This window comes from Cavia porcellus, unplaced genomic scaffold, assembly GCF_034190915.1.
Source record: "Cavia porcellus strain 051 isolate PalLab524CR breed Dunkin Hartley unplaced genomic scaffold, mCavPor4.1 scaffold_19, whole genome shotgun sequence".
Classification (NCBI taxonomy): Eukaryota; Metazoa; Chordata; class Mammalia; order Rodentia; family Caviidae; genus Cavia; species Cavia porcellus.
The window spans coordinates 55,731,755-55,803,843 of record NW_026947502.1 but is presented as its reverse complement, the minus strand read 5'-3'; positions in this window follow the sequence as shown (position 1 = coordinate 55,803,843).

Here is a 72,089-nt window from a genome sequence, read left to right as displayed (position 1 = left end):
TGAAAGTGTTGTAATTAAGTGTGTTTATTTTCCTTTGGTCCACAAGAAAGCAGAGTCCTCTGAACAAGCTCAGAAGTGACATGTCCTCTGGCTGAGGTTTACAACTTTTTGTGTTTGTGTCTGCCTATGAGTGAATACATTACACAGTGCAGCAACTTAGAAGGATCACCTGCCAAGGAATGAACCCTTCATCATGGGCTGAACTGTGGTTGTGAAAAATCTCTTGGTGAAGGCCTCCTATCCAGGACCTCCAAATGTGACTCTGTTTGGTGGCAGGGTCTTCTGAGTGTTGTTTAAGTTAAAATGCCACCGTAAGAGATGGTCTTCATCCAGACTGACTGGTTTCATTATAAGAAGAGGATATTTAGACACAGAAACCCTGGGACCACTCATGCTTCAAGGGAGAACTGAATAAGAACCCAGGAAGATGAGCAAACCAAAAGCAGAAACCCTACAAGAAGCCGATCCTGCTGGAAGCTGGATCTGACTTCCAGTCTTCCGAACCATGAGAAAATAAGTTCATGTTGTTTAGAGCAAATATGCTGTCCTTTAAGAAAACCCTTGCAAACTGGCATAGATTTTGGCATTACTGCCCTGCTGCAACAAATACTGAGAAATATGGGATTGATTTTGGAAATGGAGAGTTGGTCAAAGATAGAAGAGTTATAAGTTCATGTTAGAAGAACCTAGATTGCCTTCTGGAGACTGTACAATAAAACTATAGTAAAATGAGGAACATATTGGATGCTGGAGGGAAAGCAATTCTTGTTATAAAGTGGCAAAGAACCTCACTAAATTGTTCCAGAGTTTTGTGGGAGAATTTATGACTAGTGAATTTGAATATTTAATATGGAAACTTATAGGAGCTGTGATTAGGTTCCTCTTTGTGTCATATAGTAAAATGCAAGTGGAGAAAGACACTGAAGAAGGACATATAACTTGAAGATGTGGAATATTCTTACCTTATTCTTATTGCTAAAAACAAGAAAACAAGGGTGTGGCATGTAATAACCTAATAAAGACATTAATAGTGTAATCAGCCATCTCAACAGAAACCTGGAAGAGAGATGGGATGATTCTAGCAGAAAGACTGTCAGTGTGGCTGGGTTTAGTGGCTCATGTATGCAGTCACAACTGCTCCATAGACTGATGCAGGAGGATGGCAAATTTTACTTCACCCTAAAGAACTTAGTGACTTCACAACACGCTGTTTTAAGCGTTAAAATCAAAAGGGATAAGGATGGTTCAGTGCTGAAGCTCTGGGTTAAATCAGGAGAAGAAGAAGAATGTGCTGTGGGGCACATGGCCTGTCTACACTAAAAGGCCAGAGGCAAAAATGATGGAAGCTGATCAACTCCTTGGATTCTCCTGGGGAGAGCAGTGGTGCCCTCCATCCGAAAACAGGCATTGTCCTTCAAGAATAAGGAAAGATGAGCTCAGGGGACATGCGGAGAGCAGCAGGGCTGTCACAGGCATCAGGGGCAGAGGCAGAGCTTGGGGAGGGCTTTGTAGTCAACGGCTTCAGTGTCAGGCACATCTTCTGCTTCAGCAGGCAAGGCCGCCCTATCCCTGGCAGTGAGACAGAGCTGCCACTCCAGGGCTGCTGGAGGACAGAGCAGCGGGCACAAGATTAACCTCTAACCTTAAGATGAAAAGGTGTTTTCTTCATGAGGGTCTTAGACTTGTTTGGGACTCTGACTTCTTTCTAGCCTGTCTCGCCATCGTATTTTGGAAACATCCTTTGTTGTTGTTGTTGTTGTTGTTGTTGTTGTTGTTTTTGCCCTTCAGGGATTCACAGCTAGAGAGGAACTTTGGTGGAGGACGCATAACACGCTGATTGTTACCCAGAGTCGATGTAGATGACATCTTGGTCTCGGAGTTAATGCTGGAGTAGATTAAGAATTCTAGAGTGTAGAGATGGAGGGAACATAATTTACATACATAAAAAGTGAACTGAAGGACCATTGGAAAGAACTTGTTAATTTATGAAATTCGTAAAGGTAGAAAGAACTAAGACTTAGTGCATCCAACTTTTGGGTACTTTTTGGACCTTAGAGAACAATTTCCAGCAGTTAAATTGGGAACAGGAGATGAACTTTATCCAAAGAGCAAGGGAACAGTGTGGCAGACTGAGAAAACCGGTGTAAAAGCAACTGTAAGAGGAGATGACACTAAAAGACATATCTTGTAGTTATGGCCTTAAGACATTTTAGGAGAGAAGATGATTCTCAAATCAGGGGAAGTATAACATGAACTGGTAGCAGATGGAAAAGATGGTCAGCGTCACGAAACCTGAAATAAATCCATCTGTATGTCCATGGAGAGATGTGTGAATATGTATCTGTATATATGTGGGTATTTATATATTCATGTGTAGCTGCATATATCATCCAGCTGGGCTGAACTTAGTGAATTCAGGACTTTGGTGGAAATATTTGCAATTCCCAGAAACTTGCACACTTAAAACATATGTTTAATTTATAATCCCATGTATGAAATAGACATACTAACATACTATCTGAAAACACTCTTATTACACAGAATAATTTGAGAACCATTGGATTTCATGAAGGAAGTAACAAGTAAATCTTTGTTTTTCCTGCAGGGTGCTTATTTTATTATCACACTGTTTAACTTTTAAAATTAAACATATGTTTGAGATATTGTGAATTTAAATGCAATTTTCTTTTTGATTTTTTTTTTGAGGCAGGGTTTCATGATGTACTTTATGCTGATTTTGAGCTCACTGTGTAGCCCAAACTTGTCCTCAAACACCAGTTATCCTCCTGTCTCAGCCTCCTGTGTACTGGTGTATACAATTTAATTGCAAGAAAAATGTACAAAGAGTGCATGTGACTTTTACTTAGTTCCTTCAATGGCCATTGCTTGCAAAACTATAGTATAAACTAAAACTGAAAATACTGACATTGTCCTGTACAAATCAATGAGGCAGTCTGTCTCAGCAGGGGTTGGTCTTGCCGCCCTTTGTCTGCCTCATTCACCTCCTTCCCCTTCACCCCCTCCTCAGCTTATGGCAGCTATTAATTAGTGCTCCATTTCTGTAATTTTGTCTTTTGCAAAGCATTATATAAACAGGAGCCTGTGATGTGTAAACTTTGGGACTGAATTCTTAGAAAAATTTTCTGGAGATTCGGAGAATTGTATTTATCAATAACACATTCATTTTTATTGCTGAGTAATATTTCATGATATGAATATGCCAGCATTTAACCATTTACTCACAGAGGATTTTTTTCTTCCCGTTTCGATCTATAATAAATAAAGCTATTATAAATTTTTTGTATAAGCTTTTGTGTGAGCCTCTTATATCAATCTCATTATCTCTGAGCTAAATGTTCAAAAGTATAATTGCTAAGGCCCATGACATATTTGGTTGTTTGTTGTTTCACTTGATTTTTAGCAAACTATTTCCTCAATGTTGAAGTAGTTTAGTTTCTCTGCATTTTTATCACTTTGTAAGAATTACAGCTATTCTGACAGGTGTGCAATGGGGACTCACCTTAGTTGTAAGTTCTAACTCCATACGGGCTAATGATGCCATCTTGTCTGGTGTGTACTTCCCATTTTGAAGCCTTCTTCAGCAAAAGTTCTGCTCAAATATTTTCTCCTTTGATTTGACTTTTTATTGTTGGATTTTCAATTTTTAAAATATATTACAGTTACCAGTTCTTGTCAGGTATATGACTCATAGTTTCACCTACACTTCATCTTATGTTTTCATGCTTTCAACAAGGTCAAAGAATTTTAATTATTAGTTCATTTTTAATAGGTTGTTCTTCTAGAGCCAAGTTTTAGAAACATTTGCCTCAAATGTTATCAAGATTTTCATGTAAGTGTGTTCTAAAAGTTTTAAAGTTGTATATTCTATTTTAATCCCACTGTCTATTTGAGTAGAATTTTTCTATGTAAAGTCTGGTTTGGGGCTGGGAAGTGGACTGTTTTTGTTACTTTGTTTGTTGTCTATGGGTGTCCTGCCCTGGTCAGAGGGCTGTTCTTCCTTCAATGAGCAGCTCCTGCGCATCTGCGGAAAGTCAGTAGAACAGCTAAACGCCGCTTTCTCTGTTCATTTGGTCAATTCTTGGTACAGAGCCCTTTATCAATACACAATCTGGATCATTAATACCGCACAAAGCTTTTTGTAATTAGTTTCGCTAATCCCTCTCACAATACTTTCTCCTACATAATTCAGATAATGTCATCTGTATCTACTGAAATACTGCCAGAATTTTGATGGAAACGAGCAAGTTGTATATAAACTTATGCACATTGGCATTTCTACGTGGTTAAGTCTTCCAGCCTGTAATTTTAGTGAATGTCCCTAATTGTTTCAATCATCTTTAATTTTTAATTTACATTTTATAGTTTTCATAAGTCATGTACATATTTTATTATATTTACAATTATTTCACATTTTGAGGAACTTATAGTTCCTCATAATGAAAACACATGTGGATTGTTTAAATTTTGAAAGTTACCACAATAAAAGGCATAGTACTATTAATCTCCCTTAGGATACTCCATCTTACTTATGGACACTTCTGGAAGTCCTCATTCATGAATGTCTTTACAAGTTTTGATGAAGTAACCCAGTGAATGCAGCTTCCAAGTACTATCTAAGGGAAAGAGGGATTCTAAAATCGCTGCTCCTTGATTTCTCAGAGAACATTCTACCAATGTGCTTAAGGAAGACATGCTTGGGGCCATGAACACTGAGGTGGGAAAGGAGGAATACTTGCAAAGATGGTGCCGAATTATCGATTGTACATGTTCCTGGAAACTCATAAAAGCAGAGAACTAGAAGTCATTTCACTCAGTATCCTCAGTGTGCTTAATCCTCCTCATGTACTCTGCTATGTCTAATGTCCTTAAGTCTGAGATCTCTGGCTAAATTTCCAGACCTAAAGAGCACTTTGCTAGGATGTGATAGAAATATACCCTGGTGTCAGATAAAAGATCATGGTCATAATTGTTGTGTAACTGCCCCAGTGTAGTATTTAAAAAAAATTGAGGGGGCATTATTTACTCTCACATCTGATGGTGCATCATACTGATACTTGTTTGAGACACTGAGTTCTTCAAGATAAGTCATTTTGCTTCTTAATATCTTCCTCTGAATAGGTATTCGGTATTCTGTGTCTTTGCCTTGGTATTTCTTTCATTCTCTTTCAGTCATTCTTAAATTCATGGACATTTCTTTGTTTGAATTCTTCTCTTCCATTGTTAGTGTCTTTGGAACTCATAACTTTGTTTACAAAAAGTCATAAATAATGACATGCATATGTTCAGCCATTTAGAAGTGAATGTTACGCTAATCTGTGAAACGAGAGTAATTTGTTCATTGATATTCCGAGATTACCAGTGTTGACATTGGGGGAGAAAGAATGAACATGCATTTGTCTCCAGAGAACTTGAGTACCACTGGAATGTTGATAAATCCTTCAGTTTAGTTTGACCAAATGAAAACCTTCCAGATTGGACAAAAAACAAAACAAAACAAAACAAAACAAACAAACAAAAAAAAACACTTTAGTATGATTTCTTCTTGAAATGATCTAGATACTGAAAACAGAGTTTCAGTCAAACAAAACAATTAATTCTCCCACTCATGATTTTTGGGCACAAACTTAATGTCATGGCAGAAAAATCATCTTATTCCTTTTACTCAAGCTGATCAGCCACTGAGCTAAGGTGATATATTTATGTCCTGTCTTTCTATTTTTTTTGCTTTCTCCATTGCTAATGGTGAAATCTGACTACCATATTTTCCTTAAATTTCTGTCAAACGTGTCTAACTGAACAATTTCCCTCTTTTCTCTCATTCTCCACTTGGCATTTAAATCACCAAAGCCTTCATCTCTTAAATTTAGAGAAACTGTTCTTAGCCTCTCATTTCTCTTAGTAAAAAGACTAAAAGTGGCCCTGTGTGCATGGGGTCTTGTGGGGGCTGAGCTCAGATATTTCTGTATTTCATCTCCCCCTTGGCCCCGATTATCTTCTGTTGGTTCCTGCTCTGTTGCAAGGTATCTCCAGCTCGATCTTCACTCATTTACTTTACCTGAAATTACTGAATCTTCAGTAATTCCATCCCTCACTTGAATACTTAGTATTCAAGGCTGTTGCTTATTAGAACAAAGAGTCAGGTCCAGGGGAAATTTTGAAACATTTGTAGAAATTGTTCAAAGCCCATCTAGATCATTTGCAAATTGTGTCATTATTTCTGAGTCACAAGTTCTTATGGAGTTGTGAATTTGCTCATCATAGGCAGATTTAATCAAATAATGAATGAAAAATATTCATCACAGTGCCCTACACACAGTTTATGTTCAGTAAGAGTAGTTAATTTCTCCTCTCTTTTTCCCTTCCTCAAAACTATCAGTAATGATTTGGTGAAAACATGAAAACTTGCGGAAACAATTCATGCCCAGAAAGATCAATACAACTAGATGGAAAAATTTTCTTCTCAAAATTTAATTATGTACTTTAAAATCACTTATGTAGATGCAGTTATTTCTGAAAGAATTTAGGGAAAAATATTTACGAATTTGTTTTATGAATTTTCATTATCTTTTTCTCTATAAAATTCCCAAGCAAATGTGTTCTATTTGCCAACATGCAAACCTTGGAGGTTTTTGAAGGAATGTTAATTTTAAGTGTGAGGTCTTCCATTTAGAAGGTATATAGAAAATGTTAGTAGTAACAGCAATGCTAGTGTTGGATTTTAAATTTATAAAGCACATTTATTTTCAGAGCCCTACTTAAGTTTCCTGTGATGGCAAAGAAAAAAATGAAAGAGATTTTTCAGACACAGCAGATTGAGTACTTCTGTATTAGAGAAATAAAACCAAAATGTGTATTCCTCAAAGCCAAGGGCCTATCCATAGATTCTTTAATCTGTCAGACTTAGACTGAGCCTGACCCAAAGAGAAGGTCCTGAGAACTTTCCTCAGCAATTCAAGGGTCTGATGTACCTCATCAAGGATCAGCTCTAAAGGAGGCTTTATGTTCATAATTCTTTTTTTTTTTAATTTTATTTAAGGAGAAAAAGAAAAAAAAACAGAAAAAGGGTACAAGTTATGCAGAATTTCAGAAAGAATAAACAGTAGGAAATAACTAGTTAATAGATTACATATTGTTATCTTAGAAATAGTTGCTCAAATTACAAAATTAAAGCATATAAAGTGGACTTTCAAACAGTGAGACTGCAAACAGTTTTGTTCAATGATCCAACAAAACTCAGTAATATGGTTATCTATCTTACACACTTAAATATATATACAGTTATATGCTTTAAGGCACTTTCTTTTGTACAATGACAATTACACATTTTGGGTTTTATTACTCCCACAGTCCTTATTACTTTTTTTTGAAGAGAGTAAAATGAAATGTGACATAACAGAACAGAGTCAGTCAAATGAAGAGGATGGACATAATAGATAATGTAAAAACAAAATACAAGGTGATCAACAATGGTTACCATACTGCCTCTTGTTATCTTAAAAAGAATTGCCTAGATCATCAGTTATAATAAAATTGAGCAAAACAGCAAAGAATGAAACCAAAACATTGGAGACATTACAAGACTTTAAAAGAAGATAATAGTCAACCAGAATGGGGGTCACAATGAATCTTATTGTCTTCACAGTTGTTGCCTATAGTTTTGAAGTTGGTACTATCAAGCAAAGCAGAATAGAGGAAAATCAGTCAAAGCAAGATGGTGAGGGCAATACAGGGTTTCAAATCAAGTTAATAGGAAATCAAAGTGGATTACTATAATGTATCCTGCTATTTTTATTTTTCCCTTAATTAAAAAGATAAAAATAAAAAAGTAAGTAATTTAAAAAAGGAGATTGAGATAAAAGAGGACATAACAACAAAACAGCACAGGTCAAAGCATAACCGTTTAAGCAAAATAGTGTTTCATCACAAGATATCCTGACATAAAAGTAGTTACCATAGTGTCTCTTTCCTTGAAATCTTTGAGTATAACTTCGTATACTGTAGCACCAAACATATCAAGACAATGTAAAACCATTCAAGAGAATGACAGTATTACAGGATATTTAGAACCAACTAACATAAAAATGAACAATGGTTTCTGTATAATCTCCTTGTCTATAAAAGTTTTTGCTTATATTTTCACATATAATAAAATCCAATAAGATGCAACCTGTTAAGACCGATGTAGACAGAAGAACAAAAGCTTGATGGGACTTCAAAACAAGATGATACTAAATCAGCACTAGCTATTTTAATATCTTGTTTTCTCCAAAAGAGCTGTTCCTACCAATCTTCTCTGCCTCATTTCTGTTGAGATCTTTTTCTGTCATTTGCTGTCAGTTTGTCTTCTTCATTTTGCTTTCTGCTCCATTCATTGTGGCCTCTCTGCCACTGTTTCTGGAATCTTGGTATTTTCCTCTTTAGAATATCCTGAAGTATTCTCTGTAGAGTTGAATTGGTGGTTGCAAATTCCCCTAGTTCCTCTTTATCCTGCAAGCACCTTGTTTTTCCGTCAATTTCTAGGAACAGTTTTGCAGGATATATCAATCTTGGCTGGAGGTTATTATCTTTCAAAGTTTGAATTATTTCCCCCCACATTCTTTGTGATTTGATTGTTTGTGCCAAGAAGTCTGCTGTAATTCTGATGGGTGTTCCCTTGTAAGTGTCTATTTCTTGTCTCTGACAGCTTTTAATATTCTGTTCTTATACTGGATTTCTGGAATTTTGATTATTATATGCCTGGGTGTAGCTCTGTTTGGGTTAGGTGGCTGGGGTCCTGTATGCCTCATACATCTGAGTATCTTTACCTTTTGATAAATTAGGGAAATTCTTCTGGATTATTTCTGTGAATAGCTTTTGTAGTCCATTTGTTTGTGTCCCTACTTCTTTTTTTTATATTCTTAATTCTTAAGTTATAGATTCTCTTATCATATTCTAGCCTTTGTATTATTGCTGTTTGTTTTCTTGTTATTTTTAAGAAGTTTTTCACTTCATGCTCCCACATTACAAATCTGCCCTCCAGTTCAGATAACCTATCCTTATTTTCTTTCAAGCGGTTATGCCAGCTTTCGATAGTTTTTAGTTTCCTGGTAATCTCTTTGAACCTGCTGCACGTATTCTATGTTTTCTCTATTTTCTCCATCAAACAATTCTCCCCTTTTTTTCTGTTCTTCCATTCCACCATCTGTTTTTTCTTGGGTGGTGCTTAGCATTTCTCAAACTATTCTACTTATATCTTGCTTTATTTCGTATATTCATAATTATTGACCAAAGAGAAGTTTTGTCAAAAAGTCTTTCACTTTCCTGTCACAGTTTACCACATTCACAGCTTAAGATGCTACCAGCTGTCTCTGTGCCTCCTTTCCAAGGATATCATAGTGCCCTATTATCCTCCAACACTTCCAATTTTGGCTGTTAATCAATATCCTGCAGTGCAGACTTGCATCACTTATTTTAGATTTGGTGGACCAATTCACAAGACTTCAAACAACCTGTGTGTAGTTGTGCAGCCTAAGTTTAAGAACTTGGGTGCCAGAATTTTATTCCATCTCTGTTCCATAATACCTGTGATGTACAATGTGCACATGGCTCTCTCAGAGCATCCATACACAGTGCTTTGCAAACTCTAAAATGACAAAGTTTATCATTCCTATTGAGTAAATTGAGCAAAAGCCATGTACTTTTGTCATGAGTATTTTTTACTTTTTCATGTTTTATTTAAAAATTATTTAAGTACCATTCAATTATATTTTATTATGTTACCCATTGTTTTATATAAATTGGTATTTATAGTGCTTAGAATTAGCTCAATCCCAAGAAAAGTATGGAATTCCTCCTACTAAAATATTTAAAATATGGTTCCATTAGTATCCTGGGTAATTTCTCATCACTGGTAACTGAGTACACATAAAATATAAAATAACTTTCATGGTTTTATTTAGCTTTTTTTTGAGACAGGGTCTTGCCATTCAGTTCAAAGTTCAGGCTGGCCTTGAACTCATCGTGAACTCATTATGCAACCCAGGCTGTCCTCAAACTCCAGGCATTCCTCCTGACAGCCCCCAGAGTACTGAGTTACAGTGTGTGTCACCATACCATTATATTTTAAAGTCAGTTAAGTGAGAGCCTCTGCAGCAAAAGCATTGAATACAGATGGGTTCTGAAGTCACGTGGTCACCACTGGTCACTTTTTATTGATAGTCTTTTATTCTTTCTCTACTAATACTTTCAACTATTAAAATCCTGATAATGTGCACATGGTGTGGGAAGGCGGTTCACAGAGGCAAAAGACTGGTGTCCTCAGGGCCCCTCACAGGGTCTCCTGGCCCAGTCTCCTTCAAAATTTAGGGCCCAGAGATTGCTACTGGATCTTCAAGGTCTACAACTTTCCTTAATGGTCTTTAGATTTTTCCATATTAATAATGTTCTCTAATGTGTCTTTTGCTAGTCAGATAGACTACTGTATTCAAGAAAAAAATTTTTTTAACCCTAAAGCACCTCAAAAACTCTTACAGCGCACAGAGCCAGTGAAGATATGATCACTGCCTTCTCGTTTCTCAGTCTCTGTGAGACCTGCAGCTCAGCAGAACAGTGGCGGGGAAAACCCAGCCTGCAGTTAGAGCAACAGAAAGCTGTGGGCCAGAACAACCTGCAACGAGAGGATGGGGAGTGACAGAAAATATTACACACGCTGAGAAAATCACCCACCCAGTTAACGGGTGTTATATTCAATTAAACAACATAATTATATTTCCATGATGTTTTATGGGGGGCAAGCCAGAGCAGGAGTGTGTAGTATTAAGCTGCTGGCATGTAGTTAACAGATATTTCCTCTCTGGGAACCAGAACCCTGCCTGAATCCCCAGAGGGCCCAGCTGGCTCAGACCTCATAACTGAAAGTTGGCAAAAATGATTACTTGACTCAGGTCTTCATAAAAGAAACAAAAGCAAATAATATGTTGATAATGACAGATCACATCATTTATTAAACATGTATAGAGTATGGGGCAAACATTATTCTAGGTACTTTGTGCATAGAATATCTTTTTATCCTCATGATAGTTCTAAAGATCTAGAGATAGGTAAAGTTACCTCCATGTTATAGCGGAAGAAATTGAGTCTCGGAAAAGTTAAGTCATTTATCTTACCAGTGTTGAATGTAAATTTCCAAAGTTATATCTGTGTTTCTTCCATATTTACCTCCCATATACACATTGTAATGGAGAAAATTCTGTGCGACTTGTTTGAGTCTTGCCTAGATCTGTTCCTGATCACTGTTATGATGCTTGGGACATGAGACTTGGTCATTTTTGTGCAGGGAGGGTCCTATTCATGCAAAGCCTCATGGAAACAGGTACATCCCACCGTGAGAGACACTGAGGCCTGTGCCCAGTGTCTAAGATGTGGATAGGAACCAGAACCAGGAGAGCAAGAGCAGAGTAATCATCTCTTTCTATCACAGATAACGTTATGTATACTTTAATTTATTTGTCTTTGAAATAGTCTCTAGCAGTTATGTCATCACAGTGGCTCAGATTCCATTTTACAAATCCACAAAAATGCTGGTAGTAGAAATTCTCCTTCTGTCCATCACCAGTCTGAAGCTCAGAGTATTTTAAGAATTTCCATGCTAATGTTTTTCTTTGGTTTGAAGAAGACATTTACCTGAAGTCAGCCCCCTAGATTCCCTTAGAGGCTCCATATCCACTACCCACTGTCTCCCTAAGCACTGCTTCAAGTTCAGCATTGTCTTCTGAAGCCGTCTGAGTTCTTGCTAATTTCCTGTTTTGGGATTATTTATCTGAAATTTAGGAGCCAAGCTACAGAGTTTCTTGCTCCTTTACCTTTTGATTAATTAGAGAAGAAAGCCAAATGTGCTTCTTGTTTGCTAGGTAAATAAAATATGGGAGAAGAGATTATCGACTGCAGCTTTCTTTTTAAAATTGGGCTTTCCTCAGGGAAGCATTCCTTGGTGTGTATGTATATGTATCTTTTTCTCATTTGAAATTAGAGACCTGGCTTGATGAGAATTTACTGAGTGCTCTTAGGAAGGGCTCTTAAACTTTGGCAGGCACCATACCCTTTCTTATACTGAGTCATGTGAGGCCTTTTTTGAAGTTTTATTTTACCTGTTACATTTAGTGCTTGCATTGTCTGAAATTAGGATCATTTCCTACAAATGTTTCTGAAAGCTTCAACATGCCCTGCACCCGTTCTCACCCAACATACATTAGATAAAAATAAATACAAATGTGTAGGCTTGCAGACTCTCAAGAGTTCAGCAAGACTATCAAGGTCACAGAGCCCCACCTCCCAAGGCGATACCTGCATACCTTCTACAACATCCCCACCCTGTGGCCGGCCCATCTGCAGGTGAGAACCTCCTCCAGACCTTAGGGCTTCACAAGCTGTTCTTTTCTGTGAGTGCTCTGCTCCTTCTCCAATTATTCCAAGTACTGCTACCCTGCATTTTCTCTCTATTCTGCCACTTAGAATTTAAGTATCATTGTTTTCTTGTATAGCAATCTTTCAGCAATTTGAAAATGATACAGTGTGCAGTCATACCACTCTGATGGCATCCAATCTGATGTGAAAACTATGATGCAAACATCCCTATCTTCAGAACAGATAATACAGGCTTTTGAAACATCCACGATGTAGCATGGTTCTAAATGTTTTCCTAATTCTATTTGCCTGCTTCTTAACTTGACACATACTGGCGATATCCATTTTGCTGGCTTGTAGGATTCATCAAGGGTCCTAAGAAACTTTTGGTGACAGCATGTAAAAATTTTCTTTCAAGTAGCATCAAAAATAATCTCACATGAGATTATCATTGTTCTCTGAAACCCTCTCCCAAATGGCAGGAACTTTTCCAAAAACAGACTACTAATAACTGTTGGGTATTTTGTGTTTTGCCTTAAAATGTGTTAATACAAGTAAAACATGTAATGCTTTAAGTTACTTCTGTAAGACAGGGACTTGAAAAGTTAAAAATTCCAAATGTTTTTTGCCTAAATTCAAATCTAGCAATATCCCTCAAATGACAGAAAGATTTCAGACCTTGTATGAGGAGACCTCTACTTCAACAAGCCAACAAGTGCAGTAAGAAAGCTGGCTTTTTAATTGGTTTTCAAAAGGAATTGCTTTTGTAGATTCTGTAAAAAGCAGCCTCATAGGTTTGGAACACCAGACTGGTGTTCCAAATGGCAAGAGAGTAAACGAATCTGTAGGTTGATGTATGGACGTTTTACCAGGAGACCATGATTGTCACCTGGGAAAGTTGTGGAATGGGTTTTGGAGTGAGGCAGGCATGGATCCACAGCTACTTCTCACTCATATGGCTTTCTCCATAATGACTTCTATGTTGAAGAAGTTCTGAGGTTTACACATCATGTTATATGTACGTAACATGTATAATATGGTGCATATCATCTCAAATATGTGCAGTTAGCAGTCAATAAACATGATAATTCTGACCAAAGATACTCCCATTTCCACCATCACTACCACTATGGAAGAGACAAGAGTGTGGCCGAGACTTTGGGTGTGGAATATGCCACCATCTCCTGGTAACAGATAATGCTACTTAAGTATTCCACTGAACGGTTATCTGGGCCATCAACACATACAAAAATACAAGTTGCAGAGAATGTCTAGTAGTACAATCCTCTTTACCCCCTCACTAGACACACACACATGCACTCATACACACACATGCATGCACACTTCTCTGCCCCCTACAAACACAAGATCTGAACACACCACCATTCATGTCTCTCCTCATGAGTTCCAGAAATTGCAAGCAATACTTTGTCTAGAGAAAATGAGTTCTATCAGTTCCCTTTACACTAGCACCTGAGGTGTAGTATTTTTAGTACTAACTGTCACCTCAGTATACATTTGGCTGATGCTCAGCTTGCACTGGTTTGCCAAAGGCTGAGGTGAGAAGGAGAGAGGGGAAGACCCCTGTGAGGTGTAAATAACAAGGAGGGGATGTGGTCCCTGAATGAGTGGGGCAAGAATGGCCCAAGAGAGAAGTGCAGGTAACCCTGAGGAAAGAGTAATGTTCTGGGTGAGTCACCTGTCTGGGGATCCCCTGGCCTTAAACACTGATCAGTGGAAACTGAACTGGTGAACACGGTTGTGTGGGAGTGGTGACCAGGAGTTCTGCCACCTGCAGAACTGGCCTTGTGGATGTCTTATGTTGTGAGATGTGAGATCCCAGACACCAAAAATCCCATTTATTGAATTAAAGAAATCTCATTTCTTCATTTAATTATTGGATTGTGTGTGTGTGTATCTGCGTGCATGCGTGTATGTGTGTGTAAGGGGATTATTATGTTGATGATTCGATGCTAATGTGATTCTATAATAACAGAAGAGGAACAGAAAGTGAGACAGAAAGAGGGAATGAGCCAGAGGTACTAGAGTATCAATAAAGAAACTCTCAAAGCTCTTTCCTTCTGGATTTGAGGAACAGTGCTGGGTCCAAAGAACAGGCAGCTGATCAAAAAACCACACTCCACCTTCCAAATGCACCTTCAGTCCAGTAGGCACTTAAGAAAAGTCCACAACCCATTAGCATAATGTGAAAATAGCATGGCAAATTTCAATGGAGAAATAAGCTAAAGTGTTGAGTGCTATTCACTTGACCGAGGGCAAAGGGGAACCCAGAAACTGCCAAAAGATTTTGGGTGACCACATCTCTGACACTTCCTTCCGGACCTCACATAGGCTCAGCTGGGCCAGGTGTTGGGAGTGGCATTGATCTTCTTACTACTTCCTCTATGTAAATTTACATCTTCTGATAAATGAATTTCTAGTAAAGGGATCGTGATATACAAGGTACGATACGAAAAATACAACGAATATTTAAACTTTAAAATTTATTGCAGTAAAAAAACACAGTCAAATTTCTCCTTTTCAAAATACTTCTGCTCACTTCAAACACATCTGTTATCCCCTTCTTGCACTTTCTGAAGCAGTTCTGGATGTCCTCTTTCGTGAGTGTCTTTAGGTACCTAGTTGTGGTTGCATGTCCTGATTGGATTCAGATATTGATCTTTTATGGCCATTTTGCCTTTGGAGAAGAGTCAGGAGCTGCACAGCACCAGATTGGGTGAAAAAGTTGGTGCAAAAACAGTGTAATTCTGTTGTGAACCTGCTTCTTCTTTACATGGCCCTTTCCAACAGCATCCTCCATATTTTAGATGGGAAGTCATAAAGATTCACAAAAGAAGCCTCCAAAACTGCTTCAGAAAGTAGCAAAAACAATGGCCAAAGCAAGTTGAAAGTGAAGGAGGACACTTTGGGCGGGATTGATAGTGACAGGTCTTTCACCAACACATTTTTAAATTTAAGAACTCACCATATTTTTCTATCACCTTTGTCGTCTTCTTTTTTTTTTTTTTTCATTAATGCAGTTTGTAATGCAGAATGATTGCATTCATCGTGGGGAGTTGGTCCATGCATACAATTCTTAATTCTAGTTTCATCCCCTTCCCCTCTGTCTCTTGGTCCCTATTCGTTTTGCAAAAGATACTCCAAAGGAGACACACAGCAACAATGTAATAAGATCCTAAACTTTCTAGAAAATTCTAAACTCATTATTTATGTCTTGTCTGCTTCTTCATAACAATTAAAGCCAATAATGATGATCATGGCATGATAGTGACTAGAATAACAGTGATGAAATTAACACTGCCACTTACTCTATGCTCAGAACATTACATGTATTTTCTGAGAATGACTACTATACTAGTTTTAGAGATTAGGATACTGAGGCTCAAGACACAAATAAGATCATACAATTTTAGGTAAAGAGGATATCTGTGCACGCTGAATCTGTCTAGTGCAGAGTCTGATTGCCCTGTGTATTGCTTCATTTATTTCATTGTTGGTGCTATGTGTGCTAATGTTCAAGAGAAGCAGCAAATGGGTAGTCGGGGAACCTAAACTCTCCTCCAACAGACATTTTTTTTTTTTCTGAATGGCAAAGTTAAGAGTGGTAAGTATAAAAAAAGACAGAAAATAGGTCAAATCTCTGGAGTCAGCAAGGTGAAAGTAATGTACCTTGTGGGCAAAGAGGAAACCAAGTGACCCAGGCAGAGAGAATTATTGTAGCTGCTGCCAGACCAAGCATGAGATAGTTGTTAATCAGAAGAAAGTGAGCTATATGATGTTATCCCCCACTCTCCAGCCCCTAGCTCACTCACTCTCCAGAAAGACAAAAAGGGAGAAAAACATGTGTACTTTGAAATGATTTCTGCTTGTGATTTCAAGGACTCCACTATATTTTTCAATGCTTATGACACCTCTTCCCCCAGGAGGTAGTTTCTAGATTCATCCAATCTGTGTAGAATTCATATGATGATTTAAAAAAAAAAAACTCAGCTAGCCTTTTTTGAACAGCAGCAAAAATTGAAAATTGCAAACTATCTTTCTCTTCTTGAAAGCCTCACAGGTGTAGGTGAGTTGTAGAAGCAGATTTAATGTGGAAGCAAAAGACTCCCCTTTTTTATCTTAACCTTTACAGGTTAGCAACCACCTTCTGCCCACTTCTGTTTGGCTGGTTCTGCTCCACACCTTCCCTCTGGAAGCTGCATGAGATGCCTCATCCCTCTGAAGATTCATTTAATGAGATTCCTGCCATAAAAGGAGATTAATCTAGAGCTTGAAGATGATTGAAACAGAAAATGTGGGGTTCTTTGGAGGCTTTGGGTTTTTCTTAGCAAAGTGCTATATATAGCTGTCACTTTCAAGTTGTTATCTGCAGTGAAACACAGCTTCCTGCTTTCTTTGAAAATGGTGCTCTTGCTTGCAGGCAGAGTCTTGGCACAGAAATACTTGCAATGAACTCAATACCAGTTGTCCTTTAGAAGACGACCAGGGTGGGGGTAAATGGAATCTCTCTCCCCTTATCATCTTCCACATCCCTTTCAGCCCATAGTCTTCCGTATTATTACTCAGAATTGCTATTTTAATAAAGTAGTTCCAAAGTTCCACCCACTAGCATAAAAATAGAGTTAGTACCCGCCCTTACTCATGGCTGTCATGGCCATGTAAAGTTGAGTACCCTTGGTTTCACTGGCCTGGAACAAACAGGTGCAGAGTGAGGAGCACTGGGCTTGAATGCAACAGATCACACTCACACTCCAGCACTGTATTTAGTGTAGCTTAGTGATCCTGTCTAGCTCCTTGCTTCCCCATCATACAGGGGCCACGAGGAGATTTAAACAGATGCATAGATGTGGGAACACTGAGTCACTTGTTAGTAAGAACACAGAGTGCATTGAACATCAACAGAATTTATTCTACATTTTATGCACTGACGGCTGAGTAGAGATTTATTCCTGCAAAGACCAAAGTCATATTTTTATGCATTTTTCAGAATGTGTAATTTGCATGGATGAAATGTATTTTAAAGTAGCTGTTTCTATTGGTGTACTTTGTAAAAAAAATCAGTGACTGATGATACTAACATTAATCACTTGGTTAAGGTGTAGTGGTCAGATTTTTACCCTGCAAAAATCATCATTTTTCAATTTTCTATAGTAAAATAATTTGCAGAGCAAACATCATAAAAATGGGAAGAGATCATATCATATGTCTTGGGATGAATACATTGACATCAGTTTGGTAGTGTCCCTAACTGAGCTGCATAAAGTTAATATAATCATTAGAAAATACCAGAAAAAATCAAAACTGAGAAGGTGTCCACAGAATTTATTAGTGGCTGATGTTCTGCAGTGTTATGAATAACAGTGAGACTGAACTCATTCTTGAGTAAAAACCATAAAACATACAGTAGTAGAATATAGTAAGTGTCCCTCCATGGATGCTGAAACAGGAAAAATTGTAAAAGTTGTTGTTACAGTTGTTGGAATTTTGTTATGGTGTATTAATTAATTGAATTTTGTGGCACTGATTTCAGATCTACTGATTTTTATAGCACCACTCTGAAATGGAAGTAAATATCTTTCCATTGTTCTTTGCATTGTTTGGTGCTTTTGCTTTTAGGAAGGAAACAAGAAATATTTTAGGATAAAGGGACAAGATGCCTGGAGTTTACAATGGTTATTTCAGAAAAATGAAAGAGGAAGAACGATAGACTATTTTGACAAAATTTTAACAACTGCATATTTGTGTAATTCTTTAAAATTTTGTATCATTTTCAAATTATTTCAAAATATAAAATATTGGAGGAATCAAATTATAAAGTAGTACTTTAGAAGACCAAAGAAATTCAACTAGAAAATCAAATCACTACCCTTCTCCAGAGCTCCAGAGAATCAAAGGTGGGTTCCATGAATTTCCTTGGCTGAAATGAGTTCTATTGCTGAAATAATCCTCATATGAACTGAATAATCATAAAATATCTAAAACAAATGGTGTTTGAGGTGGCACGGTAACCCAGAGAAGATTAAACACCTATTTGAGCTCTATCTTATAAAGTTTTGAACAACGATGTCTAACAAGACCTTTGAGTACTATGTGTCTAGTCAAGACTTTTTAAGCATTTACTATGTTTCAGTCTCTTATGGAATATTCTTCAACAATGTCTTTTCATTCAAAGTTTTAAAGCTCAGAGCAGGCAATCATTATGTCATAAGTAGCCATAGTCCAGAGAGGCAGGTATAATAGAGACAGACAAAAGATGTTACAAGGAAGAAGGAAAAGCAAAAGTAAAGTTTCATGATGAAGACATTATATTAGTGTGTGAGTGGAACTCCAGGAGATAGAAAAGAGCCTTTTTGATGGAGAAAATCACGCGGTCTGGACAATGAGTATGTATTTGCACATGTTAAGCCACACAACGTTGATGGAATATAGAATGTGTAGTGAATCGAAAGGAGGAAGTGTTTGGAAGAACTTCCCTCAAGCAGCTTTCTGTGCTGGGAAGAGTGAACTGATTTTTGGATTCTTCTCATGATCCAGTACCAGACACCCAACAGCCCGAGTCTTCAGCTAGTGGTCATCAACCTCCATGTTTCTGTAGTGTTAGGATGAAGAGGCTCGAGCTGCCCAACCAGCGTAATCCCAATTAGGTCTGCTTGGATAGCTATCTAGGAAGGGCACACGTGTCCCTGGCCCTTGCTTGTCCCATGTGTTTTGTCTGGGCTCTTGCTCTCAGAGGTTGAGAGCCCTGGAGCAACCCCCTTTCTTCATTCCAGAAAGAGAGGTGGTAGTTTTTGTTGTTACTTGTTGACATGTTTGTCTTTAAGTTGCATGTCAAGAAAACACTGCCAGTCATTGGCAAGGTCTTAATTTCTTAGAATTCTACAGCCGCAAGCCTGAAGGAGACTTTCTCACTGACGTGAGTTTCCTCATGGACTTTTTTCTTTTTTTACATGCTGAGTTTTAAACCTAGAAGCTCTAAGCTGCACCTTACCCTTTCCCACTTTTTCTTTTGCGATAAGAGTCTGCTAAGTTACCGTGACTGACCTCAAACATGGGATCTTCCTGCCGCAGCTGATATTGTACGAATGTTCCATCTCAACTGGCTCCTTAGGAACTTCTTGGCTGCCAAATTTCTCAAGCCTCCACTCTTCCCATGTACCCTTTTAAGTCTTCCTATAATTTGAATCTGTCCCTATGAAAAAATGTCTTGTTAGTTTTCTACTTTACTGTACAGAGTAAGCTTGTTTCCTCACCAAATTCTAGAATCTATCAACCATGAAATATTTGTGTATTTTGCTTTGTTTTTATACAATTCGGTATCTTGGCATGGTTTCATCCATACTGATAAGGATAAAGAATAAAGATTTCTCCTTCCACCAGGATGCATTATTTTACCCTAATAAAGGCAAATACGGTTCCATTTCTGTATTGAGAAGAATAATTATTTTTATTTTCACTACATTTTTTTTTCCTCTAAGAAACAAGAGTTTTGGGAAGGAACATACTGCAGGACCAGGATCAGTCAAATTTGGGTGTTTACCCTGACCTACAGTAACAAGATTTTTTGATTTCAAGTAAAATGATCTTCTACTTAAGGTATAGTTTTTCTCCCTATAAAGTATGTAAAAAAAACATTTACATAGTTTTTGCAAGCATGGGAGATGATGGATTTTTAAATATTTTAATGTGAAATTGATAGGTGATAATATGTTCACAATTATGTTCAGTTTCATTCAAGAGAGATGATCAGTGTAGCCACTTGTGTTAGGTACTGATGCGTCAACACAGCATCAGGTATGTTACATGTATTATTTCATTCTCCACGTAATAGTAAGAGACAGATACTATGTCTTCATTCTGTAACTGAGGTGTCTAAGCAAAGTGTAGTTAAGTTGATAAGAAAGAAAAACACAGAAACGAAGGGGTCTGATCAGTCAGTACTGTTGTAGGTCATCACAGAGCGTTTCTCCTTGGTAAATGCCATCAACCTCCAGTCCACCAGGTGGCACGCGACAGTGCATCTCTGATTCCTCTTCACTCCATGCTATAGAGCAGAGGTGTCAGCAGCAGCATCTCCCAAAGGCACCTGAATTCCTGCCCTGCTCTCACCCTACACAGCTTTCTCCCTAGGCAAAGTCACCCTTGTCCTCACTTGGATTTCTACAACAAACTCCCATCAAGGCCCCTGCATTTCTTGTCATTCACTGCAACCTGGTTTTCTATATAGGCAAGAACTTCAAATTTGAGTCTGATTTAATCCCTCTAGTGGCTTCTCACAGCACATAGAATAAAGCACATGCCCTGATTTTATTCTATACTGAGACTAAAAGTTCAAATCCCTTAACCGTGGTATACCAGGCTATGTACTCTACAATTTACATGCTGTGACTTCCTCCCCCGTGATCTGTTACTTTGCCTCACCCATGTGGAAGTTTCCTTCCTGCTTTTAACATTTCCATTTGTCTCCCACCTCATGGCCTTTGTACTAGCTGTGGACTCTGGCTGGAATGGCCTTTCCCCGGGCTTTTTAGTGACAAACTCTTAATGTCATTTAGTTTCCAACACAACTGGTACCAAGCTATCACCCCCTTGCCCTCTGTCACTTACTATTATGTGTGATGAGCTGACTCATATCTTCACTTATTTTTAACAGAGTGATGCTATTCAGGATGTAGGCTTTTCTACACTTGTACCTGTGCGTAGGTGCTCAGTGATTATTTGTTAAGTGACTTTTACTGAAAGGCATTAATGTGACCTATCTGGAATTCAGCATACAATGTCATGATAGGAATAACTTTAAAATGTTCAGAATATTTAACTGGATTCGTACATCTGGTGAATGTAATGACCACAACAACAAATTTATGAAAGTTATTTCACAAATACACCTTTAATATGGTTAACCTTTATATTGGAGGCTTAAAGAAAACCTGAAATGCTGGCGATACATCTTTTAAGGGTTGTCATTTCACTATAAAGTGTGAACACAAAAATGCTATGAGTCTATGGACAAATAACTTAGTACTTCCTGGCTAACTCAAATGTAGGGTATTTGGTATTTGCCAGGACTGGCCACTTTATCCCTGGACATTGTCCCTAATTATTGATAAGAACACAATGAATTTTATGCGGCAGGTTAAAGGACAGCCCTCAGTAAAGTTTTACAGGAACAGGTCAGTGCCCACTTGCTTACTTTAATAATGGCTGCTGTTTCTGTAAGAGTAACAATGAGTAACTGCCTTTGAGGTCTTGAGAGTCAAACAGCAAGCATAGTTGCTGTTTGGCCTTTTATAGAAAACAGTTAAAGACCACTGCCAAGGGAAACACAGAATGAAGAAGGCTTAGTATCTTTGAGTGTAGATTTCAGGCTCTATTGTTAATTTAAATATGTCACAGAACCTGCAGAGGTTTCATTTTATTATAATTCTTTGGACTCCTGGTTCTTTTTGCAGATCTTTCCCACTGCACAGTTACTCTAAGCCTGTATGAATTATAATCACTGCACAGATACTTTATGCCCATATGAATTCATAATCATAAAGGGTAATCAAAAGGGTGTGGATATTGTGTATGTGTCTGTGGGCTGTGGTTAGAATTCTATGTGTAACACTACCCTGACTACTATTTTACATGTGCAAGGTTCATTCCAGCATCGACAAACTTACCATAAAATGAAAGCTTAGACTATCAAAACCATGTCATTTTAATAGCTAATTCAACTCCAAAATGGTTTTGTAATATTTGCTGTTGCATGTCCATTTTCATAGATTATTTTTAAGTGCATAAGCATGGATGACCTGCTGTATGACTCTTATTTTCATTATATTATTATGATGCTGGCTTCATTACAGTCAGAAAAATGAAAGCAATTTGTACTGTGCCAACTTTGTTCAAATCATGAACTTAACCATCCTGTTCAAGATAAGGTGGGTTTTTTACATCAGTAAGCTCCCTCTGGAGGCTACTCTGGCTCTGTCTGATGACTTAAAAGCCAAAGAATTCTGTGAAGAAATGCAGATCTGCTACCTCAATGTGTGTGGAGATGACACCCAGGGCTTACACATTCTGCAAGGAGCCATAAGTTCTCACAGGCCAGGAAAGAAGGGGGTGGGGGCAGTGTGATAGAGAGAGGCCCAAACAGGAAGCACAGTACTGACCTCTCTTTTGTTTGACCACTCACCAGCTACAGAAGCTTGACAAAGGCATTAACTCCTTGATCTTAAAGTTCCTCCTTTAGAAAATTTTAAAAAATAATTTAAATCTGTAACTTTCATACTCCATTAAAGCAGCAAACACTTCAATGACATAAAATCACTATTACAAACCCTAAAACTGAACAAATATAAATTGACCTGATGACCTGAAGTGAGTGACCCCTGGACCACCACTGACCTCTGACAGGAGCTCTAGAGGCCTCTCTGGAGGACAGAGTGCTCTGCAAACAGCTTGATGATCACAGGGGTTTTTACCAAGCCATCTTTTGCTGCCCCAAAGGAGCTGAGAATCTGTGAATAGATAACAGCATGCAACATTGGTATACGCATTAATGCATTGGATTCGCTGAAAACTACTAGATCTTCTTGCAAGTGTTCCTGTTGCAGTGTTATTTTCATTGTTTATATGCTATCCTATGGATAGAGATGGAGGTTCAGTGTTCTCAACTCCATGACCTGTGAATGAGTCCCTCTAGCAGCAGTAACTGCCAAAGGGATTCAGTGTTTAGGTGACAGGACTTTGCATTTTTACACCTGTCTCCATGCTGTGCTGGAGTTCTATGATAGAAGGATGTTTTCCTTTTTCCAGTGCCTAGCCATATGCTTAGGAGGAGAAAAGAGCTCCAAAATTGTCAATAAATAAATACAAATGATCGATTCTGGACTTGTATTGTCAAATGGATACAAACGAAGTGAGGAGTCATCAAAGAAATTTGGGAGCAAAAGCTACTCATTGTATTTTCAGAGTCTAGTGTTACCAGCTGAAGACCACGTTGGCATTAGTGCTCCTTGTCACCCATGGGTGCCTATCTGTAAAGCTAATTCCACAAAGATTTAAGTATATCATCTCTACACTTTCTCACAATGATGATATCCCATGAAATTATAATTAAATTGCCTCAAAAAATTAATCCATTATAGCTTCTTTTAAAAAAATTATTCAGATTATTACTGTAAACCTCTACTTTTTGAATCCCTCCATCAATAACCTCAAGGATTTTCCCTAGCACCTCTCTTCAAAGACCATGGAGTAACATCAGATGACCTCAGACATTGACCATACATTCTGCATCAAGCAAACGAGACTCCTCACCTTGATGTACAGACTTGGATTTCCTGTTCTGAGGGGCTAAATGACAAAGAGCCACACAAAGATGTTGACATGTGATGACCTTAATCTATTGGTGTACTTGTGTCGAGCATGAATGCAGAGGAGATGAAGTACTATAGAAGCATCAAAGAAAGTCTGCTAAGCAGATGACACCCACCTCGGTTGTTTGGGGAAAAGTGATCAAAGGCTGTGGCCCACAGTGGACCAGCGTCACCAATTACACACCAAGTCTCCAAAGAAGTGGAAGATTTCTTATTTTTGCATAACTTATTTAAGATTCATTCTGATACCCAAGTCTTCTAGATAGGAAGAAAAACCTTTCCTGCTCATGACATATCTGCTTGTTTTTTTTTTAGCAATATGAATGAAATTCTGAACAATTTAAAAGAATATTTTGGGGATAAAAGACTGATATTTCACAGTTCTTTCCACTTGTGCTTTCTCTTTCCAGGTTGGCATCTAGGAGTTTCTGGAGCTTTCTTGTCCCTTCTGAAGGGTCTACATTGAGGGTCTGCTTCACTCTCTAGTCCTTCCTGGGTTTGATGTAGATCTTGTCTCTTTTCAATCATAGCAGTAGTACATTGAACTCTCTCTATGATTCTGTTCACAAACAAAAACTGGAAAGGAACCAAATCCAATTTCCCCATAAGTTTAACATGGAACCTAACCATTGAATTGGATGTGATTCTCCTCCAATTTGGTTTGCTTCTGGAATTGTGGACAGAATCCCGTTCATGAACTGAGGCACTGCTCTATTTCCTTGCATTTCACTGCAAACTGAATGTTCTGGTGTTTTTGCTTATTCTTGGTGAGCATTCCAGATGCACTTTAATCCCAGCAGAACCACTTACTAGCTAGCTGCACAGTGTTTAAGAAGACCTTTTCCTGTCCCGAATTATTTTTTGGTCTGCAAATGGAGATTATCTTAAGGATTCAATGAGTTAAAAAACAAGTTCAATGTTCAGCAAAGACTGAGCTGGGTAAACCTTAACTACTCATATTGTAACTGAAATTGTACCCTAGATATAGCCAACAACAACTTTAAGACAAAGGCATGGGACATTTTTTTAGTCACTGTTTTAATACTAGTTGAGGTTTAGATTTTCTGTTCTCAAGGTTGGTGTTGAACACACTGAGGTGGCATGACTTTTCGTGGATTTGAGAATTACCTAATTTTAAGCTTATGAGACAGTCATCACCCTTGTACACTTCTCAAGATTTTCTAACCTCAGGTTTTTAGGTCAGTAATGAGACAGTTATTGATAAGAAATCAAGTCAACACATTTTTGAGAAGCTCAGAGAAAAAGCGCTTTCATCTTTACTCTGTCTGGCTTTCAATCATGTATTGCAGACATTGAGCTTGACACTAATTTCATAGAATTTAGGGTGAGAAAGATAATTCCATACTGACTGTTTAACAAAAAAAAAAAAAAAAAAAAAAAAAAAAACCGTCCAGGAGCTCCTAGCTGTTGGGCCATTGTACTTTCTAAATTAATCATTGCTAATATGTGTATCTCCTCATTGGTTTCACTGGCCAGCTACTGCACCAGCCCTCAGTAGCAGCTCTGCTGTTCTCTCCTTCACTTAGTCATTCTGCTCGCTGGGGTATTACATGTTTGGTTTTAGAAGATTTTGGCCTTTATTTTGAGTACACCTCCCTCTAGTCAAACGGACCTTACATTTCCCGCAGCTATGTCATGAACTTTGCGGATAGTCAGCCAATAATTAGTTCAGGGTTTTTTGTCAAGCAATTAATAGCACCCACAACTTAGCTTTACATCATGACCTGAGCATCCTTAGGCTGAGAACCACAACTACCGAAGCTCACTTTGACACTAAGGGAGCAGACAAGTGTGATTCAGTGGTGCAGTTTAGAAGTCTGTGAGTGCTTCTGAAGGTCACTTGGATCCCAGGGTGGTGTGAAAGGTTGCCTGCTCCATTATTTAGATTACTGTTCTCGAGCCATTGTCCTAGCCATCCTCCTTGCTCACCACATTTTAAGAGGTTTCTCTATATATTTCTCCACTTCCTCCTCACCCTCCACGTCATTTTCTCGGTAGTCATTGTTCAGAAAATGTCAGTGATATCCACATGTCACTTCTACAGACTTTGGGCTTTTTGCTTTTCCTTGACCTTTGAACTGCATGGGTCACTACATTCTTGAGTCAATCAACCTTTAATTTGCCAGGTGCTGGCTTCCTCTGTCTCCACCTGCATCTTTGGTCACTTTTCCTCACAGCCTTTTCCAGTTGTTGTTCTTCTACTTTGTACACAAAGCTCTAAAGTTCAGAGTTTCTCAGGGAATCTCCTGTGTCCAAGTTTTCTGTTTCCTTTGTTGTATTTATTGCACCCAAAGCTGCATTCATGCCTCAAAAGCTGTTGCTTCCTGAGTGGTATTTTCACCTTAAATCACTTTTCCAAGCTCTCTATCCCTTCCTGAATATCCAGTCACCTATGTAACAGTCTGTCTGGAAGTTTCACAAGGAAATGCAGCCCAGCATATCCCAAACAACCTCATACTTTTTCTCCACAGATGTGCGATGTCCTGCCACCCATTGCTTATGATTTTTACTGTATCTCAGTCATCTTGTACGTGCCAGAAAAGGGGCTTTATCTACATCACCTGCTTTCTGTCTTTATCACTAGCAAAGTAAAAAGATTTCTGTTGATTAAAGAATGATTAGCCATACAGCTTCCCCTGAAACAGTTCTAGCTTCTAACAAGGCATTTTTTAGGCATCTTTCCCTACTTACCTTACTGTTGTATTTCTCTAATGTAGGATAAATAATGCCTACAGGATCATTTTAATGGGATGCATAAATGTGTTATATCTATTATTATGCATGGCTTTAGAAATTCGCTAGGAACATGTGTTCAGAGAACATCAAACAAGTAAGTGGATGTATGAAAATGTGCACAGGGAAACCTTGCTTCAGGCCTTCTGGCATCCTCTGCATCTCCTTTCTGGAAGAAGAATCCTGGTAACAAAGACAGGCAGTGCAGCATCAAAACTAATATCAACTTGGAGAGTACCTGGGGGCTACTTTTACATGTTGCTATTTGGAGAATAGCATTTTATTAGCTATGTGGCACAGTAGAAATCATGGTGGGATGTTTGAAATCTCTCACTCTGACAGACTGACTCAGGTCCACAGAATTTTCTGAGACCTAGAAATAGAGCATAATGTTGCATTCATGGAGGAACAACCCCCGGGTACTCAGTACTACTGCTTCCTATAACAGCTTCATCCAGAGAGCCAAGCTACACCTTCAATACCACCTTCATTTAATTAACTAGCTTCACATCATTTTTTCTTTTCTGGAGCAAGGGTACGGAGTACTGGAGGATAACAGCACGACCCGCATTAGTACATCTGGGGCTTTTCCTCACACATCTGCAGACGTGCCAGATGTCTTTCTAGGAAACAGAGTTTCCTGAATTCTTCTTCTGTCATGGGCCACTTGATGGTAGAAATAGTTGCACATACTTTGAAGAAGAAGGTTATAAATAATCAGCCACCTGCTTGTACCTACCTAAACATTACACTGTTAAGATATTTTTCTTCCTTCTATAATCCTCTCTCTGTTTCTCTATCTCCCTTCTTTAAAACTTGCTGCTGGTAAGCATGGATGAAGGAATGACCATTCTCTTCATCCTGAGCCAGGAAACACGTTACTGGATTTTAATTTCATTAGAAGGAAATGTAAATGTCATGGTAGGACAAAGTATAGAAGAAAGGGTTTTTTAGTGGATTGCGCTCTTTTGAATCTTGAGGCTTTTTGCAAGCAGTATGGTTTTGAACAGTTTCTCTTTCCAGGTAATGAGTTTAAATATTAACCCTTCCACTGGTATGAGGTGTTTTCCACTTTGGTCAGAGAAACACACAGTATAATATGCGGTACACAGTGTGCAGTAACCACAGTATTAACTGTTTACTTGCTAATTATTTTATGTTTGATAGTTTAATAGTTAATACTATTCTAGAAAGTAAAAAGATTTACATTTTTTAAGCAGTCATCTACTAATCTAGTATCTCTCCTCAGTTCTTTCTCCTCCTCCCCTCTGAGTTATAACAACCTTGGAGACAGAAATATTCAAACAGACTGAATTGCAGAGGGGTCCACATCAAGAAGAGGGAGATCTTGTTTCACCGATTTATTCCTAACCCTTAGGTTTACTTCTCTACTTTTGATGGCATATAGAAAATATTATTGAATATTTGCCACAGGTAAGGCTGTGTTAAGGACTGAGTCGTGCTTACCTAAAATTCCCATATTGAAGTTCTGTCTCCAGTTCCTTAGAATGGGACTTTGCTGAAATTGAGTCACTGATCATGAAACAGTGAAAGGGAATCCATTAGAGTAGGTTTTAACCCAGCTTGACTGTATCCTTGTTTTCTCTCAAAAATGAGAAAATTCTGGCACGATATGAAGATACAGCCAGAGATCAGAATGATGTTTCTAAGGACTGAGCCATGTCAACAAGTGCCAGAAAGCCGTAAACATTGAAAGGAAAGCCACGGAGCAGATTTCCCTTCACAATCCCCAGAAATAAGTGACGCTGTTGCTACCTTGATCTTGGAATTCTATGATACAGCACTGTGAGTCAGTACATTTGTATTGTTTAAACTGTTTGGCTTGTGGCAATTTGTTATAGGAGTCCTAGCAAACTAACATAAGCCAGGTGTATGCGTGACCTGGTGAGAGAATTACATATGAGATAAATACAGTGAAGATGTAACCCTCCGTTAAAAGGAGTTTAGCTTAGGGAGGGAGGTATGCGCTGCACTTTTGAGAAGTTTAACACCTCATTGTCATGTGGGCTGGCTTTATAACTGGCTTTGGCAGGCTGAATACTATGAAGTGACACTAAGCCTAGCAATCCTCAATTACCAATGTTTCACTGTCCTATAAAAGAGCTCAGTGTCCTTCCTAGAAAAGACGAAGCTACATTGAGCACACACAGACCTCTCAAGCGGAGGGCCCCTGCACTAACTCATCCACAGCCAGCAACACTTATCAGAAATGTAAGGGACCCTCCAGCCTCTTGAACCAGTGGATGCAAGAGTGACCTCAAACAAAACCATCAAAAGAACCACTCCGCTAAGACCCACCCAGTTTGTTGGCCCACAGAATTTGGCAGCCTGATCTTGGGATGGCTAGTTTCAGACTTGTTTCTAATTTTAAGCCTGCTAACTTGCACAACACATTTTTCTCAATTTCTGTAATTCGCTAACTTGTAGCGCTTCGTTAGGGTAAGGGTGTTCATTAGTTGCTTTTATCTCTACATGAAACACTTGGAACAGGGAATGGCCAGAGGGATTAGAAAGGAAAGAAAGGCAGATGAAGGAGCTCCTTTAGGTGCAGCCTCAAAAGGTGATTCTCAGCCTCTTCCTAGGAGACTCCAGTACAGTCTGTCATAAATTGATAACTCAATTTTTTCACCCCTTACTATACTGAGTGTTGGAAAGTTGCTTCTAATTTTGAACTAAATTTTAGCTTCCAGAAGCTTCTAAGATTTTGATCTCTTTCCTTCTCACTAGAATAATGCAGAATAATATTTTCCAGTCCTTTAGATAATGGAAGAAAACCAAGTGACACCAAAAACTTCCCTTCTGGAGAGGGCTCAGACTTAGGACCAAGGTGCTTTCTGGTTGGGATCATATAAATGAAAGTTCAAGAAATGCAGGGACATTCACTGGGAGTCCTTTAATTTTCAGAGTGAATCAGAAGGTAGGCACTGATTCCACTATAGAGAAACCTGATGAGACAGGGATGAATCCGAGTTACACAGCTGAGCATGGAAGTGCGGAGCTCATATCCAAGCCTGTCTGGTGACAAATGATGTTCTAACTGCACCAGGGAAAAGCAAACCTTTTGAATAGTGAGTCTGATTTTCTTTTGGTCTCGTGTTAAACATCGCATTGAGAAAGAGAGGATGAGCCCCATAACTTCACTGATTAACAACTGGGTCCTCGCCTTGCCCAAGTATGGCCCACTCAGGAAGAGCGGGCCCCAGTGGACACAGGCTTCTCTGGGTGTGACAAGCCTGGCAGCGCTGGCAGCACACCCTGCACCAACAACTGCTGCCTCCTCAAGCTGCCCAGCAAACGGAGGAATAAGCACTAGGTGGCTGCTTGGGCTCCAATGATTTCTGCTTATCTTTTATGCAACTTGAATATGGTAGTGATGAAACGGAGACCTGGTCTTTTCTAGAAAATAGAGGCAGACCTATATGACTACCAAGAATTCCTCACTCTGTATTTTTCAGGAGGAAAACAATCTGCTTTGACAGTGCAGTTTCTGAATTCCACACTTGTTGTAAATTGATTAATTGTATTGAAACATTTTAGGTACACAAAATGATCACATTCATCACAGGGAATCTTTACCTGCACATGATATGTATCTTGATATTTTTCCCCATTTTTCTTTCCCCTTTTTATCTTTGTTCCCCTCATTTACAGAAGCTTTGCTTCCATTTTTTCCTTCTTTTCTCATTTTTTCTTTCCCCTTCATTCCTCTGCACCTCCCTTTCCCATTTGAACATTTTCTTCCTATTTCACAATATCTGTTATACATTTTTGTCCTTATTTACACTTTCGGTTTCTCACATCAGAGAAACAATCCAGTATTTACACATCTGCTCAATTTAATTCACTGAAGAGTATGGTCTCAAGGTGCATTCATACCTAGAAATGTTTCAAATTTATCCTCCTTTGTGACTGAATAAGATTCTTTGTATAAAAAACCCACAGCTTTACCCATTCATGTTTTGATGGGCATATGGATTATTTCTAAGATTTAGTTATTACAAACTGCCACAATAATCAGGGGTATGCATGTATCTCTGTGGTGTGATGCTTTTATCCTTTTGGGAAAATACCAAGAAGGAGTCAAGTGGAGCCTTTAGTTTTAGGGTTTTTGTTTGTTTGTTTGTTTGTTTGTTTGTTTGAGAAAACTCCTCACTGATTTCCATAGTGGTTGCCTGCCTCTACATTTACACCAACAGTGGAGAAATGTTCCTTCTTCCCCACAATCCTGCCAACACTTGTTCTTGGTTGAGTTCTTGATAATAACCACTTTTTCTGAAGTTAGGTGGTATCTCAATGTTGTAATTTGCATCTCTCAGATGAACAGTAAGGATGAACTTTTTTTATGTATTTACTTGCCATTCATATTTTTTTTCTCTGAGAAGTGTCTGTTCATTTCGGATACTCATTATTGAGTCTTTAAATTTGGATGTAAGATTTGTTTTAGTTTCTTATATATTCTAGATATTAGTACTTTGGCCAACAGCTAGCCAAATTTTTTTCACTCTAGGGATTGTCTTCTCATTCTGTTGGTGAATTTCTTTTTCTGTCCAAAAGCTTTTCAATAAGATGAGATCCTAACTGTTTATTCTTTGCAATATTTCCTGTGAGGCGATCATGGTTTGTTCATGAAGTCTTTTCTTATACTGATGTCTTCAATAGTTCTAACTACTCTCTCTTCCAGCAAATTTAGTGTTTCTGTTTTAATATTTAGATCTTTGATCCACTTCGAATTTAGTAAATGCACGGTAATATACATGGGTCCAGTTTTAGTCTTTGGCAAATGGAAAGTCAGTTTTTCTAGCATCAATTTTTAAAAGCCTATCTTTCTTTTTTTATTTAGAGAAAAAAAGTAAAACAGAAAAAAGAGTAGAAATAATACAGAATTTTCTTTCAGTGAAGATATATGACTCCTTTGTCTAAGAAAAGGTAACTGACTGTGTTGGGAGTTGTTTTTCCACTGAAACACAGGTCTATTTTTCTTCTTCTTTTATCATTTTCAGTTTGTGTGTGTGTGTGTGTGTGTGTGTGTGTGTGTGTGTGTGTGCCTATACTGTGCTGCTTATATCACAGTAGCTTTACAGTATAATTGCAAGTCAGGGATTGTGATGCCCCTTGCCTTGCTTTTGTTGCCCAGAATTATTTTTATTATTCTAGGCCTTTTCTGGTTCCAAATGAATTTAGGTTTCTTTTCTCTGTGAAGTATCGTAATGGCATTTTGATTGGGATTTTGTTAAATCTGTATAACAATTTTGAGAGCATGGTGATTTTCACTATGCTGATTTTTCCAACTCGAGATCAAGGGATAGCCTTCTATTTTCTGATATCCTTTTCATTACCTTGTTCAGAGTCCTGTATATATCTTTTACCCCCTTAGTTAAATTGATTTCTAAGTATTTCTTTTCTTCTTTCTTTTTCAATGCTACTGTGAAAAATATGGTTTTTCTAGTTCCCTTTAACTGTGTTTGTTATTTTTTATGGAAATGCTATTAACTTTTCAGGGTTGACTTTGTATCCTATTATGCTGCTGAATTTGATTAAGAAATACAGAAAACTTTTGATGTAATTTTTGGAATCTTCTATGTAGACTATCATGTCATCTGCAAATAATGATTAATTAATTTCCTTGTTTCTATATTCATCCTTTTATTCCTTTCTCTTGTCTAATTGTTCTGGTTAATGTTTTGAGAACTGTACTTAGTAAGAGTGGACATCCTTGTATTCTTGATTTTTACAGTGAAACTTTTCAGTTTTTGATTATTTCATATGATGTTGGTTGTTAGCTATATGTGGCTTTTTCATGACATATACTATCTATTCCAGGTTTCTGAATTTTTTTAATCATTAATGCATAATGAACTTCATCAAATGCCTTTTCTGTATCTGTAGATATGATCACATGATTTTAGTCTTTAACTCTGTATTATGTCTACTGATTTGTATATGCTGAATCATCTCTGCATTCCTGGGATGAATCCCACTTGACAATTTGCTGCATGCTATTTGGCCATATCTTGTGTTGAGTATTTTTTCATCTATCTTCATGAGGGAAATTGGCTTGTAGTTATCTTTTTTGAGTTGGATCATTCTGTGATCAGGATGTATCTGGTATTGGATAACACTTGTTTCCAGAAAATAATTTATGAGTATTTCTCCACTTTTGATTTCATGAAAGAGTTTGAGAAGTAGTGGCAATAGATCATGTAGAATTCAACAGGGATTGGGCTTCTCTTTGTTAGTTGGTTTTTAGTTACATCTTCAGTTTCACTGACTGATATTGGATTATTTAGAATTGTATCTTTTTGATTCAACTTTAGTAATTCATATATATCAAGGAATCTGTTCATCTTTTCTGTGTTTTACAATACATTTTAGTACAGGTTATCAAAGTAGATATTGATAATCATCTGGATTTCTGAAGAGTCTGCTTTGATTTCCCCCTTTTTATTCCTAACTGCATGGGTTTAAGTCTTTCATTTTTTGATAAGGTTGGTTAAGTGTTTCTCTATTTTGTTTAATCTTTCAAAGAACCAACTCTTCAATTTATCGATTGCTTTATTGTTTTCTTAGTCTCAGCTACATTAGTTTCTGCTCCAATTTTTATAATTTTCTCGCTTGGATAAGCTTTGGGCTTGTCTTTTACTTCTTTTTATAGAAGTTTTAGGTTCAAGATTAGGTAATTAGAGCTCACTCTGTTTCTTTGAAGTGGGAATCCACCACTATAAATTTCCCACATATGAGTGCTTTTATTGCATCCCATTAGCTCTACTGGCATTATCATTCAGTTATAGAAGCTGTCCACTTTCTTCTTTAATTCCATCTATAATTGATTGGTTGTTCAGGAGTGTGTTATTTAATTTTCATGCATTTATGAAGTTTTTGTGGATTCTTTTGCATTCTCTTCCAATTTCATTGCACTATGGTCAGATAATATGCATGAGATAATTTTAATTTCTCTTCATTTACCTAAGCATGTTCTATAGAGCTAGTATGTGTTCTGTTTTGAAGAACATCCTGTATGCAGCTGAGAAGAATGTGCATTCTGATGTTGTGGTGGTAGAACAGTCTGTAGGCATCTATCAAGTCCATTTGTTCAAAGACTGGATCAGCTCTAATATTTCTTTAAGTTTTTTTTTTTTTTGTCTAGTTGATCTGTCTATTTGTGACATGGGTGTTATGATCCCTCATTATGATTACATTAGTGCATATTTGATTTTTCATGTCCATCAATTTTTGTTTTATATATTTTTGTACACTATCATTTGGTGGATAAATTTATGATTGTTATCATTTTCTCTAGCAGTATTCCCTTAATAAGTATATAGTGACCTTCTTTGCCTCTCCTGATCAGTCTTGGCTTGAAGTCCATTTTGTCTGCAAATACAATAGTTACCCCTGCTTTTTTTCTGGGTTTCTGTCACATGGAATGTTATTTTCCATCTTTTGACTTTCATTCTATGAATTTCTTTTTTATTAAATGTATTTCTTATAAGCGATATATTGTTGGACTTTGTTTTGTGATTCGTTTTGTAAGTCCGTTTCTTTAGATTGGTGAATTGAGATCATTTACATTGATGGTAATAATTGATATATATTGACTGTTTCTTTCTGTATTATTTTCCTATTGTTGATTCCCTGTCTTTCTCCTGTTTATTTGCTTGCTGTCTCTCTTGAGTTCTTTCCATTGGTGTGCTTGACACCCTAGTCTTCATTATCTTTCTTCTAAAATATCTTTCAGAGCATTTTGGAGAGTTGGCTTTGTGGTTATGAATTTCCTCAAGGGTTCTTTATCCTGGAAGTACCTTATTTCTCCACTAATTTTAAAAGATAGTTTTGCAGGGTACTTAAATTTAGGTTGGAGGTTGTTTTCTTTTAGGACTTCAAATACATCACTCTAAACTTTCCTAGTAGTTTGTGTCCAGAAGCCTTCTGTGAATCTGATGGGCTTTCTTTTATAGATTATTTGTTTCTTATTTGTAACAACTGTTATTCTCTTCTTGTACTGAACAGGGAGAATCTTGACTATTATGTTCTTTGACATAGATTTATTTTGGTCATGTATAATTGGATCTCTATATTGCCTCATTTATCTGTACGTCAAATACTTTTTCCATGATTAGTAAATTTTCTGCTTTTACTCCTGTGAATATGGTTCTTTTTTATGTCATTTGGTCTGCCTCCTGCTTTAACAGTGTCTCTGATCTATTTTATATCATCTTGCAGCTGTTGCATTAATTTTTCATGACCTTGTGTTGTTAAGAAATCATTCTCTTCATGATGACTAGCACAATCCTATCTTCTGTATCTGAAATTCTGTCTTATGTTGGTTCATTTGGCTGTGTATACTTTCAATGGAATTTTTAATTCCTGGACGTTTGTTTAAATCTATTTCATGGACTGTGTTTTTTTTCTGTCCTGATCATTCATGATTTTCATTGTTTTCCTAATCTGTATTTTTTAAATCCATGTTTAATCTAGAATCTCTGAGCAAGTCCAACATTATGATTGTCATCTTTTTTTTTAATCTGAGAGATTATTCTGCTCTAATTTTCTCTATAGCTTCTTTTATCGTTTGTTTGTTTGTTTGTTTGTTTGTTTTGTAACTTGCTGGTCCTATTTCCTAAAATTCAGTTGAGTGGTTTCCGATTTCCTCCAGCTCACTGTCCTAGATTGGCCAAAGGTCTGAGTTTGTATTTCGCTTCTGTGTCTTGTTATTTTTTATTTTTTCAGCTTTAATTTGTTTTCTTTGTTATTTCTTATAAAATACTTGTGAAAGGTAGTCTCATCACTATTATCAAGTTTTCATAGGACATGTCTATTCCTTAGAGAGGTCTTCTAGGTATTTGCTTTGGGCCTTTGTGTCTGTGAGAAGGCCTTATCTTCCCAATTTTTTAGGGTTCAGAAGTAGCTATTTTCCCAGTATTCAGTCCTTTATTATTCGACTATGATGATTATTAGGATACCAAGCAATCATATTGTTGCCATACAAGGGAGAACAACTGATTACAATAGGTGTGGTACCCTAGCTAAAGTAATACAATTAGCAATAACAATAGCATCAACCATAGCCAAGAAACTGATAAACTGTGGTTACTATTAATTTGGTAACTTTAACCATAGAAGCATGTTCTATAGCTATATAACAAAATCCAACATAATCCAGAACGTATATATAGTGAGTTCCCCCTCAGTAGAGCAATTTTACCACATATGTGTGTGGGGAGGGGATAGGATTTAAGAGGCATGGGGGGAAACAGAGATAAATGAAGAGTATTATAGTAGTAGCAAAGCTGAAGAACCAAAGATGATCATCTAAGCTTTATGAAGCAGAAGAAGAGGACAGGAGAGAAAAAAATGAAGGAGAAAGCAAAAGAATATTGAAACAAACCAGAAAGACAATATTCACTTGAAGAAAACATAAAAAAAAAAAAAGAAAAAAAAAGTTGAGGAAAGAGAGAATAACATCAAACCAAACCAAACAAACAACAGAACTGAAAACTTAACCAAAAAAACCCTAAAGACAGAAAAACAAAAATGAACAAACCATGAGATTCCCCTTGCATCCGAAGTTCTGTGGTAGTGTCCAAGTCAGAGCCCAAATCTGTACCATATCACCCCATCAAGTCTTCAGGTTTAGAGCTGGTTGTGAGGCTGATCTTGGACTCCATACGTGGGGCTAAGGCCAGAGTCTTCAGCTAGCAACTTTCTTCATGTCTCTGGGCAGCCTGCCCGTATTTCCTTATTGGTTTGTCGCTGCATCTCTCTCCTAATTGCTATGGTGTCCTCAGACAGAGATAGCCTAAGGCTGCTTCCGGTCTTGGGTGCAGTTTGCCTCTTCTGGTCCTTGCACAGCCTCCTCTGTTCCTCTCCTCTGGCAGGTCTTTCTGCTCTTTCATGCCATTGGGAACAGGGCAGCAGGTGTGGTGCTGTTCCACTCTCAACCCTCAGCACCCCTAACCTTGTTGGTAGAAGTTCCAGTTAGTAGTATGACCCACAATTAAAAGGAATTTTAAAATGTAGTGGCCCCTTAGGGAGCAGCTCCCTGGTTGCTCATCCCTGTGTGTTGGTGAAATTGGCTGCCAGGCTGCGACATTCTCTGTTAGAGGAAGGCAAAAGATGCAAAGAGCCTTCCATCCCAAATCTATTTTTCATGGCTTGAGTTTTCCATGCTATCACAGTCCATCAGTGTTCGGGAACTTCCTGGAATGGGGGTTCCTGCTCCACGCACAGGCAGACATCCGTCAGGCAGCCCTGTGGGGTGCTGCACTATTTTATAAAGTCCTATTCCTATGTGTTGTTTGATCTACAAGTCTATTATTTCAGATGGACACTGGGCTCAAGATTATGCTCCAACATTTCTTTCAGTCATCTGTGTTTCTTGTTGATTTTCTGTGAGTAACTCCAACCTGGATCCTCTTCTACTTAGCTACGTTCAGGTTTTCCTGAGATAGTATTTGTACTCTTTCCCACTTGTTGACCTGCTTTGTACGTCTGAGAGTTAACATGGATTTCATGGGTTTATTGTCATTAATTATAAAACTGTTCAGTTTTGTTTGATGATCAAAGGTAAGATTTCTTTAAAATTTATTTGAAATGTATGAGGTATATTAAAATGGAAATAGATAAGAATTTTATGTATTTGATTTGATAGATAACAGTTATCTAAGATTTATAAAAATAAAGTAGATCATTTGGATAAAATTATAAAAAGTAATTACCCAACTTAATAGGTTAGAGGATAGAGACCTGTATCAGTTACCAAAGTGTTTTTTTTTTCAATAAAAGCAATTTGTCAGGTACATTTTTATTTTCAGTTCTTCAAATATTTTCAATTTTTCAGGTTTTTTTTTCAATTTTGTAAGCATTGTCAGAATGGTTCAGAACATGTTTTTCATTATGGCTTGGTTTGTTTTTCCTACTGTATACTCATTTTAGACTAAGTTAAAGCTTTTCATTAAAACTTTATTAGAATGGGGTAATGTTATTAGTGAGAAAAAGATGAGATACACATAAACTGTGATTCAGTCACTTTTTTCCATAGAACAGTACATTATGAGAGATTGTGAGGAGTACTTTTGACTTATTATCTTTAGAAACTGTGATGTTAATTAAGTATCTATGTGGCAAGTTTAAAATGTTAAGAGTTCAACGAAAGTTGCCTTCTTACATAATATAAAATTATTATAAGAAAAAGCAATCATATGCAGAGAGATAAAATGGAAAGAGAAAATAGACATTTAAGAGGCATCTCAGAATTTTTTTGCTTCTCCCACTTACAGATAATTTGCTCATCTTTTATTTCCTATTGTAATTTATCCATTCCCATTTTACAGTGTTCATGTTCTGGGTGAGTACAGATGCACTTATATACAGAAACATGGGAAAGTCTTTGTACTAAAAGACTAGACGTGTGCCATTCATCTAGGAGTGAAGGCTCTCTCACTGGAACAGCGGATTCAGCACTGGCCCATGGATCAGGGACCTGCTTGAGGCCAGCAGTAGTGCAGTGTTCTGAAAGACAGGAGTCCTTGTGTGTTCCTTCTTGCCCCACGTCAATCTCCCTCTTTAGGCTGAAGGCTTCTCTGGGTAACCTCAATGACTGTCGCTCTACTTTGTGAGATCTAATTCCTACATCAATCCTATGAATTGGGTAACATTGAGGAACATTCTGCTGCAGCATTGAAGTAGAACTTTCCATTTCTTACAAAAGTTAAGGGCACACAAACATATCCTCACACTTTGGTGCCATAGAGCTTAAAGAGATTTAATTTTGGAGAAAATTTAAAACATACCCTTTCTACTGAAGGAAGATTGTCACATCTGGTGTTTTGTGTTGCAAAGCTTTGGAGGAAAGCACAAATAGTCAAAACAGATAAGATTTATCAGACAAATCTTCATGAAGTCACAGTGGAAAATCCCTATACTGAATTTTGTGAGATGCAAACTGACACTAAGAATCTTTTGCATTTCTTCAGCACTGACTAGTCAGTATGAGGCCTACCACATGTTACAGCTGTAGTTGGGTGTTCCCCCAAAGCCTCATATAGTTATAGTGGGGAATTCTGAAGGTGACTGGATTAGAGCGTGTGAATGTGAATTAGGGGGCTGTGATACTGGGATTAAGGGTGTGGATAATGTAACTCATTTTGGATATGGGTGGCACCAATCAATAGACCTGTAGCTGGGGATAAAGGGAAGGAGAGAAGGCAGGCTTGCTGCTGCTGCTGCCGCCACCGCTGCCTACTGATGCCTTCTGCCTGTCATACTATGAACTGTTTCTCCTCTGGGATACCTCTCTACCATGCTACCCTGTCTTGGACACATCCAACTATTGACTAACACCTCTGCAAACTATATTGTGAAATAAACCTTTGCTTTTGTAATTTGCAGCTGTCAGATATTCTGTCCCAGTGAGGACAAAAGTAACTGAAACACCACATTAACTTTATGAAAGGAGTACAAGTCCAGTGTGGTGTGTTGTTGGTGAAGACAGCTACATAAATGTCTCAGTTCTGGAGCACATGTTTCTTTGCAGGTGACTTTCTTTCTATTACATCATGATGCCAATTTCCCTATCTTGTCTGGTCCTATCATTGACCAACTGAAAATATTAGAATCTACTGTGCAATTAGCAAACCTCACTTTGAAAAGTTTTAAACTTTTTCTCATGTCCTCTAAGATTGTTTTCCCATTCTGTGAAGAAATTTGGTCTCCTGCCTGATGAGAAGAAGCCATACGGCCCACAATAGACCATCAACCTGAGTGCCTTGTACTAACCTCCACAGCTGGCAACACTTGACAGAAATGTAAGGGAGGCAACCCTGGAACTTCTAGCCTCTCTTGAACAATCAGACAAAAGAAGTGACCTCGAAAATTTCATCCAAAGCAACAACACCAACAACACCTAGAACAAAAACTTAAACTGGGAATGGTGGCATGCACCTATAATTCCACATGCCCAGGAGACAGAGGTAGAAGAATCATAAATTTGAGCTAAACCAGGATCACTTGGTGAAGTAGGGAGATTCTGACTCAAGACAGAAAAAAAGAAATAAGAAAATAAAAGAAAAAAAAGGAAGAAAAGAGGATGTGGGTGCATTAGAGATTGGTTTTGTGAGAAGGCCTTGGGTACAAATTGAATGCCAGACACACACACACACACACACACACACACACACACACACACACACAGACACACACAATAGACCCACTTAACTGAGAATAGACCAAGTTTCTACTCACAGAGCCATCAGGAACTGCTTATTAAATGAGAAGATTTTGAAGTGGCTTTTTTGTTGTTGTTGTTCAGTAATAGTAACTGATACACTGAGGTCATTTAGAATGAACTCACAAATCTACTTCAACAAGGGCTTAAAAATTTCTACCTAGCAAGGAGCTACCAGTCATTAATGAAAAAAACAATGCATCAAATATACTGAAATAAAAAGCCAGTCATTTTTAAATGGGGAGAAAATGTCAAAAATGATGGAGGAAAAAGTAGCATTCAAAATAGGTCTTGTTAGATTGCACAAAATTTACAAACCTTGTTTGATCTGTCTTCACATTTAATGTGTCATGAAGATGCAGATGAGGAGGGAAAAGAGAAGGATGAGGGAAAGGAATCATTTAATTGCATCCTTAACATATTTTTTATATTTTAGAGTAGATTCTAATATGTAATGAGTGCATAGTGGTTAAAACACCAGAGAGAAAGAGAAGGAAATGATATAGGTTCCGTTTCTCAAAATCTTGACACGAGGAGTATCAAGATGTAAGTATAAACCTAATGAAGAATCATGGGGTGTTTCTATTGTATAAAGTAGGTCTATCAATGTAGGTCCATAACCTGTAAGATTTCCAGCAAGTACTAAATAAGATTGAACATCTCTCAGTGCTGAAATACGTAATATACTATCCTGGCTCATAGTGTATTATGCTAATTTGTAGTAACTAAAACTCTGAAATTTAAGAGTTTAAAACAACCAATTGCTTAGTACATAGTTCTGTGGGTTATTAGGGTGATTCCTTTTGCCTAGATTGACTCAGATGGTCTTTACTGGACTTTTTCAAGCATCTGCCATGACCTGGGGGATCTGTTGGTCACTGGATGGTCTGGGGTGGCCTCATTTGTGTACCGGTCACTTAACACAGTTAATGAGCTTTGTCTCTGGTAGTTCAGCTGGCTACCATGGACTTGTTCTTATGGTGGGGACTTCTTAGTGGAGAGAGAGAAGGAGGAAGGGAGGGAGGAAGAGAGAAAGGGAGAGAGAGACAGGCTGCACTTAGTTTGTTGAGAGAATCCAGGCCACCACAGGGAGATTCCAAAATATCACACCAAAGTATTTCTTTTTTCCCGAACTATTTCCCACTGCTTCTTGTTTAAGGCTCATATTTTTCACCTTGTTATTCCATACTGTCTACTGTATGAATTTGACTTAATGCTCAGAATTTTCCACCACTGTCTTCCTGTGCATCCCACTTTAGACCTCATTGAGTACTCCTATTAGTTGCCTAACCACTGCTGACAGAGAACACTTGACATGCACAATGTAATGGAGAAGGTTTATTTTGACTTCTAGTCTCAGGTGTTTGGGGCCATGGTCAGCTGGATCCAGTTGGAAACATCGTGGCAGAGGAAAACCATTCAATTCATGGCATCCAGGAAGAGAGGAAGCAGGGAGGAGCCCAGGAGAAAGACCCGGGACCAGATATATGGTTCCAAAGGTCACACTGACCCACTTGGACATAGCCAGAAGTGTATCACTATTCTTCTATGTTTCACGAGATAGTCAAGTTGACAGTCAAGATTGACCATCACAATCCTGAATCATGCTACTTGTATACTTCCAAATAATGTAATATCCCTCCTGTAGGTATTTCTCCTTCCACTCTCCTTATTCAAACATTCTTTCCACTGATATGTCGGTGTCGCTCCCGGCCGGCAGGAAGAACACACGACAAGATCTGGCAGTGGCTGGGCTTTCTTTATTTTCCCTCTCCGTACAGTCTGCCCCGGGATTCTTCCCGGCCGAAGCCTCTACCGGTCCGCTCCCCGCGGCTCCTTTCGTGCTTCTCTCTCTCGAGCGGGAGAGGCACTCGCTTATATGCAGGCACATCGTCCAATCAAGCCAAGCGGGTCAGGCAAGCTGATTGGCTAACCTCACTTGTTACTAGGCAGACTATTTTATAGAGCGGGCGATCAGTGCAACGATAACAATCCGGAAGCAGGAAACAGGCGCCATCTTGGCATACTCGATGGGAGGGGTAATTTAGCTTAGGCTTTGCTCTTTCCTACAGGCCGTATGACCATCACACAAGGTGACCTAGTATTGCCGCGGCTCCCAACATCTCCCCCTTCTTTATTTTAAAATGAACGTGTGCATCGTAGCCCTTCCTGGATTGGGTGCAGAGGCTTATGCCCTAAATGGAGGCCCACCATAGGCCCTTGGCTTAGACCCTGGTCGGCCGTCCCACGGTCCGCCAAGGCCTTAAGGCCCTCGTCCTTTTTTCTAGGGCCAGGTATGAACTGGATGGAACCTGGATGCACATAAGCATGCACTCATTTCACTCCGTGTAGTCCCCTTGGAGAGAAATTTAGACCTGGGCAGCATCTAACAATCCAGCGGCTTACGTGCAGTATGGGGTAGGGCCTGGCTTAGGTTGAGTCATGCTGGGGAGGCACGCTCTTACCCGTCATTGACTCACCTACCCTGCTATGTTGTTATTTAGAAGGAAGGATGTGGGAAGCTCACTGCCTCTAGACTCGGTCGTAGGCCAAGCGAGCAAGCCATGCGTACGCCTAGGGATCATCTTGCCCATTCCGGGCTGCCGCTAGAGCTGCGTGGGCAACCATGCGGACTTGACGTTGGGCCGCCGCAAGGTGTCCGTTGATAAAAGATGTAACCCATCGAAGCACGAACAGCCCTATAAGCAAGAGCAGGAGCAGGGAGCATAGGGGGCCCAGCAGTGGCAGAACATAAGGGAGTAGGCCATTCCAGGCCCCCCAGAAGGGATTATCCTGTAACTCCCTTCTTCTCTTTTCTAGGTCTTCTTGTAGCTTCTTTAACCGGTCACGCACAATCCCGGATTTGTTGGCGTAGAAGCAGCATCTCTCCTGTAAAGCAACACAGATACCCCCCTTTTCTACAGTGAGTAGGTCTAGGCCTCTTCTATTCTGTAAAACAACTTCTGCAAGGGAATCAATCTGATCTTGTATCTTTTGAAAGGTCCTCTCAACGAGAGACATATCCTCTACCAATTGTTTGGACAATTCAGTATAAGTGACTGGTAGGGCCAGCGGCCATGACTCTCCCATCATCATGCACAGCCAACAATCGGAGGCCAGGGCTGGATTGGTTTGATTAAGTGCCCTATGGGTGGCTTCTAGGATGTCCTCCGTAGCGGGGTCCAGGCTGATGCCTCAGAACTTTGGGCGCAGAGGTGGGTGGTAAGTTATCTCGGGGAATGGGTCTAGTTGTTTCCATCGCTCTATGATCTGTTCCTGCCGATACTGATCTAGGACCCCCTAGTCCAGCATGCACCATACTTATCCTAAGGAGGATTAGGACAGCGCTCCCAAGGAGGAGGGCAACCTCCTTTTGGCTCATCTTGTTAGCTGGTCTGTGACTGATCTCCGGCGGGACAGGTCTGTTCTTTGGTCGAAGGACTTGTCGCTCGCGTCAGCCTTTCTGGGACCCACAATGGTTCTCGTCCCGGTTCCTGCGGGAAAACACAAACCGCACCTCGGTTCCAGCTGACCACCGGATCCGGGCCCATCCATTGTCCTGTCAGGACATCTTTCCACTTCACCCACCCTTTATGGTTAGGGGACGGATTACAATGCTCCATAGCTGGGGAGCAATTATCATTGTTTAAATTTAAAAAATTGTGTGTGAATCTAAGATCAGGGCTTTCTTGATTGATGGTGGGCAGGGTGAAGGCAAACCTGTGGGTGTCCTCAGGATGCAAGGGATTTGAGAAAAAACAGTCTCTGAGGTCTATGATATAAGTTGGCCAGGATCTCGGAATTGCCGAGAGGGCCGGCAACCCTCTTTGAACTGCCCCTAGGGGTTGCATCTGTGCATTAACCGCTCTTAAATCATGGAGTAGTCTCCACCTGCCTGACTTCTTTCTAATTACAAAAATGGGAGTGTTACCCTTAGCTTGAGGAGAGCAGGTGGATGTAAGAGTAACATCCACCTGGGTGAGGATGTCCCTCCCCCACAAGGACACTGGTAGCTGTAAAACAAAAGGTTGAAAGTGACCCTGATGACCCTCCTCATCGCACCAGAACAATGCTGTAGCACTAACTTGAGGGGCAGACACCATCCCCAGGCCCTGAAGCGTGTTGTCCACAGTGTTGGTGGGCCAACTGGAAGGCCAGTCCTTTTTGGAGACAATGGAATGGTCAGCTCCTGTATCTAGGAGCCCTGTTATATTCTTGCCATTGACCTTAAGTGAGAGCATGGGCCTTTTATCAAGTGTCATATGGAGTCCCTCGAAGACTTCCCCTGAGGAACCGAAACCTTGACTTTCTCTAATTTTCTGCTTTGAGGGAAATCTCTTGTGGAGACTGGGGAGCAGCAAGAGCTGTGCTATCTTGTCTCCTTTATTGATTACCATAGTGCCCACAAGAGATTGAACCATCCTCGGGTAATGGTCCCTTGAAGGTGGTTTCCACCACCTGAACACCCATGTCGGGCGCTAATATGAGTCTGGAGGCCACACAGAGGTCCACACCGGCTGACCCAGGGGTAGCCCTTGCTGAAGGCTGCCATCCTGCGCTGTCCTGTCTCGGGGGCGGGGGCCTGCCGGCGAGGAGGGCCCCCTCTGGCCGTTTTTTGGCTCGTTTGCATCTTGGCCACAAATACGATTCCCCTGAGCGTCATAAACTGACCTGCAATCCTCTGCCTTGTGTGGTCCCTTTTTGCACCGCCCACAGACGTTATACGATCCTTCATTTTTAAGGCGAGGCTTGGCATCCGCACTATTTGGGCAGTTGCGTTTAATGTGTCCTGGGTCCCCGCAGCTGAAGCACCCCTTGGCTTTATGTTCCTCTCTTGGCCCGCGAGGTCCCCTTTGTTGCACTGCCGCAGCCAGGAGAGCTGCAACTCCCGAATTAGAAAGCGGCCCCCCTATTTCTCTGCATATTCTGATCCAGGCATTAAGGTCTTTATTCTTATGGGGAGCTATCGCTGCCTTAAATTCCTTTGTGCATTGTTCGAAAATCAACTGCCTGACAAGCGGACGAGCCACATCCTGGTCGGAAAATATTTTGTCAGCAGCGTCCTGCATCCTGGCCACAAAGTCAACAAATGGGTCCGTGGTGCCTTGAACTATTTTTGAAAGACATAGGGAGGCTGTTCCAGCACCACTTACCTGCTTCCAGGCGCGAAGCCCTATGGCATTAATTTGTTCATAAACAGCGCCGGGGAACTGGGTCTGATCATCTGCGTGTTGGCCTTCTCCCATAAGCATATCCTTATTCCATCCCCGGTTTCCCCGACTGGCATTTCTCTCAGCCTGTTTGGCGGAGAACTCCGCGTACCAGGCTCGCCAGTCTAGGTAACTACCCGAGGGCAGGCAGGCTTTTGCCAACTGGACCCAATCCGCGGGGGTAAGGGGCCCAGCGGATAGGTTCTCCAGCATGGCAATGGTATACGGTGCAGTAGGTCCGAAGGTTGTAACAGCACTTTTAAGTTCTCTAATCTGTTTTATTTCAAAGGGTTCCCACACATTACGTCCCTGGCCCAGGGCCATTTGTACAGGATATATCCCATAGGGGCCGCTATCTATCCCAGGTAACGGGTGGTCTTCATTAGACACATGACCCCCACGCCACAGCTGTCTGTGGAAATAACGTCCCGCCGGCGGCGGAGCATCATAAGATGGCGGCCATGGCTGAACAGAAAGTGGCGGCCTGTGCGTTACTTCCTGTACTGACGGAAGAGGGGGAAGTTCCCATGCGGCGGCCTCGTGGCGAGGGACCACTTCCGGGAACGAGTTCCAGGGCGGAGCAGAAGGTTCTGTCTCCCTCCCCTGCCAGGGGGCGCTCAGAAGCTCTCTGCTTTTAAGCCTAGCTGAGCAGAGCGCAATTCGCGGCGCAACGCAGCGAAAGAGCCTTGCGTCTCCCCATCAAGCGACTTAGCCTCCTGACAGCTGGTCTCTTTGGCCTCCTTGCCATTCAACTTTCCTTCATCCTCGGAGTCAGACAACTCCGAGGCTTGAGCCCTGTCTTCCTCCTGCGTATCCCTGTCCCCCTTAACGGACCCCTCTCAGGAGCTCCCTGACTGGGCCTGCTCCTTGAGGTCCCTGGACTTTAGGAGCCTCCGGAGGACCTGTACCAAGGGCTGAGTGCCGCTACTTGGCATGTTTCCCATTTTTAATATGTTACTCACCGCGTGAGGCCCAAGGAATCCGCCACTTACGCGTGAGCCTGAGAGGAGTCTACAAACCCTGTAGGTGCGCACCACCCAGGGCCCAGGTTTATCCTCTACTCACCTGTCCTGCAGCACTGTATCAGAGGGCGCCGTCCACTGCCACGTCTCGGGGCTGATCAGTTCCCCGTACGGGCCACCAGATGTCGGTGTCGCTCCCGGCCGGCAGGAAGAACACATGACAAGATCTGGCAGTGGCTGGGCTTTCTTTATTTTCCCTCTCCGTACAGTCTGCCCCGGGATTCTTCCCGGCCGAAGCCTCTACCGGTCCGCTCCCCGCGGCTCCTTTCGTGCTTCTCTCTCTCGAGCGGGAGAGGCACTCGCTTATATGCAGGCACATCGTCCAATCAAGCCGAAGCGGGTCAGGCAAGCTGATTGGCTAACCTCACTTGTTACTAGGCAGACTATTTTATAGAGCGGGCGATCAGTGCAACGATAACAATCCGGAAGCAGGAAACAGGCGCCATCTTGGCATACTCGATGGGAGGGGTAATTTAGCTTAGGCTTTGCTCTTTCCTACAGGCCATATGACCATCACACAAGGTGACCTAGTATTGCCGCGGCTCCCAACACTGATACCCTCTTCCTGACACTCTGTCTCTTTGTTAACGCCCAGTAAAACTGAAAAACAACATGCATACATTTTTATCTATTTTGCAATGCTGGGATTTTTTCTCACTTCAAAATTTAAATCGATGTGTGCACTAATCATGGAGCTCGTCCTGCTCAGAAGTTAGAATGTAAACACTCTTGAAAGCAAAATCATGGTTTCCTAATTGTTTGCATCCTCTGTAGTATGGAGCATAATTTTCAAAGTACATTGGACAAAAAGATTATAAAATGTTTGTTGACTTGAATTACATTGAAAACTAAAATTACCTAACAGCATTTGCTTCACGTTCTTGAATGCAAGCTGTTTACCATATGTCTCCTCATCAGTCTTGGTAATGTCAATATCAATAACAAAAATATTACCGAAAAATCACATTTTTTCCATTCTTCCTTCAAAAGCAGAGTTTCGGGGCCATTTATGGAAGAGGTAGAAGGTGTGGCAGAACCGTGTTTGCCCAGAGTTATAGAGCTGCTGTCCCGTTTCCAGAAACCTGGGTGCTGGCTCCTCACGCACTTCTCCTGGCCATCATACTCACCCTGGGCTGCACCTGTAGAAATCAATTTCTTCTCACTGCCCAATGCAGAACATAGTCTTCACTGATTTCCTTATTTGAAAACTATGAAGAACTGTACCTATTTTATCTTCCAGTAGGTTAAGTATTTCTGTTTTGACATTTAGATCTTTGATTCATTTTTATTTTAGTTTATTTTAGTTTAGGTGAACTATATAGGTGTAGATTCAAGCCTCTGCATGTGAATAGCCAGTTTATTACAGAGACTTTCTTTCCTCCAGAGACTTTTTGGCCTCTTTGTAACAGAGCCAACAGCCGAATGTGTCTTGAGTTGTTTCTGCATTCTCTATGCTGTTTCATTGACAAGACTTGTTTGATTTTTCCCACTCACATGCTGTTTTTATCACTGTAGCTTTGTAATATAACTTCAAGTCCAAGACTTTCATGCTTTCTGCTTTGTTCTTATCATGTAGCTATTGCATGACCAGAGGAGTAATATCTAGACTATATAAGGAATATAAAATGTTATGCCCTTACAATAAATGTGTGGGTAAATGAAAATCAAAATCAGGTAAGTGAAATGAATAGACATTTCTCAGAAGAAGTAAAAAATGGCCAGTGAATACATAAAAATGTTTAACATCTTTGGCTGTTAAATAAATACAAATTAAACAACTGTGAGAGTCCATCTTACTCAGGAAAGAATGACTTTCATCAAGAAATCAGTAACAAATGCCAGTGAGGCTGCAGAGAATAAAGAAACCTTGTATATTGATGGAGAGATTGTAAACTATTACAACCACTCTGGAAATCACTATGAAGGTTCTTCAAAATCTACAACTAGAAATTTCATTTGACACAGTTATTCTTCTCTGTATCTTCCTGGAAGAGCTAAAGACATCATATTACAGTGATATCTACCTAGCCGTGTGTACAGCGGTTCAATTTATAATAGGTAGATATTGGAAACAAAGCATATGTCCATCAGAAGATGAATGTATAAGTAATATGTACACAATGGAGAATAATTCTGTCACAAAGAAAGATAAACTAGAGACACTTGTAGGTAAAAGTGGATAATCCTTGAGATCCTAATATTAAGAGAAGAAAATAAGTCACAATCTCCAAATATAAATAAAAAGCAAAGTAAAAGATAGAGGGAAAAGTGAGATAGAACTTACACAAAAAGGAAGTGAACCAAGAAACTGGAGGCAGAAGGGGATGAAAAAGAATTAACACGTGCTATGTGCCTGACCAACTCTCCACCAAGAATGTAATCGTGATGTGCACAAGCATGTAGTAATAGAAACTAGATATTTTAAAAAAAAACCACAAATCGATGAAGAATCTCAGTCTGTTTTAAAAGATTTGACAACTAGCAGTGTGCAAAGGGTTTTTGCCACCACTGATTCTTGGGCTCAAAAGTTTCTGTTTTTACTCTCCACCATTTTCTTCACTTGGGGGTTGGTAGAAGATGAGATTCAAAGTATGGGTCCTGCTAACAGCGGGAGAAAAACCTGGAGCCCTTGGGTGTTACACACACACACACACACCACAACTAGCTTAATACTTTTTTTCATTTTTTTTTTCAAATGGGAAGCAGGTCATGGTGGAACTTGCCTACAATCCCAGCGTTCTGGGAGACTGAGGCAGAAGGAGCTCCACTTCACAACCAGTCTAGCTACACAGTGACTTAGAAGATCCTGTCTCGAATTAAAAACCAAAAATGGGTTGAGGATAGAGTCAGTAGAAAAGCCCTGGATTCAATCCCACTGGCACCAAAATGTAAAAAAATATATATTAAAAAATAAACATTTCTCTGAAATCATGAGAACTATTGAAGTCTGTCACCCAATGTTAATTTTAAGTGCTGACACCGTGGTGTCTCAGTTCATGAATTTAATTCATCAATGACTGGGAAAGAGGGCCAAAATCATGCTGTCACTCAATGTGGAATTCATGAGAGGGAGCAAAGGTTTGCAGAATACTTGTGAGTAAACCAGTTTGCTCACCAACAGAAGCATTCATGAACTGGGGCATCACTGTATATTGTTATTCGTTTTAAATTTTGACTTATTAAAAAACAGGATAAAAATGTAGATAAATTTGAGGTCTTGTTTACTTTCCTCTCCAATTTCACGGTCCTTCTCCCTCCAAATGTGTTGTGACTATTATTCATTTGTGTTTCTCCTTCCTGTGTGTGCTGCTAGCAAGAGTTATTGCTCAAATATTTCTAAATGGCCTAAGATTGTAAATATTGTCCAATTATTAAAAACCATATACTTCTGAAGTCAGCCTTTGCTAATACACTTAGACTTAACAGATTCATTTTAGTGTACAATACTCTATTAATTCCTTCACTAAATTTTGTTTGCTCACCATTAGATATTTGGCTTTTTACTGTTAAAAATAATGTTCAGCAACACAAAGTATGTTGTACCGTGCCTGATTTTTTTTAAATTGTAAACCTGGAAAGGAATTGACAAACTCTAAGGCAGGAGTGATGGTATACATCTGTAGCCCCAGCTACTCTGGAAACTGAGGCAGGAGGCTGACCTGAACTCATGAGTTTGAGATTACTTGGGCAACATGGTGTGACCCAATATAAAAGTAAAACTAACAAAATGCATTTCTTGGTTATTTTAAATGTTAAAGATATTGAGTTTGTCTGCCTTTTAACTAACAGTACTGAATCACATGACTTCTCTGTTGCACCCAAGTGACAATTCCAAGGTGAAGAGTTGGTCAAGTCTGTAAATTATTAAAATCCCTCAGTGGCTTTCATAGTAAGACACGGTGTAATTTCTTTACTGTGACTTGTAAAGCTCTTCAGGATGTGGTGAACCGACCACTCCAGGGTTCCCTCACACACGCCGTGTCCTCCAGCAATACTGAGTCAGCGCGCGTTTCCTGACAGCACCCCAACCAACACTCACACTTCTTTCTCTGCCTCCTGGCCCTCATATGATCCTTCAAAACATATCATAGATCTACCTCCTTTAGTAACAATAATAGGAACCATTTACTGAATATTCTTCAGGTGCCTGAAATTACTCTTTGCCAATTTGTCTTCTCCATCGATCTGCCACTTTAGGTGCAAACCTTTGAAGAATTCCCTGATAGAATTAAATGTCCCTTCCCTGGTGCTCCACAATTTTGTCTATATTTGTTACCAGGTCCACAAGAACAATAATGGTAACATCATGTTTTTTGTTTATTAATTGTCACTTTTACTAATATCACTCACTTATATGTCCTTGTGGAATACTGTTTGAAGGAAGAATTATTTTGGTTTGCTAGAAGGAACAGAAGTTTGATGACTGAATCAATTATCCTTGTTTATGCTACTTCAGCATTATGGGCTTATACATTCTCACACTTACTTGTTAATAAATTCCTTGAAGGGGCCACTGTAACAGTCCTGCTAGTAATTCTAGTACTCAGTATAGGGCAAAAGATTTTTAGCTATTTGTTTAACAAGTAAAATAAGTGTATTTGGTAATAAAGTGGTTTTTTTTTTCTTTTCTTGGAAGACTCTGAGAAAAATTTGCAATGAGATCTAACTACTGAACATTTTTTTTTTTTTTTTTACCACTGGCACTGGTGGTATAGGCATTTTGCCAGAATGAGTTTAAAATCACCTTTTGATGTTAAAAACAGTCATTAATCATGAAATCTTGAAGCCACAAGAGCTTCACACATTCATCCCACTGGTTTCACTCATAGATCACAGCCTTTCTTTCTCTGGGTTTGGTGCTCCTGGAAATCATGTCAACTCGGTTAGGTTCCACTGTCCAAAACTCACTGCTAACAAACATATAGGTGTGGAAACACTGCTAGGTCTCCTCAAACTAAATATTACAAATATAATTCGGGTTGAATATTAGGTTGAAAAGAAAATAGAGCACTAGTGCTTCACACAAAGAAATAGCATCAAGCTTTTGTAGAAAAGACTAACTTCATTTTGCTAACACAGAACTGTATTGTTAACTATAGGTAAGGAGAGAAAGCAGATGTGTTCAGGCATGAATAGATGGTTTCATAACACATCTATAAGGGCTGGAGGAAACCTATGAAATCTCAGGATGCCGAGGATACCACTGGGTTTCCAAAAGCACATTTGAAATGCTTGCCAGGAAGTAGTGAGCATGAACACAGCAGCAGATCTGGCAATACTTAATAGAGAAAAGTCTCCAGAGAAGTTCTGTAATCTTCAACTGATGCTGCCTTATGTGTGACTTTCTTCCAACAAGAATCCTTGATCGGAGACCCGTATCCAACTGGAACATAGATGAGGAGATGGCTGCTTCATGTACACTGTAGAAAAATCATGTGAATTAATCGGCTGCTCATTTTATGAATGGGCATCCTTGCCAGTGTCTATCTAAAAGTTGGCTCTTGGAGAAAACTCGTTCAACAGAAATATTTTTTAATGAAATTTATTTCAAACTTCATATTGTACCCTATGATTTTGTACAATTCTTATTTGTCAATTAAGAAATTTAATAAATTTTTCACATTGGTGGAGAATTAGTGGCTAAGAAGTCAATGACTCAAATCCATTTAGAATAGATTGTGTCATATTAAAATCCATTATCATACTGTGCCCATAAGTATCTGTAAATAGTAATTTGATTAAAAATTTTAAGAGGAAAAAATTCTAGTGAACTCTATGCTTTGACAATCAGCAATGATGTTTCTGCCACATTACAAAAAAGAAAGAAAAGAGAGAAAGAAAGGAAAGAGAGAAGGAAAGCTACATTTTGAGGATGCACTTGATAGTAGGCACCGAGTGGAGACACATTACTATGTACAAAGACCTAGGTCATCTCTTGTCCTTGCAAGGCAGCTATGCAGTATGCATTACTCATCTCGTTTGGAAGATAAGGAGATGGAGATTAACAACATGTGAAAGACTCCATACTTCTGGGTGTGATTCAGTGCCAGAGTCATAATGTTGAAGGAGGAAATCTCAAAGCCACTCCACTTTTTATGGCAATCTCTGACATGGTTTAGATTGTTTAAATGTGCCAAGTGTTCAAGAATAGCAGGTTGAAAGACGAGTCGGCAAGTCACAGCAGGACCTCCTGAGCCAAGAGCCCTGGTGATGCTTTGTCCTTCTTGCCAAAGACATGCCAGTCTAGTCTCTGTCCCAGATGCATAAGTCGTCCTAAACTACTTTTGGAGAGTAACACAAAATGAAAAATATTGACCAGTAACTGTTGGTGAAACAGCAAATAAGAAGCACAACTCTGTAACTAAAGTAGGAGTTATTATTCCAGCATGGTGGTAAAACTGTAATACTGGGGGCCAGGGATTTAGCTCAGAAGCATAAGCGCCTGCCTGGCAAGCGTGAGGTCATGAGTTCGATCCCTGGTCCCGCAAAAAAAAAAAAAAAAAAAAAAAAAAAACCCTGTAATACTGGAGGTGTGGCTTAAACTTGTAGAAATTAAGGCAAAATCTATTATATGCTCAGTGTCTTTCACTATGACAAAAATGTTCAGACAGACACACCAAAAGAGAAGGAGAAAATGTGGTCAGATGTAAAATGTAAACACTATTTGTCCCATTGTAACCATGTAAAAATAAATACTGGAACAATTTACCTAGCCCCTTGAAGCTGCACTTTCCTAACCAGAAATGCAAAGCACATCCTCTGCTTTGTTCCTCTAACAGTTAATAGATGAGACAGCCTGGGGGTGATTAAGACTAACTCTGAATACGAACTTGTAAGGTTAAAACCTTGACTCCACTGCACTGTTCTTCAGTGGCAGCATGAGGACCATCATAATACCAGCTTCATAGAGAGCTTTTGAAAATCAAATGCAGTCATACGCATAAAGATCTTACAACACAGGGACCATACATGCTTGCTAAATAATAAATAATAATAAATAATGGGCATGAAATTCTTAATTTCTTTTCTGCCACACAGTAGCAGGTTCTGTGACTCTTGCCCTTGAGTTGAGGATTTCTAAGGGTGACATTCTAGCCTACTAAAATAACCAAACCATAGTTGAGGCCATATTTATTAAAGTTGAGGTACCATTATGGCAGACACTATTTTTACCATCCCTCTTCTCACCCTACTCTTAGGAAAGTAACTAACTACCACACCTCAATTACCAGTGCATCAAAATTCTAAAAGTTAGAGTCTTGTTCGTATTATTTTAATTTTGTTAGCTCAAAGATCACAATCGATTTCCTTCTGGGCTTCATATTTTGTACTCATAAAATTAAAAGAATAGCTGTCTCTTTCATCATCTCTCAAGGTTAGAGAAGTTCCTTGTCAAAGTTAAACGTTGGTACTGAAAGATCTCTCTTGTTCCCAATGAATCTTGGGCTGGTTGAGAATATGATTGAGTTCTCAACTCAAGCTGCTTTGGCTGGCACACTGCCTCTTCTGGCTCCTACACAGGGTGGTGGAAAGTGTACTTCAGTTCTTGGACCCCTCCTTCCCTCATCTGGAGCATGAAAAAAAATATCTATTAATTTGCAGATCTGTGTGATGTTTAAAAGGTTGGGAAAAGAGCAGAGAATTCCTGACATACATTTAAAAGTCAATAACAGTGAGTTAACATTCTTGCTGAAATTAGTATTACGTGGTGAGTCAGAAGATGTGAATTCATATGTGAGCATAGTAATTATCTGGAAAAAGCTTTATATTTTCATCTATTAAAAAGGATACAATAGTAAGTATCTCTTAAAATTAATGTATTTATTATTCCTCATATTGTCTTTATTTAGATACTTACAACCAACTTCAGAAATATACATTTCAAAAAATTTTAAAATCATACATTAAGAAATGGAAAGGTAATTTAGGACATTGTACTTTAAAGATGTTTTTCAGAGTATGAACTCAGGATTAAAATTAATAAAAGTCTGAAACCAGCTCAGATTTTGCATTTCTCATTATGAGAGAAAAATTTCCTACTGTTGAACTATATGACATTTAATGACACATGGTGAAATTTTTATGGTAGGCCCAGACCCTTCAGAGTGACTCATAATGCATCTTCTAGAAAAAAAAAAGAAAAAAAACACAAAAACCTAACGGCCTAGAAACCAAAGTAAGCCTTTTGAGAAAAAGTGAGGGCAGGGAACTGACATGCTTGTAGAACTCTGAAAAGGCTTTTGGAGGGGCCTACCTTCCCACCTATGGTCACAGTCTTGAGCCCCTGCATAAGTACATTACATTAATTTAATACTGTGTTTATTACAAAATAATGTACCTCTAATATGGCAACAGGGGCTCAGGAATCTTTGTGGAAACTTCCAAGTATGCACACATCTAAGAAGAACTACTTAGCATATTATGATGTTTACTTCCTTCCTTTATTGGCTTTGGAGTAAGAATTTGAAACCCCCTAGTAATTCATCCTCCATTTATTCAGGCCAGGGTCCTCTGATATCCTGAAGTCAGGGTCTCTTTCTCAATAGAATAGTCTGTTCCATCCAGCTGAAAGAGTAAGGTTTACATTTTAAACATTTCTGTATATTGTTTTTCAGTGAGTAAACCAATATTTAAACTTCAGTTTTATATTTCTGAGTTATATTTATGTTAATATAAATGTTAGGTCAAATCAATAAAAATTAACAACAATAGAGTACCCTAGACTATAATAGTACTAATCGTAATTATATAGGACAGATATCAAACTATATATATTGATATAACCAGGGATTGAACTCATGACCTCATGCTTGCCAGGCAGGCACTTAAGCTGCTGACCTAAATCCCCAGCTGTACTATTATTTTCAGAGAGGCTGTAAAATTTCCTAATGCCATTTACTGAGGCTTCCTTTTCCTCTCCTTTCAGGCAGGGCTACCTGTTGTATACAAAGTCTTGGTGTCCAGCAAAACATCCTTACCCTTTTCTAATCTCTCATTTTTCTTGAAATTGCTGACTCGTAAATCTTTATAGTTCTACATATATTTTAGACTATTCTCTATACTAGATGATATGTTTTGTTTGTAATCGTTCATGATTTTACTAGTTTAGCAGCTGTTTTCACTCTTAATTTCTGAGAAAAGTGAGGTAAAATCCACTGACCATTAATGTTCGTTATTATATGCAATTCTGAGAAGTTCTGTCATGTATAATATAAAACTGCATTGTTATATATACATTCATAATTATTGTATCTTCTGGATTACTTTTTTCCTTTTCTCTTTCTCTCTTTTAATTCTATTATAATATCTAATTTGTTTGACTATATACAATTGTATAGTTGTATCATTATAGTACTATAGAAATAGATTTTCCAAATGTTGGTTGAGGTATATTTTTACATGGTTTTTAATTTTAACTTTCTTGATTACTCTTAAGTTTATCATGTTTTAATAAATGAGCTGATTTTTTAAAAATCTAATTAAAATTGCATTTTTTTCATGTGTTTGTTACAGGTTGAATTGTTTTCCCCCAAATAAATTGAGAGCCTTAACCTCCAAAGCAACTATATTTGGAGGTAAGGCTTGTACTTTTCTTATACTATGAGTAACTTTATAAGATAACAATACAAATGTGTTAACTATTGTTATCTCTTATTTTGTCACCATATTTTTTTTCATTTAGAAAGATTTAATGAGTTCATAAGAGTAGAGCCTTTATCTAATTCTACTTGCATCTTAAAAGATCAAAAGTTAGCAGGGACAGATGTGAACAAAAAAAGACCTTGTGAGAACGGACTAAGAAGATGACTTTCTACAAACCAAGGACAGAGACATCAATCGAAGTCACTTCTGGCAGTACTTTGATCTTGGACTCCTAACCTTCCAAAGTGTCAGAAAAGTACATTTCAGTTGACCAATCCGCTCTCCCAAGTGGATAGTGTCTTGTTATGGAATCCTTAGTAGGTTAACAAAAGTTTTCAGATCTATTTTACTTAATAACGATTTAAGTAATTCCCAATAAGCAGTACTGTGCTTCATTATTTGTATTCTGAGGCCACTGAGAAGTATACTAACTGGAACCTAGGATTTTAAAAACATTTTTGTTACTGACCAAAGCCAAAGTGGAGAACAAAGTGTTAACAGAGTTGCTAAAGTGGAACTGAGCAAGCTACTTAGCAAATCTCAGCAACAAGTACGAAAGTCCTGTCTTTTCTCTACCGTATTGCAGAGGATGCCACAGTGACTACTGTGGGCACCAAAGGAAGAAGCATTCTCCTTCCTGTGCTCAGAAGATCCAAGAGTTCTTCCTAAGCTTTTCAACCAGATCAGTTAGCCTACATCAGAAGAGTGAAAGGATAGCCAGAATATTTTCAGGAGTACTTGCAAAGAACACTGTTGCTCATAAAAACATCAGGAATGGAATAAACATAGTCACTGTACCTTTCTCTGATTGTTTTCTTAACTCATTGGGGTGATCTCTGAATTCCTTGATGTCCTATGGTATCAGAGGAGATGTGCCTTGGGACAACCCTTTCGTCATTCGTACACTGAACGACTTAGGAGTTGTACACAGATTTTGATTACTCCAGATAAAAGTGGTGTAAATATTTTTATACAGCTTTCTGTGCTAACAAAGTGCTTATTTATCTGATATAAATGCTCAAGAATACAATGTCTAGGTCATACAGGGTTTGAATATTTGGGTTTTCAAAACAACAAAGTGCTAGGATGTTTCCTGGTTGGCTGTACCATTTATAGTCTCACTGTATATTGGGAATATGTGAGCAATCCAACTTCTCTGCAAGCTTTTCAGTACTTGGCATGCCCACTATTTCTGCTTTTAGCCATTTTGATCCTTTTTTTATTCCCTTCACCTCCCTGCCCCTTCTTTTAATTCCCTTCCTATTTGAGAAAGTTCTATCCCCTGCCTCCTAGTACCTAAATTTTATTTTTCTCTTTTTACTATTTTAAATATTCTGTATAAGAAGTCATGTGATATTTCAGCTTTTGTTACTGATTTATTTCACCTAATGTTATGTTTTCAAGGTGCATCCATTTTCTTACAAATACCTCAAGTTTATCTTTTTGTACACAGTAGTACTCCACTGTGCATAAATACCACGTTTTCTGTATCCATTCCTCTGTTGATAAACATATAGACTACTCTCAAAATTTAGCTATTGTGAATTACACTGCTATGTACATATTACTGTGATTTGATGTCATTAATTCTTTCTGGGAGATACCCAGACAGGAAATAACTTCTTGAGGAATCTCTACACTGATTTCCATAGTGGTAGTACCAGTTTATAATCTCACCAGTGACATAAGGAAGTGTTCCTTTTTCCTCAGAGCATTTGTTATTATTTGATTTCTTGATCATGGTCAGACAGGGGACTGATATCTAGAATAATAAAGAAATCAACAAAAGGGGCCGGGGATTTAGCTCAGCAGCATAAGCGCCTGCCTTGCAAGCAGGGGGTTGTGAGTTTGATCCCTGGTACCGATAAAAACAAAAAAGACAAAAAAAAAAAAAAAAAAAAAGAAATCAACAAAAATCATATGTCTCAAAATAAGTGATCCAATCATAAAAGGAAAAGGGAAGTGAACAGACTCCCAATGGGATGTTTTGCAAAAGGGAATCTTTAAATTTTGTTAGCATTCCATTGATTTTTTAAAAATAAATATTGCTTTTGATGTCAAATCTGAGAACTCCTTGCCTGGCACTGGATCATGGTGATGTTCTCTAGTGTTTTATTCTGGAAATACTGCAGTCAAATTTTATTTTTTAGTATGTGACTCATTTTGAATAAAATTGTGACAAATTGTCTACTTAGGACTTCGTTTTTGGCCTGTGGACATCCTATTTCTTCTACACTCTGTTAAAATGGCTCTTTCTTTTGCTGAATTGTAAAATATTTTTGCCTAGATCTATTTCTAGGCTCTTTTGCATCTCTCTTTCTGCCATGGTCACATTGTAGCTATAAGAGAAATCTTTAGATCAGGCTGGATTAGTCTGTCCCGCTCTATTCTTTGTTAAAGATTTCGCTTTTAGCTATTGTGTTAGTGACTTTCTCATCACGGACAATATTCAAACCCAACAACTCAAGGGAGGACAGGTTTACTTTGGTTCACAGTTTATAGGTATATCAGTCCAGAGTCAGTTGACTCCAAGGCAGTGTGACACTGCTGAGGGACATGGCAGAAGAGTGTTGCTTACGGAATGGCAAAGGAGGAGAGGAGGAGGGAAGAACAGAGGCAGGTATGGCCTTCCAGGACACCCCTCCAGTGACCCATCTTCTTCACCAGATTTCACTCCCCAACTTCATGCTTAAGTAGTAGCTCATCTGTGGACTAATCCCTGATGAGTGTCACACCTTCGTGGACCAGGTATCTACCAAAAGCCCCACCTCTGAATTCATGAAGATTTGGCTCAACATTTAGATATAAATCACATTACTACTACTCTGATTTATTTGCCTTTGTGTATAAGTGATTTGCTTACCTACACCTATGAAAACGGTGGCATTTTGATGGGAACTCCAGAGGAGAATCTTGATATGATCTTCACTTGATGGCATTACTGAGAAGTGATGCAGACAGAGCTGGAGTGCAGTTGAAGGGAATGGGTCATGGGAGAATGACCTTGGGGACTGTATCATCAGGTCCTAACCCTTGCTTTTCCCCCTCTCTCTGCTTTCCGACTCCTACAAAGTAAGTATGTTCTGCTGTCCACTTCTGTGGTGATATTCAGCTTCATCTCAAGGGCACAGCAAAGGAACTGCTAGTGAGGACAAAAGTAAAGTTGTCCGTTTATTTGGATTTTTTTTTCATTTCTTTTGTTCATATTTTATATTTTACCATTAAAGTACTAAGTGTGTGTGGCTCGACTTGCATTAAAATATTTTATTGTCAGTAATGGTAACTGGTGTTGCATTTTGAAATTGTGTTCAAATGTCAGATCCTGGTTGCTTTAGTCTACTTTCCATCGCTGTAACAAATGACTAAAATAGTCAATTTCTAAAGTGAGAAATTACTTTAATTTACAGTTTTGAAGGATTTAGTCTATGAACGGTTGGTGCTCCTGCTTTTGGGCCTATGGCAGGCCATGCATAATGGTTTGACTGTTACCAGAGCAAAACGGCTCACCTCATTAATGAGATCTACACGTGAGCAAGATAAAGGGACAAAGACTAGCAGTCCCATTGCAAACATGCCTCCAGTGACCTAAAGACCTTCCTTTCACTAAGTCACATTTCCTACATGTTCTACCACCTTCCAAAGGCACAAACAGACCGAAAACCAAACGTCTAATACTTGTACCTTTCGGGAAACATTTATCTAAATCTTAGCACCAATATACAGAAGCATAATTGATTTCTATATTATTATCTTATATAATAAGATATTTCTGTACTCACTAACTAGTTCAAATAAATCTGTTTTCTTTTTTATAGATTTTCTTAAGTCTTCTAAATTAACAAATGTCTTTTTCAAACACTACAGATTTATTGTCATTTTGTTTGGCAGGCATATTTGTTTTTATTAGATACTGTATTGGGTGAATGTACTAATCAATTTTGTCACAATGTGGCATAATACTCCAGAAAGTGAACTTTGAGAAGAAAGGCTGATTTCTGCTCAGGTTTACCGAGGATTCAGTTCGTGGCCAACCAGCTCTGTTGCTTTGCCACTGAGATAAGGCAGAAATCATGACAGAAGATGTGGTGTAACCAGCTGCCTACTTCACAGGAGTCAGGAAGCACAAAGAGTGTGCCAGGGAGGGGAGTTAGCACCTGCTGGTACCGTCTCCAAGGTCGTGCTCCTGATTCATATTTTTCAGGGTAATACCACCTCTGTAGAACAAATTAAGTAGTAATTCTGCCATTTTTCTTCTGGGAAAAACTATACAATTAGTGGTAATTTTGGGTTTTTTTTTTTTTAGGGTTCTCTAATAAAACCATGAGTGTCTGCGATTTTTGTTGGATATGAATAAATTATGAACTCAATTTGTTGATGAGTTAAGGACTATTTAATTCTCTATTTCATAATGGCAGAACCATGATGCTTTGTGGTAATTTTAAGAAATTTGTTTACTTTATATAATTTTTCAAATTTATAAGTATAATGTGGCCATTAACAGTGCCTTATTATTCTGTATTTTCAGAGACTGCAGTGATATCCATTGACCACTTTATTTTTGTTAACTTGGCAGTTGCTGTCTCCTGTATCTTTATACTTTGTCATTCTTGCTGGAGGTTTGTTAATATATTTGACATTTTTCATAAAACCAACTTTGGTTCATTGACTTTTCTATTTTGTTCTGTTTCAATTTTATTAATTTCTGCTTTTTTGCTTATTATTTCCTTCAGCTTGTTCTCAGCTTATTTTAGCCTGCTTTTTTCTAGGCTCTTAAACTACAAAAATTGAAAATTGATTCAGAGAATTTTATTCTTTTTATTTCAGTCACCAAACATAGTTTAAAAGTCTCAAAAAAGGGCAGGGGTCTTAGCTCAGTTGCACAAGTGCCTGCTTAGCAAGCATGCAGTCATGAGTTTGATCCTCAATATCAAAAAATTAAGTTAAATTAAAAGTCTCAAAAAGAGTCAGGAACTTTCATGATTTCATCTGTGTTTCTGCGTACTATTTTTTTTCCTCTTTTGCCATGTTTTTTTTTTTTTTTTTTCTTTTTGTTATTGCCTTTGTGTTTAAGGCATTGCTTTTGGGTATTCTTTTAGTATCTTTGTGACAGATTATCTTAGTGTTCATTCTTCTCAGAAAGTCTTAATTCCCCCTTTTTCCTTTTGGCATGTGAAAAGTACTTTCCCACATCTCTGACACCTGACGGGTTTCTGATGAGAAAGCTCCTGTCACCCCAATTTTTAATTATTTTCCTGTTTCTTTGTGGCTACTTCTCAAGTTTTGTTAAAAATTTTAAAATCTTTTAAAATTCAGTTTTCTACATAGAGAGATTATACATTAATTTAATCATTATGGAAATTCTTCAGAAACTGGACAGTGATATTTTATTTGATCCAGATCTGCCTCTCCTGAGTATCTTCCCAAAAGAGTTTAAAGGGCACACATCTGTTTTGAACAGCACACCTCACTGCTGCTATACCATGGAAACTTAGCAACAGATATATGGTATTAACACACAAATTCAACCCTAAAGGAGAAGCTGAAGTCGTTTTTGGCAAAATGGATGGGTTTTGATATCATAAAAGTAAATAAAGTGACTCAGTCACATTAAATATCTTGTGGCTTTGCTAACATGAGCGAACATAATTTAAAAAAAAATAGACATATTAAGCAAAAGGGAGGTGGACTGCAGAGATGAAAAAGGGATCTGAGGAAGGAGGGGAAAGACAAGGGAATTCAGGGACAGAAAAAAATGATCAAGATTTGATATTTGTATGTATCAGTTCCCCAAGATGAATATAATCAATATGTGTTACAAACATATACTATTAAAAAAGTTTAAAAATAAATAAATGCAGCACTCACATTTTGCTGATATATATTGGCATGGTTTTTCCTCCAGTTTATCTTGTTTGTGATCCCTGAACTTCTTTTCTGCTAGTTCATATTTCATATCAAATTTGAATCTCTCTCAGGAAGTAGTTGTTAAGAAGCCTCCACCCTCTTCTTCCTTGCTTCCCACAACTCTGAAAGCACAAGTGTTAGGTCCTTTGTTCTTTTTCCAAAGATTCTGTTCATTTATTTATTTAGTCTATTTCTTCTCCAATTAGAATTATTAATCTCTATTTACTTGGTTTTAGTCTGCTTATTCTTTCCCTGACACTTCTATTCAGGTTTATGCACATCCACTGAAATTTTTAGGTTTACATATCAGTTATTACACTTTAAATTTGTTCCTATCTGTGATTCTATTCCATCACTGAGACTTTCTATTTATTTCCAAGGTTTTTAGTGTTTTTTTCATTTTTATTATGGGTGCTTTAAATCTGTTAGACACTTCTCTGATGGCATCCATTTGTAGTATTTAATTGTTTTAAATCATGTTGGTTCTTTATATGATGACTTACTTTAAAATTAACAGCTTGTCATTTAGTCTTGTATTGTGAGAATCTAGATCTCAATTTTTCTGACCTCACTCTGGTGCAGAATGAGAAGGATAGTCTCATTACTCCTAGGTAAGGTAGAAGTCCATGGCCTCCACTGACACCCACAAGATTTCTTGGTATGGTCTGGCTACGTTTGGAGTCCCGCCTTAAACAGGGTCTCCACTGGCAACGTAAGAATACCTTGATTCCAGCTGGCTTGAATGAAGCCAAGCTTGACTCTTGCTGACAACCACCTTCCGGTGTCATTGGGACTGGGTTCCATCAGGAGAGGCTCCACACCCAGTCTCTGCTTAGTTTATTTCATAAGTCAGCTTTCATTGACATGAATTTGAGTAACTAGGTTTTCAGTAGTATTTGATTTGCATAGAGTGATTATTTAATGAAAGTTTCCTGTATTGCTAATGCGGTCCTTTTTTCTTATACTTTGGCTAGAGAGAGATGGATTTTGAGAAGTCTCTTTCTTAAAGTGTTCTATGTTCCCTGCTTTGTAGTGTTGACAGCTTCTTTAGTTCCAAGTTTAATATATACAAGGCAAAATGAAAGCCAGCGAACTTACTGCTTCGTTGTTCTTCAGGACCCAGTGTTTTAGTGAGATAAAATCTTAGTTTATTTTTTTATATAATATACAAGGTTTCAGTTGAACTTAGCATAATTCACAAGAAAATATATGTCCCTTCCATTTCTTTCTTTCCTTTCAGTTTTTATTTTATTTATTTATATTTTGAGACAGAATCTATGAAGAGCAGGCTGGGCTTGAAATCACTTATGTATCTCAGCTGGCCTCAAGCTCCTGGCAATTCTCCTGCCTCTGCCTCCCGAGTGCTGGGATTACAGTTACGCGCCCAGCTATTTTTTTCTCTTTTTTTTTTTCATTCTTTTATTTGTATTAAAAAACCCCCAAAATTTTATAATGAAATAATAACAGAATAAGTTCTTATACTGTTCTGTTATCTTCAAAGTTGTCACTCATGTCACTCATGAACCTAAAAGATTCTTATAAAAAAGAAACAAATAAGAGAACAAAACTCTCTGTCAATAAACTAAGTAGCATAAATGAACAATTAGCATACGAATTGAAATATTTTTGAAACAACAGAATGTGTAATAGGAGGAGGTATTTGAACTTCTGTCTACTTATTACCTTGCTCTCATCCTTTATGTTAAGTGAAATAAACTTAACATAAGTAACTTAAGTAAATATTTTACTTAACATAAGCAAATTCAAATTTCACATGGTATCTCTTATATGAGAGAATAAATATAGATGGTTTTCTTAAAAGTGGGAATTCTAGCTGAGCATGGTAGCATATTTCATAATCCCAGCACTTGGGAGGCTGAGGCAGGTGGGTCACTGTAATTTCAAGACCAGTCACAGCTAGAAAGCGAGCCCAGGGCCTGAACAGCATAGTGAGACCTTGTCACAAAAAGACAAAAAAAAAAAAAGTGGAAATTCCATGACTGAGTTTTAAAGAACCCTTTACCCAGAAAATATTGTAGTTAACCTTCTGCACGGTATATATAGATATCCCCTGGCCCACACACAGAAAATTTGGAAAACAAACTAATCTCCAGATCCCTAAAGCAATTATCACTGGAAAAATTATGTTCTCAGAGCACAATATTTACCCTTGCCAAAAAACATAGAGAAAACACAATGGCGTATGAGTAGAAGAAAAAATCTTGGTACGAATGCCAGTCACTTGATGCCAGGTTTCTTGAATTCATGACTTATGAATTTAAATTCATTTGGGAACAATCTCTGAGCCAATTTTGGCATAATGAACCCACCTAGTTTAGAAAAAAACCCACCTCTAAATAATTTTTCCTAGGAAATATGTTGGTGTGTTCTTGGATCCTCCTGGGGGGTCAACATACCCAAGTCTCCACAGGCTGAAGACTCATTGGCATGGTTTTCCTCAAGTTTGAGTTCAGTCTTCACAGTGTGTCTTTCTTGGTCACAAGATGTACTAGACAGTGACAGACTCATGCAAGGATACAAAATCCTCATCTCATGCTGTGATCTCCAACAGTTGTAAGCCATTGTCTGGTTTTAAGAATTCTCTGTAGAACCTTTGCAGGGCTGTGTCCCAGCTGTGTCCTGGGTCAGCATTTTACCCTGTCCCCTGTGCCTTCTCTCCTTCCCTACATGTGTATCTGCTGATACATTTCCTGCAGGTATCATCTGTATGAAAGGGGACTTTTCATAGAAAATAACTCAAGATGCTCTTAATTTCTATTTCATATTTGAAAGATATTTTTCACTTTAAGTTTCCAACAGTGCAAAATAATACCATTTATGAACAGAAAACTACCTTCCATGTTTCAGCTACCCTTCTTAGGACCATTTGACATTTTGGTTTTCTATGCATTATGTCAGTCAGAAGTAAATCTTTTATTCAAGTCATGAAAATGTTCTAGAAATGTTTTTATTATCTCTTTTGTCTACTGCATCTACTTGTATTTCTTTTCAACTTTAATTTGAATGAATTTTAAATATCTTAGCTTAACCCCCATGACATTCTTTGAATTTTCATCTTATTTTGTGGGGCATTTCCTTTAGTTTAGCTTTATTTTTGCCACCATATTTGTACCAAATTCATGGATCTAATTTTAAATTATATTAAACATTTGGCTATCCAATAGTTAGTGTTTTAAGAAATAACTTTTCCAGGGAGCTGGGGGTTTAGCTCAGCAGCTAAGTGCCTGCCTTGTAAGCAGGCAGTCATGAGTTCAATCCCCAGTACCAATAAAAAAAAAAAAAAGAAATAACTTTTCCCACTATGTTAGGGATACACTACCATCTTGAATCTCTTTATTCTGATACTCCATTGTCATTATGACTTTAGTTTCTCTTTCTCGTCAGTTAGGTGTGTCTTTTCTAAGATCAGTTTTTTGATGATCATTCTGTTTTTCTTTGGTATTCTTGGTGAACCTGCCTTCTGCAATTCTGTTTTATAAGTTTCCGTGGAATGCCTTTTTGTTCTTGTTGCTGCTGTGAAGCTTTACTGACCCATTTCTTTATTTGAATGATCCCATGTGAGACTCAAAATGGGTTAAATTTTCAATAGGATTGTTTAATTTTAGGAGAAATAGGTGAGATTCTCTTCTGAATAGAACTGTTTCTGTACTTTTTCTGCCCGTCTCTGTTATTTGCAGTTTCAGGTCTATCATTTGTTCCCCTGCTTCGCTTTCAGGCCTCAGTAGCTGTTCTGGTAGTCTTCTTCATATGAATTTTCATTTTCTGTAGAAATACCTTCCCTAGAAGTGTTAGTCCAGAAAAGCAGTTTTCTGTGCTTACATATTAAATAGCATTAATAAGTCATTATATCCAAATGCTCTGGATGAAACTTTCAATAATTACACTGATAATTGTCTAACCTCTATTATTTTTTTTCTGGCAATATCTAATCTTTGGTATTTTTGTTTAGTTTGGTATACAGAGACTAATTTGTATTTTAGGTGTTTTGAGTTGATTTGATGCTTTAGATCTAAAATGTCTCCCAGAGTTTCATGTGTTCAAAGGTGGAACTTCTGGAAGGTCATTGGATCATGGAACTCTATACTCCTCAGCGGATTAATTCGCCAATGAGTTTGTAGCTAGATATTCTATTGAGAAGTAGGACCTGGCTGGAGGAGGTTGGCCTTTGGGAACAGATCCCAAAAGATGCCTTCTTTTCTTTTTTTTCTTTGCTTTTTTTTTTTTTTTCTTTTCTTTTCTTATTTTAAGTTTTTTGAGACAGGTCTCATTATGTAGTTCGGGCAAGACTTTAACTTGCTATATAGCCCAGGCTGGTTGCAAACTCATGGCAATCCTCCTGCCTCAGCTTTCCGAGTGCTGGGATTATAGGTGTGGATCATCATACTTAGCATAAAGGCTGTGTTCTTATCCCTGCTTTCTATCCCCCTGCACACCCTGGACTTCAATAGGTTGAGAAGCTTTTCTCCTTCAGGACTACCTGCCGTATCATTTTTGCTTGGAGCCAGTTAACTGTGGACCGAACCATCTAAAGCCGTGGACCAAATTAACCTCTCCTCTTTCAATTGTGGCATCAGGAATTCTGTCAGCAACAGCAAAGGTGAATAATACAGTCACATTATCTCTGCTCTTATTTCTAAATTTTACTCTTTTATCGCATTGCTCAGGCCAAAGTCTTACTTTTCCTTCTTAATACCTATTTAACCCAGCAGTAAATTCTATCAGCTGTGTCTTCAAAACATATCCAGAATCTGCTAGCTTCAGTGTCACTAGTTCTGTTTTTGCTAAGATCAGGTTCTTGATTATTATGCTATCCAGCCTGTACTGTATCACTATTTCCCAATCTATTTTGGTTAAGGGCTATGAGGGTATAACTCAAATCTCTGAGACCTAGGAATACCTCTTTCACTGGATGTCTTCAAGTTACCAAATACTCAGTTGGGACAAAAGGTTATTGCCATCGCACTTTTATTTATTTTTAAAGTTGACAAGGGAGTTCTATTGGAGGTAAATGTGGTCAAGATTTTGTGAAATATTCCATTCAAGTGGAGATAATATTATTGTTAGAAGACCTATCACATGTCATTTACAAAACAAGTAGTTATAAATTCAATGGGACACTAATGCACTAAAAATTATAAGGACCATGAGCTACAAATTGTGACATTAAAGACCTTACAAATGTGGTCTTTTCCTAATATTTTTAACATGTAAAAGTCTCCTCTAACTGGATTTCCATAAGTGATGAGAGATAAGGCTACAATATAATGATTCTGCAATGAGGAGTGTTTAAAAGAAGATGAAGCCTCTTCCGTGTGATATCACTGCTGTCATTCCTGACAAAGGAAGAAACTGCAAATTAACGACCACAGAGTTTGAACCTAGCTTCCCAATGCTTATGCAACACTGTTGGCTTTCCCTAGAGTCTGAGCACATGCTAATGAAGATGCCTGCTGTCCAATCCTAACTTAGAGGCTTGTCACTGAGAGCTACAAGAAAATGTGTGTGATACAGTAGGAGAGGAAATCTGGAGAGGTAGTATTTCCTCATTCTGCAAGACACAACATAGAAGATTTCTAATTTCCTGTATACTAGAACATATCAGCTGCCTATCATTCTGCATATCAGCTGCTGATACAGAAAAAAAAAATGGTCTTCGTGTCTTTAGTCCATGGCAAGGAAAAGAAAAACAATTAATCAACAGCAGTGGAGTACTGGGTTTGAGAAAATTTGGGGACTTGTGCAGGAAGCGTCCATTTAGGATGGCATATCAGAATCGGTTTATGTATGGCCCCAAGTTTGTGCAATGATACTGTTCCCTTTATTCCTACATCTTGATTTTATCTGAGGCTGCTCCTCTTGCTTTCTGACTGGAGTTTTCCTCATAAGGATCACAAATCCCAATGGCCAGGGCTGCAAGTGCACAGCTCCATGCACAGTTCTAGTTTATAGAGGCAAAGGATTGTGTTACACACCTGCCCAAAAGACCCCACTTGACAGAAGAGTGTGGTGCATGCCCTGTGAGAAGGATTTCAGTCATGGGACATACATGACAGAAAGTATCATAAGACATATTCTTCTTCTTCTTTTTTTTTTTTTTTTTTTTTTTTTTTTTTTTTACCCTCATAGTATTGACAGCCTGCTCTGAAACACAGTGTTCTGAACAGACTCCTTGGAAACATCTCACAATATTCTCAGTAACATTTCTGTTAAGAAAAAGGAATCAGCTGTGTTTGTTACAAAGTGTTGGCTATCTTGGTCATTTGTATTTCCCTTGAATTATTTTCTTTCTTCCCTAATGTCTGCCTTCTTTCTTTTCTTGCTTCCATTCTGTTTCCTCTGAATTGCAGCCTCCAATAAGCTCTTATTTCATGCTCTTTTTCTATATACATCTGATTAACATGGTCTGGAATGCATCTAACTCATTTCTACTACGAACATGTTTTGTTAATTTATACAGACACCAAGTCCAATTTCTATAACCTACCCCCAAGTGTGTTGTAGAATGGAATATTCCAATTTATCAGTTCATCAGGTACAATGTCTGATATCAAGTAATTTACCAGGAATATGGAGCCATGCATTTTTCTTTCTCCTCAGTTTGTCTGTGAGCACAGAAAACAGAAAATGTCAACAGAAAACCTTGGTATTATGTGTTGACAGTTGTAATCCTTGGCCATCACAGGAAAAGGAAAGATAATGAGCTGCTATTAAAGGAAGGACCATCTCTGGCTTGGTCTCTGGGTCAGATTGTCCTGATCATCTATCCTAGGCAGGTTGCTCATCCCTGCCAATGAGCAAAGCTGGAGGAGGCTGGAGTGATCACTGGTCTCTGATAGTTTTAGAAACCATTGTGAATGTCTTATCTAAAAGGAGCTGGGCAAATACAGTGGGTATCAAGCAGGTATCAAATGTCTGAAAGCTGCAGATGGTGTCAGATACCCTTGTCTGGTTCATTTGTTGTCACCTGAGTTGGTTTTAAAGCCTCAGAGCTGGCTGTAGGACTTTAGCACATCATTCTGGTTCTAGATTTGCCTAGATTTGAGCAGACACTCAACTTGCTTCCTGAGTTTCTACTCTGTACCAGGCAACCTGCTGATCTCTGGAAATGAACAGTGATTTGGGGGGTAATTAAAAAATAATCCCCAGCACAGTCTGGTCAGGGGTGCACACATAGATATACACAATATTAATTCAATATACAAATGCGATGGGAACAAGCCCAAGAAATGATGGTGTCACTAAGTAACCAGAAGACAGGTAGACAAATCTTGTCACGTTGGTCTGTCAGAGACCCCAAAGAGCCACATTAACTAAGATTTGATTTGGGATTTGGCGGAATCCCAATGAGGTATGTACATTATATTCACTGGAGAGGACACAGTTTTGTTTAGTCACACTGGTGTGTTAATCTTAAATCTATTTATCACTTATTTGAATTTTCTTCTCACCTTTATCACTCTTGTTTTCTTGTCTAGAAATATTGTCTTTGTGAGAATTAGTTTTGTTATGTAGCACAAGAGCATACCAAGCATGCAGTAATGTTATCAATTATCAACAACCCAACACAGTATAGGTTTTTAGAATAATATTGAGTTAGAAGAATATAGGTTAGAATGTAAGATCTTTCCCTTAGTGTCAGTTGTGCTTGAAAAGTTATAAAGGTTCTTAGAGGCTCAGTTTTTCTCACTGGACTGGAACATGTAAGTTTTAACATATAAACATAAAAAGATAAGAACTAATTGATACATGTCCTTCTGCTATATTTTTTATGAAGAACTTTATCCCAGTTGATGTGAAATCACATGAGGTCCCCTGATCTTGTTTATGTCTCTGTGTCTTTTCCTTCTCTTGCTTTCCCAAGTTGCAGCTATGGTGTGGAGGTTGAGAAATCTTGTTTGCTAGAAGTCCACAGCAAGGGAACAAGCAATAGTTTTGGAAAAGGAGAATACATGTTTTGTTTTTTCTTTTTTTGCCACAAAAAACCAACAGCATCCCCATGAACTTGGAGATGGTTCCAACAATTTTTTTCTAAAGTGCTCAGCTGTAGAAAATACTCCTGATTCTATGTGTAGGTAGGTGTGTGGTGTTTGTTTGTGATGGTAGAAACCAGGAGAAATACAGGAAGAAGACACAGTTCTCTGGTCTCCGTTCCGATATCCTTCAGCATGAAGGCCAGGCATCTACTCATACTAGATGCCCGCCATAGTTTTCGAATGGCCCCGTACAACCTCGGCTTCCTGCCATTCTCTATCACCTTCTGCTGTACTTCCTACTTAGTCTCTTCCCATCTTACCTGGTATCAGTGCCTCTTAAAGCCGAATAACAAGAACCAGCCTCCAGATGTTGTTTTCTGTCTTGCAGAGTGATCTGTTTCTATGGTCCATCTCAGTTAAGAGATGATACAACTTTGTCTGGTATCCAGGCCTCTTGGCCTCAACAGGGAGGAAATTAGTATGTCAGTCCTGTGTCTAAAATCAAGTTAAAAAAAAAAAAGTTACTCTAAGTAAAGTCAATCACATTTGCAAAATCTGCTTAACAGAATTTTAACTTTGTATACAGTGGTATTATTATCATTTTCATCTTGTTTCAAATGAAGGACCAACTCTAACCTTATACCAAGGTAACCTGGGGTCCCTCCCTGCCATACGCAACGATGTTATGGTTCCTGTGCTGACATGACTGGCTCTTGCTCATAGTGCTCTGCTGTATAGCTGCAAGGCTATAAAATTGGTTATTTGTTTGCTTGTGGGTGTGGTTGAAACCACAGCATGTATTTTTAGAGCATCTACCTACTCCCTGGGGCAAGGGCACCTAAGATGTTTAAATGATAATGTGAGCCAGCGTATATAAAGTACCTCCCACGACACATAGCTCTTTCCGCACACAGTGTATTATATCACCCCTACAATGCCATCTGGAGATTTACAATTTATCATTGGCATTGTTTATGGACAGTCATAGAGCTGAGGTTTATAAATGCAGGCTCTAAACTTTGTAATTCATCCAGTAAGTTCATGAAACATAATGCAGAGCAAATACTTGTTAATGAGATTAAACAAATTTAATAAAGTTTGTAAAGTTAGAGAATCTCTAAGATTATTCTAAAATTTTTTGGTTTCAGATTTGAACTTTATGTGAAACAATTTACTCAGCACTTTTTAAAGCCATCTGATATTAGCCAGAAGCAACATGTATGGTCTTACTGGAAAAAGGATTTAAAACAGCAATTGTGTCTTTGATAAATATAGTTTAGCACAGGAATTTGGGATTGAATGCTTATGGAGCAAGTGTGTCTAATCTAACTTGGGACACCCTACTTAAATATTCTTGAAATTATATTTTTCCCTATTTGGGGTGAGAGACAATGGCTTGCTATGTCCTTCCTGTCAGCTGTAATTACTTTCTTTAAGACTAGTTTCTTATTATTAACCAAGAGATATCTTTGTATATATGATGTAGAAGTGTGCGTTTATATTACACACTTAACAGGAAGATGAGACATGCATTAGAGCTCATTCCTACTTCCCAGCTAATGTGACAGCATTAGGGAGGCTACTCATAATTATCCATCGGCCAATTAAAGATGGTTCAGGACCCGTGGGCTTGGGGCTATGTCTGGCTCTTGTGGAGATCAGTAATAAGGCAGTGGACTGGTAGGGAAAGCAGCCCCTCTGCACCTCTTTCTGTCCCTTGCCTTCACTGTCCCACCCAGAGCTAAATTCACCTCCCTATAGCTCCCTCTGCACAGTTAATCCAGGAAGTTAAATGCAGAGTTGATCCTGCTTCTCTTTCTCTTTTACTATCTTTCTCTCTTTCATACACACAAACATAGGGAGAAGTTGTTATGTAATTTTTGGACAGTAACTGAGTTTTTTTTTTTAAGGAATTGATAAATACCCACTATTTAGACTGACTTTTCAGCTGATGTTTAAGTTGTGTTGGTCAGTTTTAAAATGCTATTTTAAAGAAATGGGTTTGTTTTGATATGTAAGTGGGCACATTGCTTTCAAACTCTCCAGCCTATGAGTCAGAGTTCCACACTTACGGATCCAATAGACCTTTGTAAACTGAAAGTTTTACTATTGCCCTCTTCATATATGATTACCTTGCAAAATTTCAAGCACCAGACCTCAAAGCATTTTCTCTGATATCTGCAATACCTTACTCACATTTCACTTGCCAAAATTGTCAAGTCTTTAACATCAATATAAATGTCACCTTCCTCATAACTGCTTCATTCATTAATGCTAGGTTGAATATCCATCCTGTCCTTTCAATTTTGCTTGAATACTTATTTTGTCTACTTGATTGAAAAAAAGTTTGAAGACAGGAACTTTCCTTGATTTCACTCTTTCTTCACCAGATGACATGTTGCACACCAAATAAATTAAAGTTTTCTGTAAAAATATGTGATAAACAGGAGAGACATAAACATTTTTCTTGAAATAAGATTCAAGTGTTAGAAATAAATCTTGTAATTAACTTTTTCACTTGCCTCAGGAATGGG